Consider the following 63,968-nt stretch of genomic DNA (forward strand, 5'->3'; position numbering starts at 1 on the left):
CTACTTTTTTAAAAAGAGTTTTCTGGGCAACCCCTTCGGGTCCCCTCCCACTGTGGGAGTTTTTCTGTCCTCTTAATAAATTCTGCCTTCTGAAAAATAAATAAACACAAAAATAAAAAGTAATTTACCAAAGTATAAAATGCATTGCATCTTGTATGTGGAACACATACTTTTTAGGGGGGTGTAGGATGGTTGAGGGGAAGAGGGTACATGATAGAAGCTTCCCCCCACCCCACCAATATGCCCAGTAAATTAATTAATTGAGGCATAGTACAAAGCAGTGGGTTAGGTATTGGGGCAGATATGAGGAAGTAAGAGTATATGACCCCTAAAAAGATATATGTATTTAAAGACATAAAGGGTAACATAACATCTCAAAAGAATACTAGCTGTAGTAAATGTTTTACAGAGAGAGAAATTAGTTTGTGGGTTGTTATGAAAAATTAACAGAAGAGGTGAGAGTTGAGTTTGTCATGAAGGCTGAAATAGGAGGTAGATGCAGGGAGAGATACAATGTAGTAAATACAGTGGTCAAGACAACAGATACCAGCTAAAAGGGAAGATGTGTCTAAGGGCAAAGATAGAGGCTAATGAGAAGGACAGTTTGCATCCAAGTGGAAGATATGCTTGAGTGCTAATTTAAGAAGTTGAATCTTAGTCATCAAAGAGACACTGAAAGTTTGTAAGCGTACAACAGACATGATGTTAAAAATATTTTTTAAAGAAAAGTAACATCTTGGTTACCTTAAGAGGTAAAAAAATAAACATTCATTTAAGATGATTTAACTCATAATAAGGGGACAAAGCATGTTTGAAAGAGAATCCAGAAAACATATATACACATTTATTGATGAGGAATACTGAAATGAATGTGGAAATGAGGGCAGAACTGTTATTTCAGAGTGGGGAGGGCTGTCTCAACATTGGACAGAATTTATTTGCATATTTATAAGAAAGATTTATTTTGCATTATTATTAGCTAGCTATAGCGTATAAAGTTGTAAGTATCAGAAAACCCAGAAGAGTGTGTAGTGCTGTGCAGGTTGAATTGAAATTGATACTAAAGGTATCAATTTAGTATCAATTTGGAGAGGATAGGCTGTCTATAGGATGTGATTGGTGTGGGAGGAAGGGATGTAAAAGATGATACTAGTAACAAGTTGCCTGCACATAATTTCATTATCAGTCATGAAATTATAAGGGGGAGTGAGGAGACTGTATCAATCTGAACTTCTAACTTGTATTATTGGGCAAATAATAGTGCTTTACTCAAAATTCACCAGATTTTTACAGATGTACCAAAAAAAAAAGAGATTAATTTACATAATTAATTTTCCAGAGCATTTGAATATATTGTGGTTGTATCTGTGGCTATATCAGTCAGTGTTTTTTAGAGAAACAGAACCAATAGGGTGTGATGCATGTATAAAGAGGTTTATTTTCAACTGTTAATTCACAGGATTGTGAAGACTTGATGAGTCCAAAATCTGTCGGAGAGGCTGGCAGGCTGGAGACTCCAGAAGGAGTTGCAGTTCCAGCCCAAAGGCAATCAGGCTGAAGACCCAGGAAGAGCTGATGTTCAGGTACAAGACAGTCCACTGGAGAATTCCTCCTCGCTTTTGTGCATGGGGAGGTCAGTCTTTTGTTCTATTCAGGTCTTCACCTGATTGGATGAAGTCCAATCCCATTATGAAAGGTAATCTGCTTTACTCAAAGTCCACCTGATTTAAATGTTGATCTCACCCAAAAGCACCCTCTCAGAAATATTTGGAATAATATTTGACCAAATATCTGGGCACTGAGCCCTAGCCAAACTGATGCATAAAATTAACCATCACAGTGGTAAGTCATCTTAGCCTTTGCATCACAAGATCTGAAAGCTTGGGCCACTTACTTAGTGCAACAGAGAAATATATTATATGTCTTATAATTGTGTGCCATAAGTCAGTCATTTCTTGACAGAGTATGTCTTTTAGAGTAAGTTTTTTTCATCCTTTTGTCTCATGATTTTAAAGGATTTTTTTCTCCCTTACTTCATGCAGATTTAGCTAATGGAACCGGATGCTAATCCTGAGATCCAGCCTTGTTAAAACATATCCATTCAGTCAATCTCTTTCCCTTAAAGTAATTCATAATGAACCCACAAAGAAATAAAAACAAATAAGGCTAAGGGAAATTTATTCAGAATCGATTTTAAGTTTTTATAAAATCTTGTATGGAATCATACTGTTTGCTTCTTTATGCAAGGGTGAAGAGGCTTACACTGTAGAAGATGCTAGCACTGCTGCAGTTTTAAAATTTCTTATGTGAAATCCTTCATGTTTTCAATCAGGCTCTTTGTTGAGAATTGCTTTTCTCCTCCTGCAACACAACCCTTCTGCACACACCTTTGAAAAGGCTGCAGGAACACTTGCATTTGTTTGTCTATTAATCATTCTGAATCTTTGCTGAGTGGCTCGTTCTTCATTCAGGGATCTCTGGAGTGTAGTTCAGTCACAAGCAGCATATTAGTTTTGAGTATAGTTTTTGGTATTTGTTTTACAAAGACAGACTCAAAGCGAAAAATTATTTTTTTCACCAAGGTTAATAAAAAGGCATAGGATAGAGTTTGTACTTCAGCTCAAGTCTAACAGTTCAGTAATCTTACTTCTCACCTGATTGGAGTTCTTTTTGGAGGACTGTTGACTTGATGCTAATTTTAAACATAATTTTTTTCAAGTATTTAAAACTGTGAAATTAGTATGGCTCACTGTAGCTAGTGAAACAAGAAAAAAAATTAAGGAAAAGCTAAATATTTCCTTCCACCTCTTTGAGGAGACCAATGCTAAAAATTTGATATGCATTCTTTAACTTTTCCCAAGATTATAGAGACACGCATAAACACACACACACACACACACACACACACACACACACACACACACACACACACACTAGTGTTGCTTAATTTTTAAAAAATGACACAATTACCATGCAACTTTTTTTTTTCATTAACAGTTCACTATAGATGGCCCTATAGGTCAACAGATAGATGCATTTCTCATTCTCAAAAGAACCTGTTTTAAGCCTGGGTTCCCCTCACAAGCCTCATATAAATGCTTACCTATAGGTAGTTTATTCTGGAAAGTGATCCCAAGGACCAGGAGTGGGAGAGTGGGACAAGGGAAGTGGGGGGAGAGAGGAAAATCTACCAGCGATTGATTATTAAGCTGGTCGGAACGGTGGGGCTATGAGGCTTTTGAAGAGCAGTGTAGAATGCATCTCAGAGTTGTCTGCCCAAGGAACAGAAGATAAGCCATTTATATATTGGCTTCCACTCTCTAGCGGCCAGGGTATGCTCCGTGCTCCTCACAATTTCGGGTTTGCATATATGTTGGAATGGCTGAGTTTCTACCTACAAATATCCCAAGTGTTGACAGAGAGACTTGGCAGAAAGCAAGAAGTGTGCCATGCAGCTGAAGCAAAGTGCTGTCAATCATACCTACATGTAGCTGGTTGCTACAGCAACAACTGGAGTAAAATGTAGACTGAGAGGATATGAGATGATATCCAAGAGATGTCTAAAACAACTGCATAATGTTCCCTAATGTGTATGTACCACATCTGTTTAACTATACGTAGTTGGATAGATACGTGTTGTTTCCAGTTTTTTGTTTTGTTTTGTTTTTACCACCACAATGTTGCACTGAACATCTTATACATAGATTCTCATTCACTAGTGCTTTTAGGACTGTATAATATATTCTCCGAAGTAGAATTGCTGTTTCAAAGCACTTTCATCTGTTAGCTCACTCATTCCTCCCACAGTAGGGTGATTGCTTCTGTCCTCATGTTTCACATGAGGAATCAGGGGCTTATAAGCTTCTAGGAAATGCAGGTAGTTAGAATGTTTAATGACTATTGGAAGATTAGATTACAGAAATATTCTTGGACTGTAAAGAAAGAAAATATTCTGACATTATTAGATCAATGTGTATTTATCTCTTTAACTTGTAAATTATGTCTTTTGTGGCCATTAAAGCATCCCATTTTTAGAAAAAGGAGTGGGGTGAATGTCACTCCCAGAAAGAGGAGTCTGTGATCTATCAGAATTCTTTTCACACAAAAAGATGAAGTCAAAAGCCTAACCCTTACTGACAAACTTACCTGGGAGATCACCTGAGGTGAGGTGAGAGGAATGATTCTTAGTTGAGTGCTATAAGGTTGGGTGGGTGTTGTAGAACCCTTGGACCATAATCAAGATAAAAGATCCTGTGTTCACTAATCCACCTTATGTTCTAGAATATAACAGGGCAACCAGCTATCATGTAGACAAGGAAATGAGCAAGCTATAGAGTATGTGATTGGGGCTGATTACAGAAGTTTCTGACAATAAAATAACTCAATTTGTTGGAGTAGTCTTCAACATAAAATGTCTGAGATTTTGAGGGAAGAATAGCATCAAATTCATTTTGTGACTCTGGTACTAAGGAAATGCTCTTCCAGGCACAGAGGAGGAAGTGCTTATATTCAGATGGAGTAAAAATAAAAACATAACACAAGGTCTTCAAGATTCCTTATCAGACAGAGATGAGCAACCTACAGATCTTCCAATCAGTTCTATTCAACCTTGACTATGTATGTTCTCTGGGTCAGTCAAAATAACAAGGACAAAACCTCATAGATAGCATGAACCTAACTTCCAATGAACCTAACTTCCAATGACTATAACAAACGTGTAAACAATGAACTTGAATATGGTATGGCACGTTGTATTAATGTTCTATTACTGCCATAATAAATTTAATGTCAACACAAATTTATTATCTCAGTTTTTTACGTCCCAAGTCCAGGTGAGCTCAGCTGGGTTCTTTGTTTAAGAGCTCACAAGGCTGAAATTAAGGTTTTAGCTGGGCTATATTCCTTACTAGACGATCTGGGGAAGAATCTGCTTCCAAAACTGTTCAGGTTGTTGGCTGAATTAACTCTCTTGTAGTTGTAGTCTCTGTTTCCTTGCTAACCATATTAAAGTTCATTGTTTACATGTTTGTTATATTCATTGGAAGTTAGGTTCATTGAGTCAAGATACCTCATGCTGTCCAAGGGCCTGTCGTTGCTCTTTGAGCTGCCTGCATTCTTTCTCATGTTTTCCATGTGGCCCCTTTAGCTATGGTGGGTTGAGTTCCTCTCACACTTTCAGTCTCCCTGCCTTCTCCTTTTCTGACACCTCTTTTACTCTAGCCAGGGTACTGTACTTTTCAGGGTTTGTATGATTAGATTGGGCCCTCTGCATAATCCAGTATAGTCCCTTTATTTTAAGGTGCTGTGACCTTAATTACATCTGCAAAGTCCTTTTACTATGTATTGTAACGTATTCACAGCTTCCAGGGACAGGGCATGGAGCTCTTTGGGGATTCATTCTGCCTACCACATATATTATGGCACTATGAACAAAGTGTTAATGGGAACACAGAGGAAAGAGGTGGTAATGCTGTCTGGAAAAAAGACTTCATAAAAGATAAAACATTCCAATTGTGTTTCTAAGGAGGAATGTGATTTCATCAGATGGGGTAGGTACATAAATGTTTATTTACACAAGTACAAAGTCAGAAAGGCAAGAAAGAAAACATTTGCACATGTGTGGCATTGGCAAATGGTCTAGTGTAGCTAAACTCAGGTCTAGTGCCTGGTTTTAAATCCTAGCTGTGCTTCATTATTAACTATGAGATCCTTGACAAGCCTTTAGTCTCATAGACTTGGTTTCTTCTGTTAAATGGGGTAAAATTAGTACTCATTTCACATAGTGTGAGAATTAGAAGAGCGAAAATACCAAAGCACATATAGCCTAGCATCTTTCACTTTGCAAATGAAAAATCAAAGATAGCTATTATCATTACAGTTTTTGTTATTATTGTTACCAGAGCTAGAGAGAATTGAGAAGGAGTGGATAAGTGGCAGGAGTCAAGTGAGGCTGACTGTGTAGGCTGGGGGTCAGAGTGCGAGGCTAGAATGAGACAGTACTCATCACTGTTTTTCTTTTTTAAAATAAAATTATTATTTTTGCCTTCTTCTCTGGTTTTTATCTTACTTTTGAAGGTCGCATCTCAATTTTCTTTGGCGGGCTATATGCTGGGACCTCCAGACCTTTTCTGACACTGTGTTCTTTCCCTAAAAGATTTAGACTATTTCATGTTCTAATTGCCATATCTTTATCTCTCGTTCCCAAACTCTACCCTGAAGTGAGGCGTGTACTTGGATATTTCATCCTAAATATTATCCCCCTCCGTGTCCCACCACTCCCTTCTCTCCCATCTCACTTCCATTACACTATACCCAAGAACTACTGAAATTCCAGTGAGGTTTCTTGTCTCAGTTCTTGATATTGACATTCACAACAATAAACATAATTGCAACAAATGATTCCTGGAATGCTATTTTATTCTTATGCACTTTCCATTTGCCATTTCCTTTATTTGGCATTCCCATTCCAAGCTCAGACATCTTTCCATTCTGAAGTCCCTAAAATAAGTGGTCACTCCATTCTGTGTTGTCTCTGTACCTCATACATATTCTTGTGTGATTGCATATATTGTCCTGTATTGTAAATAGCTGTTAACACATCTGACTCTCCTAAAAGTACACTGCAGGCACTCTAAGAGTTCATGCCTTTTCGTCTAGGTATTTATTGTGACTCACAGGAAAATAGTTGTTAATATGACTTTGAGTTTATCTTGTAGGCAACAGGGAGCCAAAAAAAGGTCAATTTTTAAGTTAATGAATGACATTATCAAATGTTTTATCAGGATAATTCTGGTAGCTGTGCTAGATAGGCTGGAGGGAAAGGTGAGACAAATGGCAGAGAATCTATTTAGGAAGTTTCTTTATAACCCAAATAAGAGATAATGAAGGTCTGGCAGTGACTGAAGAGATGAAAAAGGATAAATAAATTTGAGAGATTCTTGAGAGGCAGAATATCTATGATTTATTGAGGAATTGGATAAAGGAGGTGGGGGAGAGATAAGTATAAGATGATACTGTAGTTTTGGGCTTGGTTGACCAGGAGAAATAAATGCTGAGATAGGAATCTTGGAAGATAGACTGTTCATGAGAAAAAAAAATACTGGCTAAGGCTTTGAACATGTTGAGATGGAGGTGCTGAAGGACACACCAGTAGAAATGTCTAATAGGAAGTTGGCAATGGAGGTCAAATATATATTTTCTATGTTTTAAAATGTTCTTTCACATATGTATGTTGATTTTAAGAATGTCTGAACAAGTTTGTGAGACATTTCTTATTCTTTATTTTCTAAAAATATTAGCCGTTATCTCCTTTTTATACTCTCTAAGCATAGCATACTTCATGTTATATGGTAAGGATCAGGAATAGAATACTTATGTTCATAAGGGTTTGGCACCTCCTTGCCCCTCCCTCATTCTGACTTCCCTACTGAGAAGGAGTACAAACAAACTACTCATCACCACAGAAGCAAGGAATACACAGAAGTCAAGAATAGAAAATTGCTCAAGGTGCTGTGGGATTAAATAGTGGAAATCAACCACATATTCTGACTCCCCAAAGTTTTATCTCAGAGAGTTTTAAAAAATATAGTTGGACTTTCTCTAAAGCTCCCTTTCTTCTCTCCCATTCAAAATCTAACAATAAAGTCCTAAGGACATTATCTCCAGAGAATATTAGGCCGTCTTGAAAACCTATGACATTAGCCCTTTGGTCTATCTAGATTCTTGTGATCCTAGATGAGACATTTAGAGCCTCCTGTCCTCTGTGATCACTAATGAAATTGAAGAGGTAAAGTTCACATTGCCTGAACTGGAAGGAAAAGAAAAATAGGGTGTGTAGCATGAGGCAGAATGATTTCCCTGAAGAGTGTGATTGCATCATACAGGTTTTGTGCCTAATTAGCAGCTCCAAATACGGATTTAATTGTCCTATGATATAGCATGTTCACACTTACCAAGGAGATAAGAACAAGTAATATCTTTCTCACCAATAAGATATCATATTTACCAAGTACTTACTGACTGCATAGAAACCACAGACAATAAATCTCTCTGAAACATTTGTGAGATATCTTCTTAAAATGCAGGAAATGTATCCCTCCTACAGATTGCAAGCAATTCTAAACTCTTTCCTACGAGATTTCTCCTTAAATTCTCTGTGCCAAAATGCAATTTATTTTGAGTACTCTTGAGTTTCTTAGGACTTTAATGAGTTTAGTGACTGCTTGGCTGTCATTTCTCACATCAATGCTGTCGATTATTAATAGCCAAGAACTTCAGATGCCAGTTCTTTATTATGGTTTATCAGACCAGCTCTCTTTCAGACTGGCATGAGGACATTAGGCATTTTAAAAACTTGTTTGACACTGAATGTCATAAAGTACAACAGTAAAAAATACTTATTTAACTATGATATAAGTGGATATTAGAAACAGAAATAATAAATTCATCAGTGTTAACAGCTACTGGTCTTCCTTCATTCTGATCTCCTCAAGAAGGAGGAGTGAAAATACCTATCAAGGACCTCTACAATCTACCTGGCTCGGTGGTTCAGCCTGTAATCCCAGCACTTTGGGAGATCGAGATGAATGGATTGCCTGAGCCTGCGGGTTCAAGACCAGCCCAGGCAACCTGGTGAGACCTCATCTCTACAATAAATAATCTTTAAAAATTAGCTGGGTGTGGTAGCGTGTGCCTGTAGTTCTAGCTGCTTGGAAGACTGAGGCAAAGGATCGCCTGAGCCCAGCAGGTTGATGCTGGGGTGGCCAGAGCATGCCACTGCACGCCAGCCTGGGCAATGGAGTGAGACTCCAACTCAAAAAAAAAAAAAAAGGACCTCTGCAGACACAATAGACATAGAAGCACCAAAGATGACCAGTGGGAACCCCAAAAACCCTGAAATTTATTTATAAAAACGTATCTATTTATTCTTACATATTTAAACTTCAGTCGCCTTCAAAGTACTCTTCGTTTGATGCAATACACCCATCAAGACACTTTTTCCATTTTTCAGAAGTTTTTGAACTTGTCAGTTTGGATGCCTTTGAGTGCTTCTGCCATTTTTTGTTTCACCTCTTCCACATGGCAAAACCTTTCCCTGTGAGGACTTTTTTCATCTTAGGAAACAAAAATGTCACTTGGGGTGAGATCAGGTGAATAGGGAGGATTGGGGCATGGGGGTCATGCTGTTTCTGGTCAAAAACTGCCGAACATGCAACGTAGTATGGGCAGGTGTGCCCATAAATCACCCATCATGAAATGGGCAAATAAGTTGAAAGAATCTTAAAAATAAAAAAATCACTGAGCCCGAACGCAGCCTCTCACAACAATGCTAGCTGATATAATGATGCCAGTGGGTTCCTAGAACACTTACCTAGCAGGGGAATCTGTATTATTCAAGAAGCCTTTCTTCCAAAAATAATTCTGTCTTTTGGGGGGAATCCCCTTTTGTACATGCAGATGGTGGGTGAAATGTGCTATAAGATATATGTCACTCAGACCATACGAGTTAGAGAGTGAAGCTTTTATGGGAGACATGCAGGGATTATAAATGTAAAGTCCTGGTGGCTGTCTTTATTCACTTGTCATTCAAGTGGTGAATGCTTTGAGCTGGGTGTACTTTATACAGGTAGGAGATCTTAGTTTTATTGAGATGAGATGAGAACCAGAGTGAGCTATATGTGAAAGAAAGGGAAGATAGACTCCCAAGCCTACTGTGACACTTAGCTTGAAGGAAGAGTAGCAAGGTAAGTCCAGGTGGTCCTTAAAGCTCCAGTTTTGTGTGGAATTTCCTAAGCTAGTAAAGAAGATACAGATAAAAGCCCTAGTTATGAATGTTGACTTGGGTCATTGTAGAAATTCAAGGACAGGGACCCATTCAGCGCAGGAGGGAGATACCCTATCCGACAGAATAAGCCTGATAGAATGGCAATATCCATGAAATCCTCAGCACAAACTGCAAAATGGAAAAAAAGAGTTGCTTCCAGAAAAGACAATTATGTGCCAGACCCAAGCATCCTGATTTAGTCTTGTTAAAAAAAAATAATAAAGGCAATTATGAAGTTTGTCATGTAGTCTTGGAGAAAAATCTCTCTATTCAGTTCTAGGATTCTTCAAGACAATTTGGTTTCCACCTGGCTGCCCAAAGAGAATTGCTTGGCTGCTATAGCAACTGTGTCCCTGGATATGTAGCAGTTGAAAAAAACACTCTTTATATGCTGATTTTTATGCTTAGAAACACAGGCAGTGCTGGTGAGATGGATAAAATAACAAGCTAGATGATGAAATTTCTGTAAGACAATGTTGTAGCACTTCTTTCTCTCACAACTCACATCCCATTCATCAGCAAATCCTATCAACTCTAGCACTGTCACCATGGCCTAAGCCACCACCACCTCTCACCTTGATTTTTACAGCAGGCTCCAAACTGGTCTCCTGTAACCCCTTTTGTCTTTCTTTTGTCTACTCTCTAAATAGCTGCCAAGGTGGTCTTTTAAAAATATATTTCAGATTACTTTATTCTTTTTATTTAAACTCTTCAATAGTGTATCAATCAGCTCTTCCTGCAATAATTCTGCTTAACAAACTACCCTGACTTTCAGTGGTTTTTGTTATTAAGCATTCATTTTTCTCACCTACAGGCAGCTGGAGTTGCTCTGCTTCAGGTTTTAAAATGGATTCTGGTGTGGTCCATAAATCTTTCACTGGAGCCCTTGCTGAGGGGGCAGTGATCTGGAGTCTCTACTTCAAATAATAAATATCCTGATTGCTAGATTAAGGTAATGTCTCCGGAGGTCAAGACAACCAATGTGAGCATATTTAAGGTCTCTGAGTCACGTTTGCTAATGTTCCATTGGTCAAAGCAAGTCACATGCCACAGTGGTGTGAGGAGATATACTGTACCTCCACAGGAAAGCACTGTAAAAAAAAACGTGGCAAAAGGTGTGAGTGTACAGTCCTATTACAGACAATTGAAAAATTGGGACCAATAATCCAGTCCCCCAAAATGGTTTCTGATGGCTCCTGAGAAAACCCCCAAACTGTAGCCCTTACCACGACTTATAAGGATCTATATTATTTGGCCTCTGGTTACCTTTCTGAAGTCATTTTCTACCACTTATCACCTTTCTTTCTCTGTTGCAGATGCTCTGGTTCTTCTATTCCTTGAACCCCCCAAGCCTATTCTTGTCCCTGGACTTCTATATTCTTGATTACTTTTGCCTGAAATTCTCCCCACACCTCTGCACAGCTTACTCCTTTTTGCCTCATTCTGGCTGCTGGTTGAATGCCAGTTCTTGAGAAAGTCCTTCCACAGCTGCATCCTTTGACATAGCAGCATTTGCAACACCCTTTTTAAACCTACTTTATTTTTTTTCTTAGCATTCAGTGCCTTCTCTTATGTGTTCTAAACTTATTTATTTGATTTTTGCCTGTCTTGTCCTCCAAGAGAATGTAAGCTCTGTGAAGGCAGAGACATTGATGTTCCTAGTACATAGTGGGAGCTCAAAATATCATTGTTGAACAAATGAATAAACTGAATTACATTAACCTTCAGGTTCCATTCATACCCTGTTGCTCCTTCAGAATATACTGTCTTGTGACCATGTAAAGAGATAAAACACTCACAGGCCAACGGCAAAATTGTTGATTTTTTTTTCCTCTATAGACTTTTACGTGCATGCTCCTTTCACAGATGAAAAATATTGATCTGAGTCATTTTTTCACGTATTTTCCTTTCCAACTAGCTCTTGTCATGTTTTAGAAATTGAAGAAGGCCTAAAGATTTTATTATGAGCTTCAATCAATCATCGCTTGGGTCAATCCGCTTTGGGTTGTTTGTGTATATCAGGGATTGGCAAACTTTCAAACTTGGGTGCCAAGTTTCCAATTTTTGAGGTGCAGAAGTTCATTGTTGTTGAGTAAGATGTGAATATATATTTGAATATATGATTGCTATTACACTTCAGATCTGAGAGGTTGAGAGTAAATGATCTGGCACTTGAGAGAGGTATTGAAGCAGGCACTTTCAGAAACAGGATCTCTCTCTCCCTCTCTCTCTCGTCTTCTGTTTCTATCTCTGTGAGAGAACAGTCAGATTTTTATTTATATAAGTATAGACGTTCACAGAAAAATGTGACTCAGAAAGGCCACTATAATTTGGGGCTAATATATTCTTTTAATAAGAGAAGAAAATGGGAAGAAGGGCCTTTAAGGGAAAACAAGTAACTATTAGGAAAAATAAATGGGTCCTTGGAATAGATGGGAGATATGATGGTTTGGTGACAATGTTTGTTTAGGTCTGATGACAACTGCTTGTGTCTGGTGATAAAGGTTAGTCAGTCTTCTTTGGTTGTTCCCAAGGAGGAGAGTCATGAGTTCTTTTGGGAGCCTCTGTTCCCATGTATTCAGAAATATATTTGGAAAAAGAATATATTCTCAAATGCCTTCAGCTCAAAATAATTCTTATGCCATGATGGTATATTCTGTATGCCTTCAACACTTAATTTTGCATCATAGTTGTGGTGAGGTGTTGTTTGGATGTAGACTGGAAACAGGATCTCTTTAAAGACTGGTACACATAGAGAGGACTGGAGATGTCCAAAGGACCAGTTTTTATTGGGAAGTGCCAACAACAGCATGCAGACCAGGAGCGGATAATCTCTTACATATGCAAGTATGCCAAACTACAATATCTTGTATCTACTCTATGAACCAGGCCTAGACAAATATCAGCCACCAGGAGGATGGTATGTATTGTAGAAGAGCTGGGGTCGTTTTCAAAAATGGGCTCATTATCTGTTGATAATTTAGGATGAAGTTAGGAAGAAGAGCTGTGATTTCAGGTGCTAGGAATGAAGTCAAAATCTGGAACTGAGATGGCAGCCAATTATCATGTCAAGCTGAGCCAAGAACCAGGAAACAGGTGAAGATCTACCATGGGATAACAAGAAAAAAGAACAAGGTATTGAGGGGCAGTTCTGAAAGTTATTCTATGAATACAGCTAGTGTTCCCTAGTATTTCTCTTCAGTACACAGCATGACTGAGCTGAACCAGGCATGTAAGATGTGTTCAAGATTTGCGTATAGAATGCAGTTCCATTCATTATTTTAAACTGCCATCATTGTTTAGGTAAAAGGCATTAAACAGAGGTATGCGTGTGTTGGTATTAGAAAAAATATAAGTTGCATGTCAACAAAATTCAAAAGTGTGATAATATGTTCTACTTCAGCTCATTTGCTATGTGAATGTTTGGTTCTCATAGGAAGCAGGGTTGATGCTCATCACTCCAATTAAAGTTGTAAGAGAAATAATGTGAGAACAAATGATTGAGTCTTTTTTTCCTCTAATTAACTAATTTTTAAAATTTTAAAGATGTGGGGTACGATTCAGGATTACGTAAACATGTGGTCATTGCACAGGTAAGGTTTGGGCCTCCCTTTGTTCTTTACTTCATTTGATTTGAGATCAGGAACTCTTATTGATGTTATGTGTCCCCTCTCCCCTGAGTGTCCCACTACTGCCAATCCCTTCCTTCTAGTGTTATGGTAAATGTTCAGGGTCTGTCTATGAGTGAAAACATGTGGTAGTCGGTTCTTTGTTTCTGTGATAAATCACTGAGTGTTACAGACTCCAAGTCCATCCAAGTTGCTGCAGAGTCCATATGTTTGTCCTTCTTTATGGCTGTGTAATATTCCATCATGTATATGTACCACATTTTTTAACTCAATCCAAGTTTCAATGGGCAGCATGTTTGGTTCAATATTTTTGCTATTGTGAATAGTGCTGAAATAAACATGCATGTGCAGGTATCTTTTTGGTAGAATGATTTGAGTTCCTCCAGTTATATTCCAAGAAGGGGGACTGTTGGGTCATGTGGAAGGTCAAGTTTGATAGTGTCTGTTTTTAAGCCCAAATGTCTTCTTTCATAACTCTAATGATATATTTACATGCTAATTGAGGTGACATTTAATGGAATATGCATTTATAAATTATTAAAATACACAGTTTAAGTAAAATATTTTTGTATTTGTATATCACCAATAAATATTTCAACATCCTTAAATTTTAATTTATCATCATTTTATTGTCCCTTATGTTGACTTTAAGACAGTAAGCTGAGACAAAGAACAAACCTTTGAAAAAATAAGTCATAATTGTATTAGCAACAGTAAAGATAATAGTAAGTAAGCAGGCCTCATACATGTAATTGTTTTAGGCATCGGGTACTTTCAAATAAACAAAGTTCACTGGTGGAAGTTTTATTCCAATAGTTCAAACTGGTTTACTAAGTTTTTTATCTTAGTGGAAAATCACATAGCCTAGAAAACCATCTTCTGAGACACTGTTAAAGTATATTTTATGCAATTATCATGAGTTCACATAATTACTTTTCTGCTCTACCTGAGAGTTTTTTTCTTTCCAGTAGGTTCCTTGTCTGTATTTCTCCTCTTTGTAAATAAGTTTTAGACAGTGGATAGTTTCAAATCAAGTGTCTCGAAAGTAATTCCTTGTTTATTCATGTAAAGTCTTTATCACGGTGTCTGGCACAAAATAGGCATTTTCTAATATTAGTGTCCATACTCTTCCCAGACCTACACATTTACTCATCTTTTTCCATCATTCACTCATTCAACAAATATTTATTGAGTGCCAGAAAGGCTTATAAAAAGTTATATGATAATGACTGCCCCAGTCATTATAGCAGTGGACAGGATCAAGACTAAGACTATAATCAAGTTACATGGTCCATTAATATTTCCCAGTATTTCTAACAGAATTGTATCTTTTTCGTTTTAGTCTTTAATGGTCCTGTAAGCAAAAGCTCTTAGTAATTTCCCAAACTCCCTAAGTCAAAATATAAAGCTATTATTCATTATCCATTTATAATTTTTTTATAACATTGTTGATGTATATCATAGTGTCATTCTATCAGTTATCTATTACTGTGTAACAAATTACCTTAACACCTAGCAGCTTAAAACAATAAATGTTTATTTTCTTTTTTTTTTTTTTTTTGTTTTTTGTTTTTTTTTTGAGTTGGAGTCTCACTCTGTCGCCCAGACTGGAGTGCAGTGGCCGCTCCCGGCCACGGCAGCCTCGACCTGCTGGGCTCCGGCGATCCTTCCGCCTCAGCCTTCCGAGTGGCCGGAATTACAGGCATGCACTACCACGCCCGGCTGATTTTTTGATTTGTTGTAGAGATGAGGTCTCGCTGCCCAGGCGGGTCTCGAACCCGCGGGCTCAGGCAATCCACTCACCTCAGCCTCCCAAAGGCGCGGGATTACAGGCTGAGCCACCGAGCCCGGCTAAATGTTTATTTTCTTAAAAATTTTCTCCGTCAGAGCAGGGCTTGAGCAAGACTGGGCAGGGCGGGCCGTGGGCCCGGGAGCGGCTTCGAGTCCGCACGCTGCGTGCCCAGCGCTCTCCGCACTGCTCTCAGCCACATCCTCTCTCGTCTGGCTCAGCTCCAACGTGGCAAAGGTCTCCAGCCCCACAGAGAGCAATGCATCGAGTTCCGGATTGCTGTCTTCCAGAAGTACGCCTGAAAGGATGGAAATACCTGCACTCTGTCCGAGATGGAGTTCCGAAACTTCATGACTACGGAACTGGCTGCCTTCACAAAGAACCAGGACCCCGGTGTCCTTGACTGCATGGTGAAGAAACTGGACATCAACAGCGATGGGCAGCTAGATTTCCAAGAATTTCTTAATCTGATTGACGGCTTGGCTGTTCCTTGCCATGACTCGTTTATCAAGGCTGCCTGTGCCTCGAAGCGGATCTGAGGACCAATCGGGCCTGGCCTCCAAACTCACCCCTTTCCTTCCAGCCTCCGTCATCACCTCCTTCTCACAGCCCACATGTCCCCTGAGCCCAGCACACACACCACCCCATGCAAGCCCTGCTTGCGGGTAGTAATAAAACAATGTCACTTTTTAAAGACACACACACACACACACACACACTTTCTCAAAGTCAAGAATCCAGAAGTGACTTAGTTGAGTGGGTCTGACTCAGGGTTTCTCATGAGATTGTAGTCAAAATGTCAGCCAGGGCTATAGTCAACTGAAGACTTGATTGGGCCAAAATGACCTGCTTCCAAGATTACTCAATCATATAACTTTTGGCAAGAGACCTCACTTCTTTGCCATGTACACCTCCTCATAGGGCTGCTTAGCTTGGCATCTGGTTTTTCCCAGAATTAACAATACAAGAGAGACCAAAGAAGAGGCGGCAATGTCTTTTATGACTTATTCTCAGTTACTTCCACCATATTCTATTTGTAATGAGTCATTAAGTACAGCTCACATTCAAGGGAGGCAGTTAGGCTCCACTTGGAAGTGTCTAAGAAGATGTGAATACATTTTTAAATGATCACAATACTGAAATCATTAAAGTTGTCTGAGCCATTCTTGTACTTTCACAAATGAAGAAACCGAGTCCTGGAATCCTGAATGTGGACATGTAAAAGCTCTTTTTACTCTCACACTTTTGCCCTATAAAAATTGTGTTCATTTTTTTTTTTTTTTTTTGCCCTAGTTCTTTGTACTTTCTGGTCTTAGGACTTGTTTGGCATTCATTCTATTCCTTTCACAGCTTTCCATCATATATATACATACATAACTAAATAACAATAAATATATCTATATGTTCCTCAAGAACGAGGAACATTTACTATTCATGTTTTTACCAGTGCTGTCTGGCACAGAGCCTGGAACATTGAGTAGGGACTCCAGCATGTATTGATTTGAGCCAAGCTGGTTAAAATTTGCCTCCCTCCCATTGGCATGCCTTTCAAGTTGACATGGTATTGTTTGAAGCCTTAGATTATAAACACCCAGATAGTATCTCTCAAATTCATTTTTAGTCCTTTAGGAAAGAGTGAGCACATTTGGTCATGAAGATATTGAGGCAGATAGCAACAATAGTAGACACAGATGTTCTTTGCCTGCTCTTATTCTGCTGGGGGAATAATTTAGTAGGTGAAAAGGCAAAATTGTGAAAGGGGAGGTAAATATTCAGTAGGTTCATTGATATATATGGAATTTAAATGGGTAACATTAAATGGAATCTGATTAAAAGACGAACTTTGCTTCTTCTTAGATGTCAAGGTTTGCTAACAGCTAGTGTGGAGGCACCACAGTAAAGGATCTTGGTAATAGCAAAAATTGTATTCGATAAATGACTGTGAATGAATGAGTGGCAAAAAAACCCCCCTGACATTGTATCTTATTCTCTACTTCTTCTATCAAAGAGGATCAGAGCCTCAGAAATGAAATACCAGTATTGAAGTAAGTGCTCATGCAAGTGCTGATTCGCCTTGTCTGCTGCTCAGTGTTTCTGCAGGCCTTGTTGCTTTCAGGGTATACAGTCCATTTCCAAACCAGATCTTGAAGTGAATTGGGGAAACAGTCTCCAGGGAGACCCTAGGTATAAGAAGCTTGGGACTGGGGTGGGGGGGTGGGGGGGTGGACTTCCACTGTAGCCTTATGTCATTCTACTTCTTTCTTGTAAGATACCTTCTAATTCCTAGAGGAGAACTAGTCACTGACATATTCGTTTATCCATTTTTTTTATAAGACCAAGCAGAATGTATTTACTGGAACATTTAGTGGCTTAAGAAAAGGAGAAAGAATTTTCAGAAACTTGATGCCATGGAGGATAACATAAAATAGAGAACAACAATATTATAATTGTAGCATGTATATAATATTTACAGTTTTCAATATTTTCATGTAATCTCATGGGATTCTAACAACAATCTTCTGAAGTTTTCAGAAATATGATGTATATTTTCCATATCAAGAATAATTCTCAGAGAGGTGAAGTCATTTGTCTTAGATCACACGGTCATTAAAGAAGAGGCTTAAAACTAGAATTTAAAAATAAAATAAGACTAGAATTTAGATCTTTTAATTATAGTCCTATATTTCCATGATTGTAAAATATATTACTATATTAAAAAAATAGATTCAGGGGTATGAGTGCAACTTTGTTTCATGGACATTTTACATAGTGGGAAGTTTGGGCTTTTAGTGCACCTGTTACCTGAATAATGAGCATTGTACCCGACAGATAATTTTTCAGTCTTCACCACTCTCTCTTACCTTCTCCCCTTTTGGAGTCCCTGGTGTCTATTATTCCTCTGTGTATGTTCACATGTACCCATTTTTTAGCTCCCTTTGTAAGTGAAAACATACAGAACTTGATATTCTGCTTCTGAGTTATTTCACTTAGAAGGGTGACCTCCAGCTCAATCCACATCACTACAAAAGACATGATTTCATTCTTTTTTTGGCTGTACAGTATTCTCTGGAATATATAAACCACATTTTCTTTATCCAGTCACCTATTGATGGACCAGTAGGTTGAGTCCATGACTTTGCTATTGTGAATAGTACTGTAATAAACATATAAGTGCTGGTGTCTTTTTAATAAAACAGCAACAACAAAAATCTTCCTTTGGGTAGATACCCAGTAGTGGAAATGCTGGATTGAATTTTAGTTCTATTTTTAGTCCCTTGAGAAATATCTATACTGTTTATCATAGAGGTTGTACTAATATACATTCTTTTCCACAGTGTACAAGTGTTCCCTTTTCTTCTCATCCTTGCCAATATCTGTTGCTTTTTGACTTTTTAATAACCATTCTGTCTGGTGTGTGATGGTATCTCATTGTGATTTTAAGTTGAATTTCTCTGATAATGATATTGAGCATTTTTTCATATGTTTGCTAGCCATTTGTACGTCTTCTTTTGAGAAATGTGAAATGTCTCTTCATGCCCTTTGCACACTTTTTAGTGGGTTTATTATTTTTCTTTTATTATAGCACCATTTATTGAAACGCCTACCTCTGGTGATTTGAGATGATGCCTTTTTCATGCATCAGATTTCCATTTGTACTTGGATCTGTTTCTGGATCCCATTCTAGTCACAATTGATGTATGTATCCATTCATGTCTAGTGTATTCATGTATTTGTTTGTATATTTTTTAGTATTGTCTTTCTAAGTCTTGCTTATAATTTTGGAAGTGTTCTTTTTAGGACAGAAGAAATTTAAATTATTTTATATTTCTCTTTGTGGATTCTTTCAACACTTTGTTATCAGAATGTCTTTCTCAATATCTGATGAGTTTTTTTAACATTTTTTGTCAAAAAAAGTGAAAATTGTACATTTATGGTGTATAGCATGATGTTTGATATGCATACATTGTAGAATGACTAACTAAAATGATTTAGTCATTATACATGACCTAATATAACTCCCTATCAATTTTCAAGTAGGGACAATTGCCAACTTACAATGGTTTGACCTATGATTTTTCAGCTTTATGATGATGCAAGAGCAATAAGCATTCAGTAGAAACTACTTCAAAATCTGAATTTGTCTTTCATTTTTATGATTTTTACTTTTATTATTACATAACAGGCTTTGTGTTAGATGATGTTTCCAACAATAAGCGAATTAAGTGTTCTGAGTGCATTTAAGGTAGGCTACTCTAAGATATGATGTTCAGTAGGTTAGGTTCAGCAGGTGTATTGAATACATTTTTTACTTATGATATTTTCAACTTAGATGGATTTATAGGTAAGTAACCCCATTGTAAACCAAAAAGCATCTGTATACAGTATATGAGGGGGGACTAAAAAAACCCCAGAATTATTTTTTGGAGACTAGGCCCTTGTTGTATAGGCTTCTCCTGCTAGGTAAGTGTTCTGGAAACCCATCTGCTTCAGTGTATCAGCTAAAGTTGTTATAAGAAGCTGCGTTCGGTTTCGGTAATTTTTTTTTGTTTTTGGATTTTTTAAAGATATTCTTTCAAAGCATTGGCCCATTTCTTGATGAGTGATTTATAAGTGCACCTACCCATACTACAATGTGTGTTCAGCAGTTTTTTACCAAAAATGGCATGACCCCATGACCCAACCTTCCTATTCACCTGATCTCACCCCAAGAGACATTTTTTTGTTTTGTTTCCCGGATGAAAGAAATCCTCAAAGGGAAACATTTTGCCGATGTGGAAGAGGTGAAACAAAAAACGGCAGAAGCACTAAAAAAGCATCTAGATTGACGAGTTCATAAACTGTTTTGAGCAGTGGAAAAAGTGTCTCAATAGGTGTATTAAATCAAACAGAGAGTACATTGAAAAGGTGACAAGTTTAAACATGTAAGGATAAATACATTTTTTATAAAGTAATTCCAGGTTTTTTTGAGTCTACCTCTTATTAACTATATTCACCATGATGTTGCAATACATCTCTTGAACTTATTCTTCTGTCTAACTGAAAATGTGTGTCCCTTGACCAACATCTCCCCAGTCCCCACCCTCTCCTAGCCTCTGTTAACTACAATTTTATTCTCTGCTTCTATGAATTTGACTTTTTTACACCCTACCCATAAGTGAGATCATGTAGTATTTGTCTTTCTGTGTCTGGCTTATTTCACTTAACATAATGTCCTCCTGGTTTATCCATGTTGTTGCAAATGACAGAATTTTCTTTATAAAATGAATATATTGTGTATATATACCACATTTCCTTTATTTGTTCATCTGTTGATAGACATGTGGGTTGATTCCATGTATTGGATGTTGTGAATAATGAATCAGTGAACATGAGAGTACAGATGTCTCTTCAATACACTGAGTTAATACCCTTTGGAAACATATTCAGTACTTGGATTGTTGGATCATATGATAGTTTTATTGATAAACTTTTGAGAAAACTCCATACTGTTTTCTATAATGACTATACTAATTTACATCCCACCAACAGTGTGCAAGGGTTTTTTTTTTCTCCCCATCCTTTCTACCACTTATTTTTTGTCTTTTTAATAATAACCATTCTAACATGTGTGAAGTCATCTCTCATTGGGGTTTTAATTTGCATTTCCCTGATGATTAGCAATGTTGAGTATTTTTTCATATGCTTGCTGACCATTTGTATGTCTTCTTTTGATAAATGTCTGTCTGGGTCCTTTGTCTAATTTTAAAATTCGATTATTTGCTTTCTTACTATTGGGTTTTTTGAGTGCCTTATGTATTTTGGACATTAACCCTTCATCAGATGTATGGTTTTCAAATACATTCTCCCATTTCTACTCTGTTGATTGTATTTTTGACTGTGTAAAAGATTTTTAGTTTGCTATATCCTATTTTTTGTTTTGCTTTTGGTGCCTGTGCTTTTGGGGTCATTTCTAAAAAAACATTGCCCAGGACAATGTCCTGGAAAGTTTGTTCCATTGGTCTATATGTCTTATTTTATGCCAGTACTATATTATTTTGATTACTATAGCTTTTTAGTGAATTTTGAAATCAGATAGTATGATTCCTATGGCTTTGTTCTTTTTGCTCAAGATTGCCTTAGCTATTTGGAATCTTTTGTAGTTTTATATGAATTTTATAATTGTTTTTCATATTACTGTGAAGAATGGCATTAACATTTTTATAGAGATTGCATTGAACCTGTAGCATTTTGGGTAGTATGGAAATTTTAACAATAAAAATTTTTTCATTCCATGAACATAGAATACCTTTATATATCCATTATTTGGCAAGTACTTTCTACATGATAGGCATTTTCTAAGGACCTTAAGAGATTAAAAACAATAAATAAAAAAATCTCTGGTGCTAGAGATATAATAATGATATACATATGCTTAGTGCTTTTTCTATGGATATATTTACATCTGACCTTCATTTGTTGAGATTTGCAGGGGAGATATTATCCCCATTTTAGAGATGAGGAAAGTAAAGTTTAGAGCATGTAAAAAATTTAGTCTACATTGCAAGCCAAAAAGTGCCAAAACTGAGCTCAAACTCAGCAATTGTAACTCCATGTAGAGCATGTTTTCTGTACACAAGGCATAGCATTAATATATAGCTAAAATTGTGCACTGATTTTTAACTAAGGTTTTTAGTATACCTCCTAGTAACTAAGATTCAAAAAGCTGTTTAAAGCTGTTTAAATAACCACTGCTCTGAATCCCAAGTATGGGATATGAAATCATTTACATCTCAGGATAATCTTCCATTCATGTGTCAGAAAGGGAGTATGGGGAAAGTGTTGGTGGACCAATAGTATCTTTTAAAAGTCTTTGCTTTGTTGTTAACATGAAAAAAAGACATTTTAAGAGAAATTTTAGATTCATAGCAAAATTGAACAGAAAGTCCAGTGGGTTCTTATATACCCCCTGCCCCCATACATGCACAGTCTCCTCACTATCAACATCCCCTGCCAGAGTGGTACTTTTGTTACAACTGATAGACCTACACTGATATATCATAATCATCAAGAGTCCATAGTTTACTTGAGAATTAATTCTGGTGTTGTACATTCTATGTGTTTTGACAAATTTAGATGACATGTATCCAACAATATAGTATCATACAGAATAGTTTCATTGCCCAAAACTTCCACTATGCTCCTGCTCTTCATCACTCTCTCATTTGTACTTTCTGGCAAACACTAATCTTTTTATTGTTTCCATATTAAACATTTAAAAAATGTCTTAGCATAGCATAAAAGGTATTTAGTCTCTTTACCATTTATCCACCATCTTGTTTTACATAATTTCCCTCATTTTAAAATATCTTAGCCTCAAAAGAGAAAATAAGTTTAACATCTAAAAAAGTAAGAGTGTAAACTGTAGGATTTCTTCAGATACTCCTTATACCATGGTTATTGATATCTTGGTTGTGTGGGGGAATCAGACCATGTTCTTAGATATTTTTCATTAAATGGAGCTGTTCACATTATGAACATATGAGAAAGTAACGATTCAAATGTGGCATATACTTACATTACACAAGGTTTAAAATGATAATTTCTCTAGTATTAATTTCAATTTTTAAAAATGTCATTTTCCCTGGAGAGATAGAAATGGCATCTGTAGGTCCAGGGTGAAATTACTTTACAGAAGCTACGCAATCTAATTGGATTTGCTTTTAATAATGTGTGGCATGAAAAGGTTAATTTGAAATGTTAAGAAGCAGTGGATTCCTTGAAGAATTCACTAAGAATTAGTTTTACTTTACAAATTATTTTGCTGTAACATCTTTCTTGCCTGAGGGTAATTTGGTGTTGAAGCTCAGGCTGCTGGGTATAAAATAAGAATGAGAAGAAATAATATCACCTCAAAGAGAACAAAATTTTATATTTAAAGGCTCTGACATAAATGAAACTACTATTTAACCCTTCTTTAATGTACCTTTTGTTTTTAGTATACCTCCTAAATTTCATATCATTTTCAAAATGTAATGCCCTAAACTTGCATAATCTAGTTAATAATCTGGTAAAAAAATTAAATTAAATTAAATTAAAAAGATGAAAAAAAATTAGACAACATGCTAAGGACAATTTTTACTATTTTTACTTCATTATCAAGAACTATTTTTTGTTTTAGTTTTTAGAAATAATTATTCCTAAGAATGGTTTTAAAATATTTCTTTCATTTCATTTAACTGCAAGTTTTAGACCTGATAAATTGAGAAAACTAACATTCCTGGTAAGAATTTAAATATGTTGCACAAGTGTTCTAATAAAGTAAAATGAAATAACTATCTTTTACATTAGACAGTTCACTAGTTATTGACCCAGTAATGTCATTTTATAATTAAAATAGTTTCAAGGCCATAACCTCAGTATAATTTATTAATGCAGGTACTTGTCAAGTTTTTATTAAATACCTTCTAATTATTTATAAAAGTACACAATCGTGGCTCTCTTTTCCTGATTATCAGTATGAAACTCAACTTATGACTAAAGTAAATACTAGCAGTATCTGATAGGACTATACTCTGAAGTTAGAGATTTTTGTATCGCAAGAATTTCCTCCAAAAAGTTTACAAATTCAACTAAATTTCTTTAACAAAATACATCCCTTCACAGCTACCCAAAATAATGAGAAACATGAGCTCTTGACCTCTGTAAAGTTTAAAGAAAAAAAAGTTCCTGGTTGCAGAGGGACTTGAATATAACTGGAAAAGTCAAAATGAAGGGCTGCTTAAAGCTATTATTTATTGGGTGGGATTTGCTTGCAGAATGCAAACAGGCTTCAACTCTATTGCCTGTGTAATCAGGGGCAGTTCACTTAATTTCTCTCAGCTTGTGTCTTTTTATCAGAACAATAACCATCCCAGGGCATTTTTGTGGGATGTATTAAAAATAATACACGTAAAAATGGTCTTTGTTTGTTTATTCATTTTGCACTTGATAAATATTTGTTGAACACCTTTGTATTAGATATCAGACTCCCATACACTAAAAGACATGGCTTCTCCATTCTTCATCATGGAGGAGAATGATATGTGACTGTTAGCTGCCTACTTTCATGAATGGCTATGAAAACAACCCTAGAAAGAGAATAGAGAAAAGTGTTTGGCATGTTTCCATGAGACAGTGCTAGGGAAGTAGCAATTCTAGGTTTCACCAGATTTCTGTGCTAAATTCAAACGTTGCTCTTTTCATTTATGGTTTATTAACTGGATTTATTATATTCTTTTTTGGGGAGTATGGGTGAAGAAAAGACTGTGTTATTGATCATTGTTTTTCAAGCACAGAAGTAGCTTAATATATAGCCAGGCAAGGACCAGATCAAGAGTGAGGAACTATAATCTTTGATCTTTTTTTTTTAGATGTTAGTTCAACCATAGATAATTCACTTTATCTCCTTGTGACATGAATTCTGCCTTTGCCAACTTGTTCAAGGTTATCTAATGAAAATCCTATCAACAAACATTTAACCTAGTGCAAAGTATTTTACAATAATATGTGGATGGAGTTCCAAAAGAGTTTTCAGTCTAGCTAAAGAAATAGGATTTCAAAATATGAACCCGAGAGCTTGTTTGGAGTTCTGGTGGGGAAGCGCAGCTACTCATATACCCTTGACCGAAAGCTGCCTGCTGAGTCAGTGGGGATGGTTCTCCTCTTTGACCCAGCAGGCAGCTTTGAGAGGGAGGCACATGGAATGAACCTTAGAGGAAAACATAGGGAACACCCTCCCGGATATTGGAATAGGCAATGAATTTATGACCAAATCCTCAAAAGCAATTGCAGCAAAAGCTAAGATAGACAGGTGGGAAGTTACCAAACTGAAAAGTTTTTGCACAGCAAAAGAAACCAACAAGAGAGAAAAGAGACAACACATGGAATGGGAAAAAATATTTACAAGCTATGCATTGGACAAAGGCCTAATATCCAGGATCTACAATGAACTCAAATGAATTGAAAGGATAAAAACAAACAAACCCATTAAAAAGTAGGCAAAGGACACAAACAGACACTTCTCAAAGGAAGACACACAAGTAGCCAATAAACACATGAAGAAATGTCCAGTCTCACTAATTATCAGAGAACTGCAAATTAAAACCACAGTGAGATACCACCTAACACTGGTAATGATGGCTACCATTTGTCATCAAAAACAACAGGTGCTGGCATGGCTGTGGTGAAAAAGGGAACACTTCTGCATCGTTGGTTGGAATGTAAACTAGTTCAGCCTCTCTGGAAAGCAGTATAGTGACTCCTCAAAGAACTACAAATCGAGCTTCCATAAGATTCAGCAATTTCCCTCCTAGGAATATACGCAGAAGAATATAAATCGCTCTACCAAAAAGACATCTGCACACACGTTTATTGCAGCACTATTCACAATAGCAAAAACATGGAACCAAGACAGATGCCCACTGAAAGTGGTCTGCATAAAGAAAATGTGGGACATATATGCCATGGAATATTATGCAGCCATAAAGAAGAACAAAATCAAGGCCTTCACAGCAACTTGCATGCAGCTGGAGACCATCATATTAAGTGAAATATTTCAAAAACAAAAAACTAAATACTGCATATTCTCATTCTTAAGCAGGCTTTGAACACTAGTTATACTAAAACTAGGGTGAGATTGGCAGATGCTGGACACTATTTGTGGAGGGAGAGAAGAAAGAAGGAGGGAGGGGGACAACACCTCAGGTACCTGGTCCACTATCAGGGGGAGAGAAGGCCAATTAGAAGCCCAAGCTTCACCTGCATGCAACCTACTTATGTAGTAAATTCCCACTTGTACCCCACAGCTCTAATGCAGGGTCCATTGATCCCTTTAAAAACTGGAAAGAAATGTTTATTCCTAGACTAAGTGAGTTAAATGAATAGACAGTACATGCTTCTAAATAATTAACTAATCTCTCTCTAAAAGCTCTGCTTAACATGCCTTTAGGAATATCTCACATGCAAGTAACAAAAGGACACAACCTTGCGCGCGCGCGCGCGCGCGCGCACACACACACACACACACACACACACACACACACTATGTCATTCCCTGGTCAGACATTTGGGAGTGAATGGTGTCTTAGGTTAGCAATTTTGTTGTTGTTGCTGACTACTCACTAAAATACATTCCTTATTTGCAAGCAAAAGTATAATCTCCTAAAATGTCCTCTATAAGTAGTTAGGAGTGTAGATGTTGACGCTGGACTGCCAGGGTTTAAGTCTTGGCCCCATCACCTACAACATGTGTGACTTTGGGCAAGTCACTTAGCCTCTCTGTTCCTCAGTTTCTTCTTTCGTAAAATGGAGATAATAATATTACACAGAGTTGCTGAGCTATTTAATAATTTGTTAAAATATATGAAGTGTCTAAAAGTGAGTCTGGCACACAGTAAGTATCATAGGTGTGAGTTACTTATATGATGATATGTATATGTGTGTATATACACTATTAAACATAATGCACCATATTTGTATATTTTATATACAGATGCTCCCTGACCTACAATAGTTCAATTAATTATTTTTTTTGTCTTTACAATGAGTTTATTGGGATATTAAATGCAATTCAACTTATAGTATTATCAACTTATAACGGGTTTATTATATTGGGATATAGCCCAATCACAAGTAAGGGAACATCTGTACATACACATATATAAATATGCAAGCTTTTATATATTTAAATATACATACAATAAACATGTAAGCACAATATAACAGTTGCTAGTACCATATATTTATAATTATTTATATTTATATTATGTATGAATCCAGTAACTGTTAAATTCTAAAACTGCAATGATTATGCTTAATGATTTTTTCAATAGTAGAATGATCAGTACTGAAGACTTAGTATCCATGTTTACTAAGTGATAGAGACAAAGATGAAAATCAGAAGCTTTGAGATAGTGCATTAGAAAAATATAAAATTGAGAATTGTCTTAGCAACACTTTCAATGATGACCGTATAAACCACAACATGGTTTACATTTCTTCTCAAAACTCTAGGGTTTCTGAAAGTCAATTCAATAGTCATTAGGATCACTTAATATGCAGATAAACATACGAGGCACTATTGGCTGATGGAATCGTTAGCTTTGCTCACTTAGAAATATTTTGAAATTTCATTGACTTGGGTGAACTTTACCACCTTTTAGCAACTATTTTTGTCCTATTTACATTAGGCTGGATTAAATGAGGCTATAGACTTTTAAAATAGTAGGTGCTTCTTTCTTATCATGTCTGAATTCATTGTATAACATGAAAAATAATTTAGACATACATTTTTGCATCTGGCTACTAATGTGTGAGGCAAAGATTTCATATTTTATTTATAGTTTGCTATGATAAAAGGTCTGATTCAAATACAAATATAGCTACAGAGCCACTTTTCATAAATGATATCTGATTTCTTTTGACTTTTTTTCCTATGAAAGAGGGCTGATGTCATTTAGGAATTTTTTTTATACTGAAGCCTAGGGGACAAGCTTTACCATTTCTTGGTCAATCTTAGTTATTATTTACATTTTTGAACTGTCTAGACTTTCTCTTGTAGATAATATTACATTAGAAAATTCATTTATTTCTACCTTTTTCCTCCAGATTTATTTAGCACAATCAGATCATACCTAATTTAAAATCCTGTGCCTCAGTGATATATTCTTTTGTGTTCCTTTTATTATCTAGTACATTAACAATGTAAAATTTCCTCCATAGTTCTTTTTGGAAGCTATAATGATTACAGCAATGAAGTATCTCTATGTGTTAATTATCCATAATTAATGAAAATAACAAAAAGATTTCTTTCTGTGCTCAAGAGACTATTTTTGTGTGATGGTTATGCCAGAATCTTTCTTCACAAATGCTTAGGATGTATTTGTTCTCTTTTAAGAAACAAAATAATAGAATTAGTTTGATTTTATAATCTCATTATTTTTCAGTAGGCAAGGAGTAGTTTGGCCATTCTATAACATTTATCTATTAGTACTATCCAAGAAGAAATGCCCTGATCTTTTCTATTTAACACACTTTTTAAAAACGTTTAATGAACCAAAGTAAAAGCTGCTTAAAAATTACTTAAGGTATACTTACTCAACATTCTTTACTTAATGCGGATCTCATGAGTAAACTCTATCATTTTTAGAAAACAATATTTTTCTCTTGATTCACCATTACCAACCTTCGAAAGTATGAGGGGGGACCCCAAAAGGAATTTATTTTTTAAAAATTGTGTATCTATTCTTACATGTTTAAACTTCAGTAGCCTTCAAAAGTACTCTCTTCTTGATGCAATACACCTATTGAGATGCTTTTTCCACTGCTCAAAACAGTTTTTGAACTTGTTAACTTGGATGCCTTTAAGTGCTTCTGCTGTTTTTTGTTTCACCTCTTCGACATCAGCAAAACGTTTTCCTCTGAAGACTTTTATCATTCAGGGAAACACAAAAAAGAAGTCACTCAGGGCAAGACCAGGTAAACAGAGAGGGTTGGGCCCAGGGATCATGACATTTTTTGCCAGAAACTGCTGAACCACTCAGCATGGAGTGGGCAGGTACTCTTGTAAATCACTCACCATGAAATGGGCAAATGCCTTGAAAGAATCTCCAAAAAGAAATTCACTGAAGTCGAGCACAGTTTCTCACAACAACACTAGCTGGCACATTGATGCTGATGGGTTCCTAGAACGCTGACCTAGTGAGGGAAGCCTGTACTACATGGGACCTACCCTCCAAAAAATAATTTTGGGTTTTGAGGAGTCCTCCCTTGTACTTTTCAAGAAAGACTGCCAACATGATTTTCTTTGCAGTTTGAATAGAATGAGTGAGAGTAACAAGCACAAATTTAAAAACTATTACTCAGAAAAAATTATTTGGTTATAAAATTAGTCTAGGGCAATAGTTTCATGAATCTTTGAAACTCTATTTAAGATATCTCTTTCCAACCCAAACCTTACAAGGAACCTGTTTTTGAAAACAAATAGTCTAGACCAAATAATTCATTTCTTTCTCTCCCCAATCCCTTCATGTATAAATTGACAACTAGTATTTTTAAAGATTTTTGTCTACATATTAAAAACTATTTATGTTGAGGACAGTGAATTACTACATATATTATTAAATCTCTAAATTACATTTTTAGGATAAAATCTTAAATAACGGATACACCATTCACATATACAACCCTAGAAGTAATTTGACAAATAGGTTTAAAAAAATCGATACTTTCTGTCCATTATTCTTCAAGTTGTGTAGCCCGACCACTATTCAATTTGAACTTCGCCTACAAGTCAATATCGAAATCTTTCTTTTGTGTATCTACTCTGCCTTTGATTAATGCAATCCCAGATGTGTGAAAGAGAGATTGTTTTGAATTTGTTCCTTAGAATCTCCTCAGTGATAAGAGAGGCATAAACATCTCACATATAAGCAGTCTAAAAATAAGATTTCTTGGCAAAACTTCCATACTTCCTGCTGATTTTCATTGCACAGATCATTCCTTGGCATAACAATTCCTTCGTTTCAGCTGTACTGCTCATAATATTTTTGTTCTCCAAAAATCACAGCTTTTTGACGGGAGGTTGAGGAAGCTTGGTGGATGGAACTACTGCGCATTTATACCAAATGAATACATCCTTCTTAGCTTTTCTTCATAGATACAGCTCTGACTATATGCTGCATCATTCATTCCTCCATTCGTCAAATATCTAGTAAATATCTAATGTTTGAACTCCCTGGCTCTAACATAACAAAAAGAAAAAGAAAAAAAAATCTTCCCCATGAAAAGCCTGAATACTTGTATGGGAAATATAATTACAAAAATGGAATGAGCACTTCAACACGTTATGGTTCTGAAACTGAAAAGTGATCTAATTCTAATGCAGAATGATAGCCAGAAAAGGGCTAAGCACTCATTAAATAAATATATCATGGCACTTTTCTGAAATTCTAGCTAATGTATAAGCCATTCACTAGAAAAAAAAATAAGGTTTTAATTTTCAAGTGGATGAGGCAAAAATATTTATTTGCTGGCAATATAATATTGTCTATGTATACCAAGAATACTCAAAGAAATGATTTGAAAACCTTCATATGAACAATATTATTCAAAAAGAGGTTCAAAAATGTGAAAGCCATTAAAAATCAATAATTTTTCAGTACAATAATTACTATTTAGCAGATATAATTAAAGTTATTCCAAACAGCAACAAAATACTATAAAGTGCCAAGTCTAAGAAAAATATCATGATTAACATTAAGCAAATTATAGGACTTTACTAAAAAAAAAAAACCTCATGTAGAGACATAATATTTTCCTCATGTGAGTCTTTTAAAGATGTCAATTCTTCCCAAATTAACTTATATACTAACTACAACTCTAAGTGAATAGTAATAGTAGGATCATTTTAGGACTTTGAAGTAAAGCTTTGAATGTTTATTTAGAATGATTTTAAAAAACTCAGAAAAGCTAAATGTCTTCTTTAAGATAAAAAATAAGCTGAAATCTTGCTAATAAAAAAAATTATAAAGCTAGAAATACATCATTTGTTATAAAAACTAGTAAACTAGTCAAACTATTATGTGTATATGTTTATACAATATATTATTTATTAGAATTCATACATACATATAGCAGTAGATAGATGGATTCTTCAATAAGCATGTGTCACTGAGAAATGACCTTTTTCTTCAGGGTGGGTTTTGGGGCTGTTACCTTAAACCTTCTCGTATTATGTACCAAAATGAAACTCAGGTGAATAAAAAATTTAGGCATCAAAAAACTCTAAAATATAGTAGAAGAAAATTTAACCATTAATAGTGTAGGAAAGGACTATCTGAGAATATACACTATGGGAAATAATGCAAATGAAATAAAAACATTAAAACTTTTTTAGGAGAAAAACACCAAAAAGGCAAATAAAAAACTATGAAAATGTAACACATTTTATACAAAATATTAATATGCTTATCAAATGAAGACTTTTTAAAGTATCAATTTAAAAAGCTTTATTCTCAACAGAAAAAGTGGCAATGATGTAAACAATTTATACCATAAAATATAAAAATGGCCCCAATTTTTTTCAGTTGCAAGGTCACTCATTATAAAAAATGCAAGTTAAAAATAAGTAATATATTCCAAAAATGCAGAAATACTCAGTGTGCTGAAGATATGATTAGACAAACTGCATTATACACCATTGATCAAAATCTAAATGGAAATATCATTTATTGGGAAACAGATTTCTAAGAGAACAGATTTATATACATTTGTTATTGCATGATTCAATGGGAAAAACTATAAAAAACCTTAATATACTATTATAAAGAAATGTGTATATCACTTTTGTTACATCTATAAAATGAAATAGTATACCACTAGCAAAAAATTAGTTTTAGACAAGATCATTTGTGACTTTTTTAAAATTATGAAAAATAAAAAAATAATGAAAAACATAACAAAAAAATTACCTGCTTTACGTGTGTTTTTTTTTCTATCATTAAAGTTAGGATTAAACTGTATGTTTCATTTTTAATCTACTCTTTTAATTTTGTTTTATCCTAGGAGATTATATATATGTTTGGTGCAGAGGAGATTATATACATGTTTGGTGCAAAGGAACAGGGAGAGAGAGAGAGAGAGAATGGAAACTCATTGAAAAAAATATTTGAATTACGGCAGACATTATTATTGACAGAGCACCTTTTGATGTACTGTAGCTTTTTCTGAACAGTGATTGGAATAGGAATAAATATCTGTATGTAGGGAATTATTTGCAAAGATGGCCATCTACAAGTTATTCCATCACTGCACATGTGTGCTCCTCCTTCCATAAAGAGGTGAAGTCTGTTTTCCTCTGCCCCTGAATCTGGCTGGTTCTGTGATTTGTTTGAACAGCAGACTGTGTTGAAGTGATGGTGGTTGTTTCCTGGGCCTAGAGCTTAAGAGACCGTCCATTTGTCACTCTCTTGGAAGCCAGTCATCATATAATGAATAATCAACTACCGGCTAGAAAAAAAGTTCATAAGGGAGAGAGAGAACAACTGTGGAGGATGAGAAATTATAAAGGGAAGAAGGGAGGACCAGCCAATCCCCAGTTATTCTAGCCATCTCAGCTGAGTGACAGATTTGTGGGTGAAACCATCTTGGATTCTCCATCCCCAGTTGAGCTGCCCCAGCTAATATTACCTGGAGCAGAGACTAGCCTTCCCTAGTGAAACCTATGCAAATGTCTGCTATTTTGTTGTTTTAAGCAATTAAGCATCGAGGTGGTTTAGTATGCAGTAGTAGGTAATAGAAACGCTATGTGAACCTGATCTGGGTAATGATGGGAGGGGCTTCTGAAGCACAGAGCTTATGGGCATGTACCTTTTTTTCTTCTGCCTCTTTCTTTTTCTCTTTCCTTGTCTTATGGCTATGAGGTGACAAGCAGGAGGATGAAGCTGTATATGCTAAGGACAGTAGAGAAGAGAGGTGGAGAGAGCCAGGTTGCTGAATGTATCCTTGAACTACAATGCCTAACTCGCTTCTGCCTGTCTCTAGAATTCTTGTAGTTGAAAAAGCACTTAAATGTTTACATGTTAAACTCATCTGTTAGGGTTGCTGTCCCTTAAAAGCAATTAAATGGACTCAGCAGTTTTTTTATTTTTATAAAAATTTCAAAATATGAAAAAATGGTAAATTGTATGTAGCAGAATCAGGTTTCAAATATAATATGGTACTAACAGTGAGAAAAATATCTATCTCTACTTATTTTTAAACTGATCTATTTATCTGTCTATATACCTGTCATCTGTCTTCTATCACAAATGAATAAATAAATAAAAGCTGGAGTGAAATACATCAAATGCCACTCACAACTTTTATGATTTGTGTTCCATTCACTTAACCATTTAATTAGCTTCTCTGAGCCTTGGTTTCTTTAGACATAAAACAGGACAAATAGTGTACCCACTTTGTAAGACTGTTGGAAAGTAGAGCAATGTATGTAAATGTTTAATAAATGCTAGCTATAATTATCTTTATGAACCTCATTTTGATTTTTTCTTTATACATTTTTACTTCAATTTTCTTCAATAAGATTAGTTACTTTTATAATCAGAAAATAAAACAAGGCTAAAAAGAGTCTTGTAGAAAAATCCCTGGATGATACTAATTAATAGTATTGAGCTCCGTAGCAAATACAGAGGTCTACGGAGCAGAGGTTGGGTTTCAAACTCTTTTATAGCTTAGAAATAGGGCCTGCTAGGATAATTTTATCCACTACTTGAAATATTTATCAGTATTATTTAAATATTTGGTTGATATTAAATAGAAAAAACGGATCTTTATGGTAAAATGGATCTTTATGTTATGTTCATCGGCATCTCTTTAACTAAATTTGTGTACTTTAAATTTGCCTTAAAACCCCACCCAGTAAAGTCTGCAGTGTTTCTACATGGGTGTTCACAAAACATCAAGTTGAGCTTGTCTAAGGTTTTTCTGAGCAAAAGGCAAAGAGGTGGGAGCTGACACTTTAAGTTACTTTTACTCACTGGCTTTGCCTGGGCTGATATATTTCTAGAACTTTAATATTTCTCAAAATAAAGTAGAAAAAAACAGCACAAGGTGTATGATTATTTCTGACTAGTGGTTGGTCCCAGTGTTGATAGAACTCTGGCATTTATAGCAACACAGTCTGATGACTGTGTGTCTTAAGTATGACTTAAATGAAGTTTAAGTCATTCTATAAATCGAAAGTGGATGTTCCGATTTCAGTTCCTCTACTGGCTGACTGCCTGTTATAACCACACTGTCTTGGTTTTCTTAAGTGAAAAGTGGGGTTTTAATGCTGACCTTTTCTTTGCTTCTCTTTCAGAGTGTTTCTTGTTTCAAGATTCTTCAAGGTAGAATATAACAATGCACATAACATGCCCAGAGAAAATAAAAATATGTAACTGGCTGGGTGCAGTGGCTCAAGTCTGCAACCCCAGCACTTTGAGAGGCTGAGGTGAGGGGACTGCCTGAGCCCATGGGTTCGAGAACATCCTGGGCAGCTTGGCAAGACCTCATTTCTACAATAAATAAAAACAATTAGCTGGGCGTGGTAGCGTGTGCCTGTAGTTCCGGCTACTTGAAAGGCTGAAGCTGAAGGATCGCCTGAACCCAGCAGGTCGACACTGGGATGGCTGTGAGCATGCCACTGCACTCCAGCCTGGGAAACAGAGTGAGACTCCAACTCAGAAAAAAATAAAAAATGTAAATAAGAAAATCACTGTAAAGGGAATATATTGAAATTTTTAAAATAATTTAAAACTAAATTTCTTGCCAAGAGAGGCTGTGTGCTTGTTGAATATGGGCCATAATTTCAGCTCTGTGTTCTCTAGTAGCCAACAAAAAAGAAAAGAAAATGGTTCACATTATTCAGAGGGTCAATTACATAAATTGACCATATCGGTAACATTAAAACTAAAACAAAGCTGTTGCTCAAGAGCAACTATGTTCCCAGTAATTTCTCCACAATAAATGTGTTAATACTTTTCATGGGACAATTTCTTGTGTGATTCTTTAAAACAGACCAATGAGCAAACACCAAAGTACAATATTGTATTTGATTTAGATGAGAACAGAACACTACATAGTATTCCATAATTTATTCAAGTGCAAGCTTTCTGATTCTGACTTAATCCAGGGACTCACATTGAATACTAACCTTGAATCAATTACAGATCTTTCAGATGAACCTTTGTTAAGAACTAGATTGCAATTATAATGTGCTGCTAGTTACATTTCAGGTTAATTATCAGTTAAGGTTCAACGGAACTGGCAAGGATAATGACCTCTTCTTGTGAAAATTGAGCTTAAAGACAGTGCCAGAACAGAGAGCTACTCTACTTCATGCAGCTGGGCTGAGGAGTCACTTATGGGCAGGGACAGAATTCTCCTCTTGAATCTGAGACAAGGAACAGGGTTGTTTTTTTGTTTTGTTTTATTTTTGAGTTAGAGTCTCACTCTGTCGCCCAGAGTGGAGTGCAGTGGCCGCTCCAGGTCACCTCAGCCTCGACCTGCTGGGCTCCGGCGATCCTTCCGCCTCAGCCTTCCGCGTAGCCGGAATTACAGGTGCGCGCTACCACACCCGGTTTATTTTTTTGATTTATTGTAGAGATGAGGTCTCGCCAAGTTGCCCAGGCGGATCTCAAACCCGCGGGCTCAGGCAATCCACTCACCTCAGCCTCCCAAGGCGCGGGATTACAGGCTGAGCCACTGAGCCCGGCTAGAACAGGGTTTTTAAATCAGAACAGAAACAAACTAAAAATAATAAATGAAAAACAGATATTTAAGTGAATGGATATAAACAAACAAAAGAGAGAAATAAAATAAATTTTAAAGCAGGAGAATTTATTCTGAAGATATAATATTAATTTTAAAAAAGGAAAAAGCAATTAAGTTTAAAAACTGTAAACTGGGGCTGAGTACAGTGGCTCGTGCCTGTAATCTTAGGGCGAGGCAGGAGGATTGCTTGAGGACAGGAGTTTGAGACTAACTTGGACAACATAGTGAAATCCTGTCTCTACCCCCCAAAAACCCAACTAAACTGGAAAATAAACAGATGTAAGATAAGAAATTAGATCTAAAAAGTAAAGAGTTACGAATGAGGTTGTTAAGACTGAAAGTAGTTTTCTAGGAATGTAAAAATAAGTTATTTTTATTAAAATGTAAGAATAGATATTTAACTTAAAGGAAAATAAAAGAGAGACAGAAAACCCAAAATATAAGAATAGAATAATGAAATTAGAATAACAATTAGGAGTAAACATTACAAATGTCAATAATATAAGTCAATATTGAGGTAATGAAAAATAGCAATCAATTTTCAATAAAGGCAGAAAACAACCACAGTGTGAGCAGACTATTAGGATGAGTTCTTAGTAAGGTCAGATTTTGGTTGGGGGAGTCTTGAAGGTGCCTTTCTTAAAACACAGAGCTATGCAGATTCTTTAGCTTATCTTTAATAAAGGGCCTTACTCTTGTTAAAAATATTTACAATTATAAACAAAATTGTGACAAAGACATATACACTCACATTTCTTTCTTTTCTTTTTTTTTTTTTTTGAGTTAGAGTCTCACTCTGTCACCCAGGCTGAAGGATAGTGGCACACTCAAGGACACCACAGCCTGGACTTGCTCGGCTCAGGAGATCCTTCTGCCTTAGCCTTCCAAGTAGCTGGAACTACAGGGGTGCACCACCACGCCTGGCTAATTTTTGTGATTTATTGTAAAGACAAGGTCTCACCAAATTGCCTATACTGGTCTTGAGCCTCTGGGCTCAGGCGATCCTCTAACCTCAGCCTCCCAATGTTATGGGATTATAGGCATGAGCCACCATGCCTAGCCTGTACTTACATTTTTGTGGACTTTTTAAAGGGAAAAGTTCTGGAAATTTAGTTGACTAAAGTATGTAAATATTTTTAAAAGATTTTTGATGCTGTATAATGCCAATTTGTCCTCCTGTAACTGACAGTAATTTATATTTAAGACAACTGTGCCTGAAAACATCTATTTTGGCCAGGTATGGTGGCTCAGCCTGTAATTCCAGCACTTTGGAAGGCCGAGGCAAGAGAATTGCCTGAGCCCGGAGGCTCAAGACCAGCCTGGGCAACTTGGTGAGACCTCGTCTCTACACTAAATCACAAAAATTAGCCAGGCATGGTGGCATGCTTCTTTAGTTCCAGCTACTTGGAAGGCTAAGGCAGAAGGATCTCTTAAGCCCAGCATGTTGAGGCCACGGTGGCTGTGAGTGTGCCACTGTATTCCAACCTGGGCTCTGGGCTACAAGAGTGAGACTCCAACTAAAAAAAAAAGAAAATCTCTATTTCATTTCCCCCTTGTCTAAGATGGTTATTAGCATACTATTTTCTTTGTTACCAATAGTTTTAAAATATCTCATTTTAAATTGAGGTTTTTAATTTTATTGGTTTTGTGATTGGACCAATTCTCATTAAAGGAAAATTTCTTTATTCAAAACTCTTACTCTTTTCTCTGTCTGCTAATCTCAGTATAAGTAGACTAGAAGAATTCTCACAAGGCAGATAGCTTAATTGGCAAAGGACTTTGGAGTAGTCATTACACACAAAGCGTGTTTGTTTGTATCTCTTTTGTTAAACAGGCCTTTTCCAAGCTCCCTACTTACTAGTTCACTCTCAAACTTGGCTTGATTCCTAAGAAAATGGGAATAATGATGAATTAATAATAATAGTTATCTAAATTCTCAATATTATCTGGTGACATAAAACATGTAAGATGACTCACAAATTTCCAGTTAGTTTAGTTAAAAGTGAAATGAAAAATAAGTTAAACCCAAAGCTGCTTTGGTGAATAATCAGTAATAGTTGTCTACATCTCAGTGGATGTTTTATGAATAAAATTGTATTATTCACATTTTTTGTATTGTTTTGTGTTATTGGATCTCAAAAATGAAAGCAAAGTGACATAAAATTATTATGATGTTTAAATTGTGTGTAACATTCCACGCAATTCAAGTTTTACTTTCTGATATAATTGTATTTTCTGATACATATGTATGAACCGTACATTTATATGCTTGTTGAATGCATACTGAATTGTCTTTGGCTGGTTTGTAAAATGTTTTCTTACTGCCCATTTAGAAAATATTGCATATTCTGATTCTATATTTTAAGATCAATGAACTAGAAAATACAGTCTGTACTTTAAGAAATATTTATATCCTCACAAAAATAGTTTCAATATTAAAAAGGAAAGATGACATTCTCATTTTTTAAAATTAGATTTTAGATTGCAACATATTAAACCACAGAAAAGGTTTAAAATTTCTTAGAAAAAATAGAAGTTACAAAGCATTTAGTCAAAAATCTTAAGTAACTTGCACTTTAATGGCAAGTGTTCAAAATGTATAAAACTGTAAACTCTTGAAAATCCAAGATTGACATGTCATTAGATACTATTTTAGGATTGTTTTTCTTGCTTTTAATAGAGTGAATTGAGAATCATTTTCAACGAGCAAAGACACATTAAAAATGGTTGCTAGATGACCAGAAAAGCCCCTACCAGTATTAAATGTCTACAACAATGGATAAAAGGTGCAAAGCTTTTTAAAAAATTATGATTAAGGAGCCAGGAAGTTAAGAAATACCATCAGAGGGCAGAATTGACAAAAAAAACACAATTCCAGAAGAATAGGTGAGATTGAAGTCAGTGCTCGCCTAGAGAGAGCATCTGCTAGCCTAGAGCGTATATTTTAATGTCACACGCATCCATGGAGGCTGGAAGGAAAGCAGTCAGTCTTTTTGCCTCAGCATAACCATTAGAAAGCATTCAGACATTCTACTGTAAAACAAGCAGCAACCTATCCCATCCCCCTCGGCAAATCTCTTTCAGATGCAAGACCAGGACAACCCAACCATTCGTGGTTTAGCTTAATAATCTCTAGTAAATTTTTAGGTTCCCTGTCAAGACCGAAGATCAAATGTCACCTTTTGGCTAGCCAAAGTCATAAAAGTAATAATCCGACCACCCCACCTTTGGTCAAGTAATTTGTGAGTTGTAAATGTTTGAGTTTGTGAATTGTAAATGTCTAACAAGTCTCTTGCAGGAAACCCCGCCCCCCTTAACCTAATCAGCCCTTTGTGACCTACATGACAGAATAAGCCCCACCATGGCAGCAATCATGGGACTAACCCATCCATCTGCCTGCTGTCCATCACCTGACATCGGTACCTGCGCTTGTCTGCACCTTTGTGATGACATGGAAGCAGACCACCACCCAATCACCTTAATGATCTTTACCTGTCAAGGGGAATGGTTAAAAGAACTCAATCACAAGCAACCAGCGACTACTGCCTTGCTAGACTCTGGTGTGGCCATGTGCTCTTTGAGGTATGGCTGTCGTCATGCTTCCTGGCTTTAGTCCCCTCCCCCACCTTGGGGAGGTGAATCTTCTTTCTCTTTTCTCTCTCTATTTTACTTTTAAATAAATTTTTCTTTCCTTAACCTTTTTGTGTGTTGCAAATCTTTGCAATTACTCAGATCTCTGGGTTACCGGTGCCATGCCTCCCCTCACCTCTTCACCCCTCCAACACACCACCCTCACCCTATCCGAACCCTAACAGTAAGGGCCTGAATTCCCTAGAAGGCCGAATCAGAGAGAACCTCAATAATACGAGACTCCTCTTCCAAGAAAGCAACTCCTTAGTAACTGAACTTAAGGGGAAACCTCTTTGCAGAGGAGGATGTTGAGAATACTTGCCTAATCTTACATATTATACTATTTTATATTTTATGATGACTTGACATCTAGGGGGCTTGCTGATCCTGGAGAGACTGCCCTTTCAGGGCTAGCTAATTGCTAGAAACACAAACACCTTGTTGGTGAATAGAACGCTTTTCATATACAAACCAAACAATCCTGAGTCTATACCCTCAATCACATCCTCTTTCTAATTCTCATACACCATATCAATATTCTCCCTGTCCTAAATCACCTACCAGGTACAGGACAACTAGAGACCACCCCTATATCTTTAGATCCTACTATAATTGTTTAAACTATCCAATCCTAAAATTGCTCAGCTTGCCTGTCCTGCCTCTTTCCTTTCTTCCTGCAAAACCAGCATGAAGGCTCTGGACCATAATTTCTCCTGACCCTTCTACCTCCTGATTTACCCTGGTGCTTACCCAAATGATTCTGCATGGTGTGGCATGCTCCTTTTGGAACTGCGAGCAGTAAATTGTTCTTTCAAGGCAGTTATCTCCATGTCTGTCATCTTTCCAAACTTCATTTAAAAAATCCTAGATACATGTCAGAACATCTTGGTTTTGGGCGGAACAGAATGCAAAACTAAAAACAATACAAAAACAATTATCTTTTAAGATTTCCTGACCAGAAGACCTCACATACTGTGTGACTTCAAATCCCAAGCCAATAATTAAGTTAAAGTGATTCTGGATTGATAATGGCCAGAGCTTGCTGAGTAATTTGACAAAAGCTTGACAAAAGGATACACAAATCTTATGTTACGGGGGAAAAAAACCTGAAAAAACAATTTTCAGAGTTCCAATGACTATCATATCACAATAAAATATTATTAAAACATAAAGAAATAAATCATACACAAAGTTAGCAGAAATAAAACAATATGAACAATACCTACAAAGCTGTAATAATCAGAACAAAATGAGTAGTATTTTAGAATATCTCAGTAAAAAAAAGAGGGAATTCAAAACATGAACAAAGGCCAAGAAACTGCTGATAAAGAACTAAACAGTAGTTCTAAAAATTAAAACATAAAATTAAGCTTAAAAACCTGATTGACGAATAACATATCCTATTTCACAACTGAAGAAATAAATGGAATATTGATGCAAAGAAATTACTCAGCATGCAGCAAAAAAAGAAAAGGAAAAGAACATTTGAAAGAGAGGATATAAGGAAGTGTTTTCAAATACACTTAATGATAGTTACAGAAAAATCGAGTAGAAGAGTTGGTGAAAAGAAAATATTTGAAGAGACAATTGAATTACCATTTCAGATTTTATGAACAGACCATACTGAATTCAGGAAACTCAGTGAATCCTAAGGAGGTAAACAAAAACAAATATTAACCTATACATACTAGAATTAAGACATCAAATAAAATCAAACAGTTGGTTTCTCAACAGCAGCAACCGAAGCCAACAAACAGTAGAATAATATATAAGTACTGAGAAAAAAAAGTGTTACCATGAATTACAAATTAAGCCAATATTTCTTTCAAAATGAGAAGTAAATAGGCATTTTGCATGAGAAAAATAATACTAATTACTGGTTGTTAATATCAAGTGTGACAAAAAAATGTATGCACCTTTAAAAAGTTGTTATCACTTTTCAAAGTTGAATTGAATTATGGTAGCAATGTGTAACTGCAAAAGTCAAACGTGTCTTGTATTCATCTTTTGTTGTTAGTATACATTGAGTATTACAGTTTTAATACACTTTTTTCTTTTCCTGAAATGTGTATACATTTATTTGGCACCCTCTGTATGTAGTGTAGTCCTGTCTATTTTAGGATTTAAGTTTTGCAATCAAATTAAAAGCTCTCCTTTTCTCAGGGCCCAGTGACTTGGAACTTGTGCTTATGGTGGGGGTGGAGAAAACTCTCTCACTGCATTGTTGCTTTTCAAACCCTTTGTCCTCTGGTGTTGGGGTAGAGAAGAAGAGTCAAGAAGTGTTTCCATATGCAACTGCCCATAGTGAATTGACTGATGTTTATTTCATTTGTTGAAACTGCTCTTCCAATACTTAAACAAACCCACCATGAAGTGGCTTACTCTTCCCTTCTTTTACTTGCAACTACTTCTTTGTGGTAGACATTCAAATACTGGCTTTCTAAAAAGCAGATGTTTGTCGGTTTTGTGAAGGGCCCCAATGGACCCTTTATCTTTCTGTTTCTGTGGTTGAAGAGAGTCAGCTGAGGGCTTAACTACTTACTACCCTTCATTTCTGCCTCTGGCGGTCAGTCCATCACCTTATGCAGTTGAAGTTTCCCTGTTCTGCTAGCTCTCTTGGAGGGAACCAGAAAGATAATGTAATTTCTAATCCACATTTATGGTGATTGTGGGAAACATATATATCCTTGCCACACCACACGGTGGGCATACAGGTTACTCACCTCCCTAATCCTTGCAGTTGTTTCTACTCGTGATCTCTCTTGACCCTCTCTTCTCTCGTCAGCAGTTTTAAGTCTAGGGCACCAAATACTTTGCAGGCTGATAGTTTAGAAAATTTCACACAAGGGATGATCAGCAGTCATAACTTACTGGGAAGAGGTTCTAGTACCCTCAGTCTTACAGGATGGAAGAGAATATATTGAAAGCTTCTCCTCACCTATAGGAATAGTAAAAGAAGCTGCTGTACAGACTCTCATTTTCTTCAGGGATTATTTCTAGACTCCCTTCATTTTACATAGTCCAGAGAAGGAGAAGAGGTGAAGGGTTGGGAGGATGGATGGTTCCGTCTGTGCTGAAATAGTGCCTCTCAGCAAACTTTCTTGAAAGGAACTGAGCCCACAGGTGATAGTTTTTTGACTTTAGAATTTGATCTTGTTTGACATTAGACTGTAGATTCTGGGCATTAATTCTGGGAAAATAAGAAAATACACTTGTATGTCTTGACATTAGATTATGGATTCTAAGGTATTAATCGTGGGACAATAAGAAAGTTTTCTATTAGTAATTTGCACTGCCATTCTATAGTAACATAGCTTATCTTCAAAGACAAAAATTGTCCTTTGAAAAAATGTTAGCATATACCTAAAATCATCAAACTTCCTATACTATTTTAAAATGTTTGTTTAATTCAAGTTTTAAACCATGGAAGGGCAACCTCCTCAGGTCTCCTCCCGCTCTGGGAGCTATTCTGTCCTCTCAATAAATTCTACTTTCTGAAAAAAAAAACCAAAAATCCACCAACCAACCAAACAAATATACTGGCTTATAGAGAGAATATCAACATATAAAGAATATTATAAATAAGCTGAAAGGACATAAGATAGAGTCAATATACCCAATGAGGAGCCATTTTAATATTGCCTAGATCTGTCATGTTTTTCTAGCAGTTCACTTTAATTTACCCTCTATTCACTAGCCAAGGACAGAACCGGTTTCTCAGAGGTAGCTATTGATAATTGTTTTACAACCCCCTCCCCAGCTTGTTTTGGAAACAAGTTAACCTAATCAGCCCTTCATGACCTTCATGGCAGACCTCATCAACATGGCAGCAAACATGTGACTAACCCACCCACCTGCCTGCCATTCATTACCTGGCGTCAGTACCTGTACTTGTATCCATGATAATGTGAAGCAGATAGCCACCCAATAACAACTTGCCCCCATCAAAGGGAAGGTTTAAAAGGCATTCAACTTCAAACAGTCACCATTGTTTTGTTAAGCGCTGGCCAAACCATGTCCATTTTGAGTTGTGGCAGTCATTTTTTTTTTTAGAAATGGGATTTATTGAGAGGACAGAAAGGTTCCCACAGTGGGAAGGGACCCAAGGGGGTTTCCCTGCCATGTTTTCTTAGCTTTGGTCCCCACTCCTACCTTGGGGAGGTGAATCTCTTCTCTCTTTCTCTCTCTCTCTAATTTACTTACTAAACAAACTATATCTTCCAATCTAACTTCCGTGCAATTTTTTGCCTCTTTTATGTGGCACCAGATCACAGATACCCCTTGGTGGGTTTGACCTAACATTTTGGAGAACCTGCTGGGAGATTTTTAACCTAACATAAACCATGAAGATAAAGCATGTACGATTAAATATGAGTAAGAAAGCATTACTCTGGTTTGTAGAATTGTCCTGAATAAATAATAAATAGAGCCACTCAACCTGAGAGCTTCTAGGATGTTCATTTTCTTTAAAAATTCAATTTTATACTTCTGAGACTTACTGTATTCTAAACTACATTGATCTTGGAAGAAAAACTCATTTTTCTATTCTAATTTCTATTCTCTCCATTTCTTAACCAAATTAGTACAATAAGAATATAAATTGTTGGTGACTATGCAAAATATTGTAATTCATTCTTGCTATAGATAGCATAAGAAAATAGCAAGCTTTTCAACAAAGAATATTGAGCCAAAAGTATAATTAAGTAAAAAAACAATTAAAGTCCTTATCTTCTCATCTGATAGTCAAAGTTTAGTATGATTTGTTTTTATTTAATATTTATTCATCTATGAATTCATACTGATTTCATACTAACAGATAACTTCAACCTTTTATCCTTTAAGATTGATGTATTGATGAGCTATTCAAATCCCTTCAAGTCTGGCATCTTTGAAAACCACTATGTTTCTTTAGAAAACAAAAAAAGTTTAAGGAATCCTAATGTAAAATTACAACACTAGTCTTATCCATTGACAAATGTTTCAGTAATGCAAAATAAAAGAGTAGTTATAACAAAATGAAGTCTAACTTTGATGTAATGCTCAGCATATATCTGTGAATGAATTTAGCAAACTTATAGTTGATGTAATTAGACGAAACAACAGATCGCTTGGAAACACAGCTAAGGTTTATGAATGACTCTTGTCTGATGCAACACCTTAACAACCTCCCTGGGGAGGGTTTACCACAAACATCTATATCATATGAATTGCTGCCAGCTGGATTAGCAATATTTGGTCTGTCTCTGAAGTTTCCATAGGATGTTAAAATAAAGGACAGTATTCTTCATAAATTCACAAAGCCACATCCCAAAAAAGAGAAATAATTTCTTATAGTTTTATTTTATGAAAGAAATATATCTTCAAGATACGTTCTTAAATGTTCTTTTTGAAAAATGGCTGTTCCCTTATATATTATTCAAAAGCAAGAGTCATGAAAATCTATCCAAGTTAATTTGACCTTTTACTTTTCCTCTGGATATTTGGCAGGATAACTGATGTTATGGAAACTTAGCTTTTTTTTTTATTATTTTGAGACCAGGTTTCATTCTGCTGCCCACTGGAGTGCAGTGGCACGTCATGACTCTCCTCAGCCTCGAACTTCTAGGCTCAAGCAATCCTCCTGTCTCAGCCTCTCGAGTAGATGGGACTACAGGCAAGCACCACCACACCCAGCTAATTTTCCTGTTGTTGTTTTTTTTTTGTAGAGACAGGGTCTCACTTTGTTGCCCAGGCTGGTCTTGAACTCCTAGTCTCAATCCTCCTGCCTCAATCTCCCAAAATGTCAAGATTACAGGCATAAGCCACCACATTCTGCTGGCAATTTAGCTTTTGATCATTAGGGAGTGATAAAAACACAAGGGTTGATTCATTCTTGTTGTGGGATATGAATTATAGCCACAAATTTTTAGATTGTCATCTGAGATCTTGGTTTCTTCATCTATTAGTTTTTTTCTAAAGTAATTATCTGATTAAAATGTATAAAACAGAATAGACACTCAGATTTCTTTCTCAGCCCACCTATTTAAAAATTCTATCATTTATGGAAAGAAACAAACTCTAATTAAAAGTTTCTCATTGTATTCTCCAGGTTTAAAAAAGAAGAAAGTAGAATTCTTTTTTGACAAACACCATTGCTAACCGATTTCCTATTTTTTTCTGGAAAACTCTACTGGCTGCATATGATTTGCTTCAATATGTAAAAAAAAATTGTTGTTCTAAATTTTCACTTTTATAAATGATTTTTACCCGTTTAACATGTCCATCATTTTGAAAGCTGAAATATTGTGCATCATTGTTATTTGTGAACATACTTTCTTTTTTTTTTTTGCGTTGGAGTCTCACTCTGTCACCCAGACTGGAGTGCAGTGGCCGCTCCCGGCCACTGCAGCCTCGACCTGCTGGGCTCTGGCGATCCTTCCGCCTCAGCCTTCCAAGTAGCCGGAATTACAGGCATGCGCTACCACGCCCGACTGATTTTTTGATTTATTGTATTAATGAGGTCTTGCTGCCCAGGCGGGTCTCCGGATTACAGGCTGAGCCACCGAGCCCGGCGAGCATACTTTCTTATTCCAACGTTCAACATGCTTTCATGATTTAAGCAGACACTTCTTGGGTCATCTGGTGTTATTCTTTTTGCCTCCTGTAGTCACATGGAACAGTCTAATGAGTGATCTAATGTCACCATCACAATTTCTCATATTCTGTATTATTAAAATTAACCAGGGCTCCTTGAAGTATAGCTGACTCCATGTCTTAAGATCAGAAAACTAAGAATAGGCCAGAAACTCTTAGGTGTTATTAGAGACAAGGATGCTTTCAGAAATATTTGAGGTGGTATGAAAAAGGATAGGGGTGGGGCTAGTCTGTAAAAGGAGTTTTGGGGTCTTAGGATATAATTTTGTCACCCAAAAGGAAAATAAAAATGATTACACGCAATTAGAAGACGTTAAGTGTGTTAAAGCAAACATGATTTCATTATAAAACTTAAAAAGCTCCTGTTAAAAAGCGGATGTAGCAGGGAAGGATTAAGTCGGCCTTTCCGAAGCAGCTAAAGTGAATTTCCTCTACAGATTAAACCAGGATAGTTTCCTCAGCACCCAGAAAGAACAGCAGCATGCTCCCCACGACTCTTCAAAGAAGTGATAATAACCACAGAGTGCAAAGAAGAGAAAAATCTATTGACCTGGGTTGGAACTGGCCAGACTCTCAGCTACGACACCACAGTCTACCAGCAGCATCCAGACCCAGTGGATAAGTTGAGTGGGGGGTGGGGAGTTCTGCGCTCCTGCCACAGACTTGGAGGGCCCTCGAGCCTTGTCAGACTTCAGTCCCTCACCAGAAATTGCATTATCCACAGCCGTGCTCTGTCACAGCCCATGTGGAGTAGAGCAGGAAAAAAGAAAGCCTCGAGCAGCTCAAGCTGCCATTTCCCAGAAACTCAACCTTGGTGGGTAGAGAAACTGCTTTCTAGCTGGCCTGGGAGGGGCAGGCCCCAGGGGCAAACTTCACAGCTGCGGATACTTCCTTCCTGGCTGGGTAGGTTGCCTAAAAACACCTGAGGTCCTGAAGCTGACTGCCTGTTGACACGCACAAGGCAAACTGGCTGAAGCCAAGCTTGGAGACGGGGTGAAACTCATTGCGACAGCAGCCTCTCACTCCCCTGTGAACTCTTCTGGGCCTTGCACAACAGCATGACTCTAGTGGCCTGGGACTCTTTCATAATCCCCACTGGGGTAGTCAAAGTGCATTCTTGTGGGGTGCTCAAACTCCCTTCTCCCTACCTCCACACTCCCCTCAAAGGCTCAAAACAGACAGATAATTTGGGAAATCCCCAGAGCCACCCCCACCCCCCGCCTAGGCTGGCTAGGCATTTTCTTGGTGCAACACACACCAAGAAGAAACCCCACAGCCACCATCCTAGCTGATTTTCTCCCATAAGCATCACCTCGTGGCTAGAAGTCACATTATAGCCCATCACATTGGATATAATACCTGAACTTTGAAAAAGACCCAATCCCAAACTCCAGCTAATGCCACTTTTGAAGCCACTGCAGCTACTCAGGATTGTGTGAGCCATTGTAGGGATCTGGCACAGGACTGCTACAGCTGGTCATGGAGAAACTCATCACACCAAGGCTGGATGTAACCAAGGCTGGATCTACCCAAATGAGAGGGAACCAGAAAAGTAATTCTGAAAGATAAATAAATAAATAAACAAATAAAAGAGTTCCCCACAGTCCTAAAAGACCACACCAACTCTTCAGCAATAAACCCTAACCAAAATGAAAATTTTTGAAATTCCAGATATAGAATTCAAAAGGCCAATTTTAACATTAATTAATGAACTTCAGGAGAAAATTGAAAACCAACAAAGAATTTTAAAAAACTATTCAGGACATGAGCGAAAAATTCTCCAAAGAGATAGACACCTAAAAAAAATTAAAAAGCTAAAATTCTAGAAATGAAAGAATCATTATGGGAAGTAAAAACTGCAGTACAAAGTGTTAATAGTAGACTAGAATAAGCAGAAGAAACTAGAAGACAAGTCTTTAGAATTAACCCAATTAGAGAACAATAAGAAAACAGAATTGAGAGAATAGAAAAAAGTCTCTATTCTGTAGGACTATGTAAAATGTCCAAACCTATGAATCCTAGGACAAAGAGAAAGCAATAGGTTTGGAAAGCCTATTTGTGGAATAATGGAGGAAAACTTCCCTGGTCTTGCCAGAGCTCTAAACAACCAAATGCAAGAAGACAAAAAACAAAACCAAAAACGAAACACCCAAATCCAGAAGATTCATTGCCAAAAGGTCATTTACAAGGTATCTAATCATCTGGTAACACAAAGCTAATATGAAGGAAAGAATTGTAAGAGAAGTGAGACAAAAGCGTTGACAAAAGCGTTAAATAACTTACAAAGGAAACCTATCAGACTAACAGCAGACTTCTCAGAAAAAACCCTACAAGCCAGAAGGGATTGGAGTGCTATCTTCAATGTCCTCAAACAGAATAACAGTCAGGCAAGGATTTTTGTATCCCACAAAACTAAGTTTCATAAATGAAAGAGAAATGAACTCTTTCCTAGACAAGCAAATACTGGCAGAATTTGTCACCACCAGAAAGACTCTACAGGAAAAACTCAAAGGAGTTCTAAATACTGAAATAAAAGGTTGAAATACACTAGTAGAAAAACTCTGGAAACCAGAAATCTCACAGGCCTTTGGAACAACAAAACAATAGAGAAAACAAAGAATCAAACAAACTAACTAACCAGCTAACCAGTTAACAACCAGTATGATGAATGGAATAGTACCATCCATATTATCATTAACTCTGAATGTAAATGGTCTCAATGCCCCAGTAAAAAGAAAAGACTAGCAGAATAGATTTTAAAAAGTTCAACTATCTTCAAGAGACCCACTTAACTCACAAAGACTCCTATAGACTCAAGGTAAAGGGATGGGGGAAAATATTCCATGCAACTGGAAACCAAAGATGAGTTGGGGTAGTCATTCTCATATCAGATAAAAAACACTTTAACAACAGTAAAAAAAGACAAAGATAGTTATTATACAATGATAGAGGACTCAATCTAACAAGAAGACATAACAATTTTAAACATATATGCACTAAGCACGAGAGACCCCAGCTTTGTGAAACAAATTCTACTAGAACTGAAAGAAGACATAAACAACAAGATAATAATATTTGGAGACTTCAACACTTCACTGATAGCAAGTAGACAGATAATTATAGCAGAAAGTCAACAACAACAACAGAAAATTGGAGTTAAACTGGACCCTAGAGCAAATGGAACTAACAAGCATCTACAGAATATTCCACCCCCAAACTGCAGAATATACATTTTTCTCATCAGCACATGGATCGTCCTCCAAGACAGACCATGTGATAGGCAACAAATCAAGTCTCAATGAATTAAAAAAAAAATCTAAATTATAACAAGCATCTTCTCAAACCACAGTGGAATAAAAATAGAAATTAACTCCAAGAAGAACTCATGAAACCAAACAAAAACATGGAAGTTAAACAATCTGCTCCTGAATGATCTTTGGGTCAACAAAGATGAAAATTAAAAAATTTCTTGAGCCAAATGACAACAATAAAACAAGTTATCAAAACCTCTGTGACTCAGTCAAAACTGTGCACAGAGAAAAATGTATAGTGCTTAAGGCCTAAAATAATAAGACTGAAATATTGCATATCAATAACCTAACATCATACATCAAGGAACTAAAAAAAATGAGCAAACCAAACCCAAAGCTAGCAGAAGAAAATAAATAACAAAGATCAGATCAGCGCTCAATGAAATGGGAAAAAAAAAAAAAAGATCAATGAAACAAAAAGGTGGTTTTTTGGAAAGATACACAAAATTGATAGACTACTAGCTAGATTAATAAAGAAATGAAGACAAAAGATTCAAATTAACTCAATCAGAAATGAAAATGGAGACATTACAACTGATACAAAAGAAATTTAAAAGTTCTTCTGAGACTATTATGGACACATCTATGCAAACAAACTAGACAATCCAGAGAAAATGGATTCTTGGAAACAACCCCCCAACTTTGAATCAGGAAGAAATAGAAATCCCAAACAGACCGATAATGAGTTGCGAGATTAAAAGAGTAATTAAGTCTCCCAACAATAAAAAAGTCTAGGTCCTGATGGACTCATAGCAGAATTCTACCAGACCATCAAAGAAGAACTGGTTCCAATTTTACTGAAGATATTCTACAAGATCAAAGAGGAGAGAATCTTCTTTAACTCATTCTATGAAGCCAGTATCATGCTGATACCAAAGCCAGAAAAAGACACAACAAGAAAAGAAAAATACAGGCCAATATCCCTTATGAACAATGATACAAAAATCCTCAACAAAATATTAGTAAACCAAATTCAACAACATTTATACATATATAAAAAACACCATGACCAAGTGGGTTTTATCTACGGTTGCAAGGGGAGTTCAACATATGCAAATCAATCAACATGATTCACTGTATAAACAGAATTAAAAATCAAATCACATGAGCACTTCAATAGATGCTGAAAATGCCTTTGATAAAATCCAGCATCCTTTCATGATAAAAACCCACAGCACAATAGTCATAGAGGAAACATTCCTCAAAATAATAGAAGCCATATATGACAGGCCCATAGCCAATGTCATCCTGAATGGAGAAAAGTTGAATGCATTTCCCCTCAGAACTAGAACAAGGCTAGGGCACCCAGTTTCACCACTCCTATTCGACACAGAACTGGAAGTCCTAGCCTGAACAATCAGGCAAGAAAAAACAAAACAAAACAATAAAGGATATCCAAATTGGAAAAGAAGAAATCAAACTGTCTCTGTATGCCAACAATATGCTCTTTTTTTGGGGGAAGGGAATGAATATAAATTAAAAGTTTATTACAAAATGCAAAATGTTAGTTTCTCATTGTCAGTGATTCAAAAAAACAAGGCCGTGAGCCAGGACACTGCTGTGCAAGCCGGGGGGCAAAAGCCAGACTCAGGAATGGGCTGACAGGCACTGATTCACAACCTCCAGGAGGTGAGTGTTCTCCAGGGCAGCCGCCACCTGCTTCTTAACTGCAAGCTGCTTGCTCACTGCATGCTCTGAGGCATGGGTCCCAGGTGTAATGATCACGTCCATCTTGAAACGCTCGGGAAGGGAGCGAAGAAGCTTGACTTTGATGGATAGGCCAATAAGGGTGGCCATGCTGCAGTGCGAAATGGTGGTCATGAAGGCCACAGCCACTGTGCTCTCAGGGTCACTAACCTGAACCCGGACTTGCTCTACTACATTAAACTCCTCCAGCTTCAGTGGATGCTCTGGGTCATTGACAGAGTGAATAAGATCCAAGATCTCACGGGCCTCTATGCTGTCGGGAACCTGCTCATCCTCCTTTACATCAGTCATGGACGACTCTCCAGAGCGCTCCTAGATGAGCGGATGGCATTCTTCAGGAGGCCACCTGCTACCCCGGCGCAGCTGCCACCCACTACCCGCCCCCGGCATCCCCCACCATTGTGGGACCGCTGCTGACCACTGTCGGGTCCACTTCCCAATATGCTCTTATACCTGAGAATCCTAAAGACTCCTGGACTTGAAAAATAAATCTGGTAAAATTTCAGGATATAAAATCAACACACACAAGTCAGTAGTACTGCTACACACCAACAGCCACCAAGCTGAGAATCAAATCAAGAACTCAATTTCATTTACAATGGCAGCCCGAAAGCTGAAGTACCTAGAAATATATTTAAACAAGGAGGTGAAATATCTCCACAAGGAGAACTACAAAACACAGATGAAATAAATTATAGCAGACACAAAGAAATGGAGAAACATTCCATCATCGTGGATTGGAAGAATCAACATTGTTAAAATGACTATATTATCCAAAGTAATCTACAGATTCAACATAGTCCCTATCAAACTACCAATGTCATTTTTCACAGAAATAGAAGAAGCAATCCTAAACTGCATATGGAACCAAAAAAGAGCCAGAATAGCCAAAGCAATCCTAATCAAAAAGAATAAAGCTAGAGGCACCACATTACCTGATTTCAAACTATAATACAAAGCTATAGTAGCCAAAACAGTGTGGTACTGGTACAAGAGCAGACACATGGGCCAATGGAACAGAATAGAGATTCCAGGAATAAACCCAAATACCTGCAACTAACTTATCTTTGACAAAGCAAACAAAAGCAAACACTGTGGAAAGGACACCCTATTCAACAAATGGTGCTGGGAAAATTGGATAGCTACATGCAGAAAAATGAAACTTGGTCCCTGTCTCTCCCCATATACAAAAATTAGCTCAAGATGGATTAAAGACTTAAATGTTAGATCTGAGACTATAAAAATCCTAAAAGAAAACCTAGGAAAAACTCTTCTGGACATTGGCCTGGGCAAAGAATTTTTGGCTAAAACCTCAAAAGCAAATGTAATAAAAATAAAAATAAACAAGTGGGACTTAATTAAACTGAAAAGCTTCTGCACAACAAAATAATCAACAGAGTAAACAAGCAACCTACAGAATGGGAGGAGATATTTGCAAACTATACATCTGACAAAGAACTAATATCCATAATAAACAAATAACTCAAACAAATCAGCAAGAAAAAAGCGAATATCCCTGTTAAAAAGTGGACAAACAACATGTACAGACATCTCTCAAAAGAGGATATACTAATGGCTCACAAAACAAATGAAAAAATGCTCATCATCACTTATCATCAGGGAAATGCAAATTTCCACAATGAGATATCACCTTATACCAGTCAGGAAGGCCATTATTAAAAAATCAAGGCTGGGCTCGGTGGCTCAGCCTATAATCCCAGCACTTTGGGAGGCCGAGGCGAATGGATTGCCTGAGCCCGTGGGTTTGAGACCAGCCTGGGCAACTTGGCGAGACCTCGTCTCTACAATAGATTGAAAATTTGCCGGGCATGGTAGTGCACACCTGTAGTTCTGGTTACTTGGAAGGCTGAGGCAGAAGGATTGCTAGAGTCCAGCAGGTTGATGCTGGGGTGGCTGTGAATGTGCCACTGTACTCCAACTGGGGCAACGGAGTGAGACTCCAACTCAAAAATAAAAATAAAAAATAAAAAACAATAGAAGCTGGCACAGATATGGAATTAAGGGAATGCTTATACACTGTGGGAATGTAAATTAGTACAACCTCTCTCAAGTGGTATGGAGTTTTCTCAAATTACTAAAAGTGGATTTACCAACTGATGCAGCAATCTCACTACTACATATTTACCCAACGGTACAGAGGTCATTATGTAAAAAAGACATCTGCAACCACATGCTCATCACAGCATAATTCACAATTGCAAAGATATGGAATCAACCCAAACGCCCATCAGCCAATCAGTGGATAATGAAAATGTGGAATATCTACTTATAAGCATTCTGCAGTGAAATTCTAAGTATTCTAAGTATTCCACGTATAAGTGGGAGCTAAACTAAGGATATGCAAAGACATAGAGTATGGTATAAGGGACACTGGAGACTCAGAGGGGAGTCTGATTTCAGTTGACATTGGAGAAAAAATAAATTGTGTAGATGTACATTCATATCATTTCAACTGCTATGTATTAGCTAGAATCTCTGTTGGGAAGAAACCTTGGACTGGGAAACTGAGGGGGCTCATATTTTGGGGTTGCTTGTGTAAGGTGGCTTTGGAAGCTATTAAAGCAGCTTGTCTGTGAATGACTCACCAGCTCTTATTAGCACACAGAGTCTGGATATATTCCTTGCATGCGGTGAGTCTCCTTCTATTAGATTTCTCTTAGTAACAGGAAGCATGTCTTCAGAGGCTGCTACATTCCACCGATAGCAGCGCTAATTGCTAGAAAGTTATTGCTTATTTTGAGATGAAATTTGTCTCTCAGTGTTCTTAATTGGTTAGTCTTAGGCTTACTTCAGAAAGTCACCCTTGGCAGTTTTAAAAACATTTGAATCTTTTCATGATCTCTAATGACCTTAAGCTAATGCCTCATACTAATGCCTCCTATACAGTAATATGTGTAGCGATAAATATTTAACTATGCCTGTTAGTCATTGTAATTTTATTATTAACCATTGTAAGTAAATATATTCTATTATTAGAAATAATAATAATGTTCTATTATTACATGTAATTATATACCTATCGCTTGATATTTTTGTAAACAAATAGGTACAGCAACTCTCCCTGCCTATGAGTCTCTCCAGGCTGGAGAATAAGTGTGAGATATTAAGAGGTAAAGGCAAGGAGAGATTGAACTCATCATTGGATTGATTTCAAGTTTTTTATTATTTGCTGCTCTGTTAACCATCTAGTGCCAAAGGATGAGGTGAGACTCAGGTGAGACTCATGAGGGTTACTTTGGGCTCAAGGGGATCAGTGACATCTATTTTTAAACATTACGATTTGTGAAAAATCAATTTTATCTTTTGCTGTCTTGCTTTGATTTAGTCCAACCCTCTCTTTTTGTAGAAAACTAAGTCCATGTACAAATGGCAGGTCTAGGAGCACATCGCTTTCTACAAAGTTCTCATTTTTTTTTCTCATCTTAAAAAAAATTACTCCCAAATCCTGATCTTACCAATACAACTTTTGTGATTTTTGGTTCTTCTCTAGAAAGGATACACACCAGCAGCATTGAAGTCTTTTGCCACCTATTTTTCTCTCTCTTACATATCAAGATTTCTTGTCTGACTTAGAGAAGGAGAGCAAAATAGATGAAGATATTATTGTTTTCATGTAATTGTCATTCTCTCTTTTCACACACAATTATTTGAAGTTCATTTGGTAATACTGGTTTAATTTCTGGCTACCAAGAATCTCCAAGACAATGCATGCTGCGAATGTGAGGTGAGAACTAGAAGTTAGGATGGCAGATTTGACCCTATCACCCTTTACTTATAAGAGCCACAGTAGACCTCGTACCTTGAAGGGTATGTCAGAGTTCTCAAAAGAAATATTAAATAATAGTTGTAGTGTTATTAAAAGTACATTTTCTAAGATGAGAAATGTTAGGTCATTTGAACAATAGGTGAAATCTATGTGTTCAATTTCCTTCATGCCATAAAACTGAGATGGCATATTTAGAAGTCAGAGTTTAGAGGTGTATATTTTGCATGCAAATGATATATAGTATATTTTTCATTGTCAGAGGAAAGACAAGCAACTACAAGGAAAACTTTCAAGGATTTACTTGGCAGTATTTAATGAATATGTACAGCATCCAAATAAGCTAGTAACATGTCTCAGTTCAGTAAACAGCTGCTTACAAAGGGATTTTAAAGATAAGTGTCGAAAGAGAAAGATACCTTAAAGGGCAAATAAAACCAGGCACAGTGGATCACGCCTATAATGTCAGTACTTTGGGAGGCCAAAGCAAGAGGATTGCCTGAGCCCATGGGTTTGAGACCAGCCTGGGCAACTTTGTGAGACCTCATCTCTACAATAAATCAAATAATTAGCTGGGCAAGTTGACATGTGCCTATAGTTTCAGCTACTTGGAAGGCTGAGGTGGAAGGATTGCCTGAGCCCAGCAGGTGAAGGCTGTGGTGGCCAGGAGCATGCCACTGCACTCCAACCTGGTTGAGAGAGTGAGATTCCAAGTCAAAAAATAAAAATAAAAATAAAGGGCAAATAAATTATGGAGCAAATTAGCATTAAAAAATTTACAAGAAAATAAACATCTTCACATTGATAAAAAATACTTGTTTATGAATTATAAAGAAAGCAATAATTTATGGTAGAAAAATAGCAAAAAGGTGTTTGAAGGCAAAAGAAAGAATATATGAATAATCTGATATTTATTGAAATTATTTATTTTTAACAGGAATAATTAGGTGAAATTTTGATGTGAAATTATATAATTAATAAAATAGCTATTGTTTCTTCAAATTTATTAGCATCTCACTTAAGACAATTAAAAATAATTCAAAATATATGCTACAAAAATTCTCACATTACATAGTGTAAATAGGTAATGTGACAAATTCATCAATGCCCTAAAATGTGAAGTATAATTTAATAAGCTACTTCTTGCTTAAAAGAATTAATGCAGTTTAATAGAAAATGATGGTATATCTCTTTATTCTCAAGTATTTACATTAAATTTTACATCAATTTTACTTACAAAATAATTATGTATATCAAAATAGGGATAATTCAGGCAACCAGAAAATGATATTCACAAATGCTAATAGTTTATAATCTACAAAGTAGCACCTAGTTTATTATTTTCTTATGCAGGGTAATAGCATAGAATCACTTAAAATTAATTGAAATTCCGTCATTATATGTTTTTTCCACTAGGAAAGATAACAGACAAATGTGAAGATGTAAACACATTTTCTTACTTAATAGCCACTCACAGCTGTAATTAGTCCTGGAAGCTATAGTTCAAGCAAGTGTAATTATAATATTATAATTATATTATTAATACATACACAAAGATAGTTATGAATCTTTCTGGTAATAGTAAATAAAGATGTCTATTGTTAAAATATGATCCCTATCCTCGATTTTAGGCAAAACTATTAATTTTATTCAACCGTCCTTTTCACTCTTAGATTAGGCTAGAAGATAAGTGACTATTTGGAAAAATGCATCCTAGATACACAGACTATAATTTATTGAATTTCAGCAAGTGACTTCGGTTAGTGTTTAAAGATATTAAGCAATCATAGCTGATGAAAGAGGGAGAAGGAAAAATAAGAACGAGAAAGGAAAAAGAGCCAGAGGAATGGTGAGAGATGATACCTTCTTCACCCAGAAGTTCCTTTATATCTGTTTTCTGTCAATCTCTGCTCCAACCTCCATTCACAGACAACCACTGATTTGTATTAGAATATTCTTGTGTTTCTTTACATTCAAGGTTTTGTGAGCACAGGTTGCTGGTGCTTGGGTTAAAAAGGATGACAGTTGGAAGTTAAAGGGTATTAGATAGACATAGAATCATCTGCTTTCATTCAAAGGGTAATAACACATCTCTTTCAGAGCCAAATGCTTGCATTTTGGTTACAGACTTCCTCTCTCTTCTTGAGAAAATTCATTTACAGTTCAAAGGCTTGTAAAAAGCTAGGGAATCACTTTTGTCTGTTTTCTCTGATTCCTTACTCTCCCCTGTCCTGATCTCAGCTCCTTTAGGGTTTAGGAGTGGGGCCCGTGTCTTTTTGTCACTAGGGGATGGGATATCTCTACACATGCATCCATTTGTGCTAGGGAACTTCTGGAGGGGAGGAATTCAAATGTTGATACCTGTGTTGGACACGGGTATAATGTGACTAGTTCTGTGGCAGAAAGGGATGTGGCACTCGGTGATGATCAAAAGTGCCACGAAAGCAAAATGTGAAGCCACGGTTGCAGTTGATTGGACAGAAAGAAACAGCCCTAGTGTAGCCTGAATGCTGAAAGTATAGAGGCAAATGGCCAAAGAAAAAGATGACGGAAAAACCTCTCTACCTCCCCCCTCACCTGGTCTCTGCTGCCACTGCTGCTGGGACTTCCAGCTGGAAGAGAACAGGATGTCCTGGCAGCTGTGACCTTAATCTCGGAAATATTATGTTAACTGTTGGAACTTTGAACAAAACTTGAAGAAAAGAATAAATGTTTAGTAAAATACTGCATTGTTTTTGTTACTACTAAATCTGAATGTATAGTAAAATGAATGTAGGGCTTTTTAATACTTGCAATTCCCCACCTCATGGGTGCTAGAGGGGATTATTTCAATTAGGGAAAGCTAAAAATAGGGAAGAGATAGTTGGACCTGCCTTAGAGATGGAATAAATCTCCATGAATGACTGACAAGTTATGCTAGAATTTTTGCTGAAAGGGAGTAATGGAAATTTTGGCAATGGTGACTTGAAAAAATGTAGTTTCAGATACTAAATAAAATCAAGAATAGTTTTTAACCCTGGTTATAAAAAGTTATTTCTTACAGTTGTTTAGGATTTAGAAGGTCAGTTGAAGGTATTCTCTATTTATAAGTTTCAGGGTTGAAGGAACTATAATTCTTAAAGCATTATGTCTAGAAAGGTTAATGTAATTGAAGTAATATTAAAATTATTTTTAGATTCTTATTCTGGAAGACAATTTTTTACTTTTATTTGATTCATGAGATAAGATGCTCCCCACTTAATTATCAGCTAAAGAACTTCTGCAAAGAGTGAATGGGTAGATATTTCTAATGAACTTTTGTTATTTTCTTGTTCCTTTTCAATTATTTGGATTCATTTGATCTAAAACTGCATAGCTAACTGAAAAAAAAGTTATAAAATTGTAGCAGAGTGGGGCACACCTCATCGATAAGGGTACCTGCACAGTGAATATTTGTATACCTAGTCCTGAATTGTAGCCCACAATTTTAAATAAAAATTAAAAAAGGAAAAAATAATTGTAGCAAATTTGAGAATAAGGAAACTTCAAATCATAGATATGAGGCTGAAAGTTAGGTAAATATATTCAAATCTACCTAATTTCTAAAGATAAATTCTGGTATTGTACTTTAAATAATAACATATTTGACCAATGAATCAACCAAGTTCATAGAGATGCTATAATACTGAAATGCTTAAGAAAAATATATCTTTATAAAAGCAGAATTTCTGCTATGCCAGATTAAAGAGCATTGTAATAAAATATTCAGTAATATTGTTATAAAATCAATAGGTTTGTATACCAGGGGCACAGTAACAGACCAATTACACTGAGAGCAGGTTTGCAGCAAAGACTCTAATGATCACAGGGCACTGCATGAGGAGATGGAAGGAGACTCTCAAATCCACTTCCCCAAGGAACTCTGAATTTATAGTTCTGAATGGGCTGGGGTTTTTAAGGGGATCATGGAGGGCCAGTGATTGGAAAATTGGGGTCATTGGTTGGTCAGGGTCAGGGGAATGAGATCATCAGGATGTGGAAACTGCATTCTTTGGTGAGTCACCTTCTTGTGGGGTCCTTTAGACCAGCTGATGCCCATAGTTTCTTGGTATGTGGGACCTGAAAGAATACCTTAAATGGAAAACAATATTTTGTAACATTCAAGTTGTTATCTATGAAGAAATTGAGGGGAATTATAATCTTGTAACAGGGTCTACATGATTCCAAGGAAATAAGCATCAAGCAGCCATGAGGAAGTGGGTCAGAGAGCAAGCTAACCTACTGGTTAATGCTGAATGTGCTGGAAGCTTGGTTTATTTTTGTTCCTCCTCCTCTCTTCTCCTTCTCTGATTAATTTTATAAACCAAGGATGGTTTTAGTGTGAGGTATAGTCTATTTGGTCTCATGATTCTATGAAGACATAGAAGCTTACTTGCTAATTACATTTTTTCCTTTCATGATTCAGCACAAAAAAATATTCACAATGTAAACCCCCATCTCTCCTTTCTGGAACTCATTTAAGCTAATATATTCTGTATATTCAAAGTAATGTTGAAATAATTATGTTCTAGCCTGTTAGATAATAAAGATGTTATAGATAAAATTTGCTCTCAATTTTGTGGGATTTTGCTTGGCTTTTGCTGTAACACAGTGTTCCTATAACTATACATTTTTAGAGCTAGTTTTTTTTTTTTTAATAGTGCTAGAAATTTCTGCATTCCTTATTATTGCTGTCAAATGTATGAAGGATGATTAGTTCTATTTTTCAGCAGTGAAATCCCTATAGAAGAAGTGGAAAGTGGAAACCCAAGCAGATGAAGATGTAGATATATGTGATAATTTTATTTAATCATTAAAGAAAATACAAGTTGAGTGCTAAGTATGACTCAGGCATTATTTTATATACTGGCCATATAGATATAAATAGAACTGACATAAATCACTTTTCTTAAGAAGCTTACACTCCACAGAGGAAACAGATAACAAGGAACACTTGTGAGTAAAATCTGAAATATCTTAAGTGGTGGTAAAAGCTATGAAGAAAAATCAAACAGGGAAAAGGGTTAGCTGTGGTGGGAGAGTTGGGGAGATGAGGTTATTTGGTACTTGGCTATTTGGTTCATGGTTGCATCTTCAGGAGAACATATACTATCTAAAGGAAGGGACACTGTCACTTATCATCACCCCTTCCCCCAAGATACCATTATGAGTGACACTTAAATACTGAATGAATGGACAGATAAACTTGGTGTGGTGTGAATTCTCCCCTTATCCTGATATACTCTCTCTCTTTTCACACTACTTTATATAGTATGTAACTTTCTTATTAGTTATGTTTATTATTTATTGTCTGCTTCACTTGGCTAGAAGGTAACTTGCACAAGGGTAAAAAATTTTGCCCATTTTGTTCACTGATGCATCCCAGGCTATGACATATGAATTTTGCTACTTTTGTCAAGGCAGCTTTCTTCTACCAACAACATACATTCTGACTGCTACAGACAGATTCACCATTTGTGTGCTCAAAAATTCTATAAATGAAATGCTTAGGAAGCTCACCCTCATGCCAAATTCGTGCGCCTTGAAAATCCAATAAGACTCAGATATAGAAGTATGTAATATTTTTAGTCATATTAGTTTAAACCTGGAAACAACCCATATCCCCATTAACATGTAAAAGAATAAAAAAACCTATGGCATATCTATATAATGGAATAGTATTTGGTAATGTAAAAAAAAATTACATATATACACTAACATAGAAGATTCTCACAGATTAATGCTGAATGAAAGTACAAAAAGTATTAACTATATAATTATCCAATTTATCAATCACACAGTTTCCCCTCTATTCTTAAGATTTTTAAAAGGGGTCTGATCAAGAAAACTGTAATATTCACTCAATTTTTTAGGAAAGTGAGAAAAGAGTATGTAAACACATGAAACAAGTCCTTTAGTCAGACTTGACAGTTGACAGCCCTATGGTAGATGTTTTCATGGTTCCAAAGCACCACAAGTGGTTTTTGTTGTTGTTAATGATGCTTGTTTTTATTTGAAGAAAATTCTTTTATATACTTTTTTAATGCAGATACTTAGCCAAATTAACCACCATTTTCTGACAAAGCTAGTGGGAGTTTCCTCTGGGATCTTTAAGACCAGAGGTCTAAAAGAGGTGTAGTTTATACTCAAAAAGGCCACAGACAGCCTAGAAGTACATCCTGGAGATCACTGTTTAGGAGAATAACATCCGAGAATAAATATCTGATGTTAACATAGCTTCAGTGATTAGGGCAGAAGACTCAAGTGCACAGTGTTTCCCTTTCTGGCCATCTTGAAATTCCTAGTAATTTCCTGACTGCATTTTGGAAACATTGTTGTTCATGATTTATACATGACTATTATATTATATTTTAGCTTCTTAAGGGCAAGGACTGAGACTTCTCCTAAACCACAACCTGCCTAGAGCATGAGCAGGTGGCAGGTACTACTTAAAAAAGAAATAATCAGCCGGACTTGGTGGCTCAGCCTGTAATCCCGTGCCTTTGGGAGGCTGAGGTGAGTGGATTGCCTGAGCCCACGGATTCAAGACTCGCCTGGGCAGCGAGACCTCATCTCTACAATAAATAGAAAAATCAGCCGGGCATGGTAGTGCATGCCTGTAATTCCAGCGACTTGGAAGGCTGAGGCGGAAGGATTGCCGGAGCCCAGCAGGCGAGGCTGCGGAGGCCGGGAGCAGCCACTGCTTTCCAGTCTGGGTGACAGAGCGAGACTCCAACTCAAAAAAAAAAAAAAAAAAAGAATCAACACCCTTGAAGCCATTTCCAATAGAAAACTGTAGGCTAATTCATTTTCATTGAGAAAGTTGCGATCATTTATAGAGAACTTAAAATCATATCGTGATAGATAATGCCTACTGTTATTTCATAATTTGCCTCTTTGCTCTTTTTTTTAAAGTTTTGCTGTAACTTTTAAAGAAGTCTATGTTTACACTGTGTTTATGATAACAATATAGTTCCTTAGAACCCTGGTCTTGTGTAATGTGCTATAGAGATGAGTTTCATGATTAAATAAATTAGCAAATATTATATACAATTTTCCTTCTGTCAGAGTTACAATGCAAACTAAAAATTTTAAAACTCTAAGAAAGTCTGCATTGATGTGACCCCATTTAACTTTAACCCAACATCCCCCAAACTTGTTTTCCTCAGAACTCTATTTTATTGTAACAATAATCTATTTTTTAAAACTTATATCATCTATTGTAAGCCACATTATTTTATGTGCCATCAGGAAAGAAAAACACAGACAATACTCCTTTAATCTTTATGGCTCATTTAAAGATACAGTTGACAAAACACAAAGTTCAGGAAATAAAAACTTTATACTACAAAATAAAATGGAGCTATATATTCTAGAAATAAAATATTAAAATTTAAATCTTTTAAAATCATATTGTCCACTTAGTTAGGAATTTCAGCACTAGGTTAGAGATTCTTGTACAAATTTCCAGAAATTTGTGAGACAGTTTTTTTGAGTTCTGATATGACTATGTCAAATGGTCTACTGTTATACTACCTCACATTTTCTTATCACAGTTGTAACTTCACAGATCAAAGCTCTGTGACTTCAAGTGTACATGTAAGACTTGGAGGCCTCTGATATCAGGAGAGGGCACTTCAAAGAAAACTGCAGGGTTCACAGGAACCACATCAATCTATGTTCATTGATGACCCGATAAACTTTACTACTGCTAATACTCCTTTAATTCTCTTCATGATGTTTGTATGCTGGAATTCCAAACAAGATTTTTAACTTCCCCAGGCAGGATCCATATCTTCCATTTCTCTGTAACCCCCAACAGTGTCCACTTTGTATGAGAGTAAGGTCATTAGAAATGCTATTTATGATTTCTGGCAAGATGGCGACAGGGCAACCCGGTCTGTGAAAACCTCTGCAAAGGAGAACTGCAATGGGTCTCTTACTCTCGCCCCAGGGGCTACGGACCCCAACATCGCAGCCTGCTCTTCAACAGAGCTCGGCCGTTGCCACTGCAGGGGCATTGCAGTGGTCTGGACAGTCACTGCAGTGCAGATGCCCCGCCGCAGCCATTGCCACCGCCACCACCGCTGGTAGCACATCGCGCCACCCGGGCCGGAGGCGATCCACAACTTCAGTCCTTGGAGCCCCTTCAGGGAAGATCTGCTGGGATCACTGCCACCTCTCCTGCCACCGAGACGTCCTGCCCGCCCTAAGTCTCCTGCCATCTGCCCTGAGGCAGGCAGCCATCTTCAGCCTCTGCCATCCCTGTCCGCCCCCAACCCCCCACCCTCTGGGGCGAGCAGCTGAGATAGCACCACCTGCTGGCGATTCAAGGTAACAACACCACAACGGGAGAAACAAGCTTGAAAAAGACATAGGCCAGAGTGGTGAACAGAGGGTGATCTGAACTGTCCTTCACAGCAGACCAGGGGCAACTGACCCTAACTGCAAACTAATTTACCAGCTTGAAAAGAAAACTAGAAATCAGACCTGAAAGGACATTGGACTTAAACGAAATGTCTCAGAGTGTGCTTCATTGCTTCTGTTAGTTTAATGACTTAATTCTATTCCTACTGTATTGTTCCTTTTTTTCTTTTTTCCTTTTCCTTTTCTTCTCTCTGTAAATCATATCTTTGTATAGAGGAACAGCACACTAATAAGGTGGTTGGATAGCTGGTATGTTAGCATCACTATATGTTTTATTTTTGTCTGTATGAGAGTTGGTTCGTCTGTAGCTGTGGTCTATTGTTTTTATCTGTTTCAGTATAGGCCTCTCTCTCTATTTGTTGGCACACGCGTTTATTTCCCCCCTTATTCCTCTATCTGTCCACCCCCCTCTTCAACCCACTGTCTGCTCCATTCTCTCCCCTCTGCCAACCACATTTTATTTCAGGGAGTAAACTTACAGCCCCACTGCATGGACAGAATCCAAGGCAGTGGGAAGTGGGTTCCAGATTATTCACACACCTGTCAGTGAATACCAGGACCTGCAGATAGATTTTGAATCACAGCTCCCCCCTTAAGTAAATCACAAAACTGCAAAAAGGACCACCCCCAACCTACAGTGCAACTCCAGAATTGAACAAAGTAAGAGGGCATACATAAAGAATAAGAGATTGAACAAACAGAAGTAAAACCAATCCCTTTACCCCTGAATAACAGAATTAAAGAAGATGGTGATGTGGAGGGAAGGAAAAAGTAGGGAGGGGGAAAAACCGCACAAATGAAGAAAAACCAAAAGAAGAATATAGGACTCACACAGACCCCTGGGAGATCAGACACTGAGAAAACAGATTCTGGAACACAAACAATGAAG

The 63,968-nt window shown here is 36.6% G+C and overlaps 1 pseudogene; it reads right to left on the reverse strand.

Moving 5' to 3' along the window:
• Positions 1-50,730: 50,730 nt before the first annotated feature.
• LOC103274920 lies at positions 50,731-54,581 on the reverse strand (annotated as a pseudogene).
• Between the last annotated feature and the right edge of the window lie 9,387 nt (positions 54,582-63,968).

The sequence above is a fragment of the Carlito syrichta genome, unplaced genomic scaffold, assembly GCF_000164805.1.
Source record: "Carlito syrichta isolate Samal-C Ts95f unplaced genomic scaffold, Tarsius_syrichta-2.0.1 Scaffold315125, whole genome shotgun sequence".
Taxonomy (NCBI): Eukaryota; Metazoa; Chordata; class Mammalia; order Primates; family Tarsiidae; genus Carlito; species Carlito syrichta.